Below are 72089 nucleotides of genomic sequence, written 5' to 3' on the forward strand. Positions count from 1 at the left end.
GTTTCCGGTTAATACAATTCTAGCATGAATAATAAACATTTATCATGATATAAGGAAATAAATAATAACTTTATTATTGCCTCTAGGGCATATTTCCTTCACATCAGTGACCTTGCGTGCTACACCGAGTTCCTGCGAGAGGAGGAGGAACGCCTCGTCGAGCATGCAAAGAGCGTTACCGCTGCCGTGGCTGCGGCACATGCCGCCTTAGAGGCGAAGAATCAAGAGATCTACAAGGAGAACCACCGCTTCGAGAAGGGTCTTCTGGAGCGGCAGAGGGTGTTCGAGGTGAGCGTCGCTGAAGCTGCAATAGCGGCAGGCACCATATTGCGGTTGCCCAGCTCGTCAGTAGGCTCCTCCTCCGCCGCCTCTTACTGAGCGCGCTCGACAGAGGAGAGGCAGCCGGAAGTAGTACAAAGCCCCTCCGCAGTAGTAGTAGTAGTATTTAGGGGCTATTTTATTCAGTTCATCTGACTATAGATGTGGTGGAACTGTACAACGTACTTAAAATTAGCTAGTATATATAGTTGAACTAGTTATTTCAGTACGTGGTTGGCAACAATTGGGGAAAAGTTTGGTTGGTTCAGCTGTCGAGTTGAGCTGTTTGTATAAATTAAGAATGACTGCTTAATCTATGAATGAAATCTCTGCTTAATTACTGAATTTTCGTTGCAAAAATTAGATACTGCTACTGATTTTTAGCTTCATATTTTGAAAAATCACAGTGTTACAAGGATTCACAAATCTTACCAAATTGTTTGTACGTGGTTGCACACGGGTCATCCAAAACAACCGTTTGCGTTGAAGGGATGAACAAATCTTGCGCTGCTCTCACTTTGCGTACGGGTGTTCTATCTAAAACGTTTGCGATCAAGAGCAGGAGAAATCCTGCTCGGCACATTTTCATTTGGCTTCCTGGGCCAGCTGGCGAAAGGGGGATGTGCTGCAAGGCGATTAAGTTGGGTAACGCCAGGGTTTTCCCAGTCACGACGTTGTAAAACGACGGCCAGTGAATTGTAATACGACTCACTATAGGGCGAATTCAAAGGGCTCGCTTCCTAGTGAGGATGCACAGCGTACAGCTCGCATGCTTCCCGGTGAGCCTATGCATTTGTGGACAACTTGCATGCCTCTCGGTTAGCCTGCGCAACGGACGACGCTCGCATGCCTCCCGTTCAGTCAAGGTCAAGCAGCTATCCGCGGAAATTTTTGGAAGCAATACGAGGCAATGGATATCATTTCGTCCCCAAAGGTGGGACGTTCCTACCGAAAACCATCATGCTTGTTGTGAGAAGCTCCGGTTTGTGAGAAGCATATACCTAAACCTGCCCCAAATGGGACAAAAAATTTACCACGGCATGTTGATGCCGCTCCATGATAGCATGCCAAGTTTCATGAATTTCAGACGGGTTTTGGATTTACTAGAATTTAAAAACCAGGCATCTCAATGTTTTGCCGGCAATCAACGGTGCCCTAGTGTTTGAAATTCATTCACGTTTCTTGCATGGGACCTAAGCATGCACCCAAGGACACAGATTTGATTTTTCAACCAATTTATATGCACTGGAGCATGTGCATGTAGTTCAAATTTGAATTATGCACATAAATGCATTGAAAACTCAGTTAATGCATAAAAATGTCCAAACGAACCCCGAAAAATCACAAAAAATCACACAACACTCCTTTGTTCTATGTTGACACGAGAAAAAAATTGGAAGCAATAAGAGGTAATGGATATCATTTCGTCCCCAAAGGTGGGACGTTCCCTACCGAAAACCACCATGCTTGTTGTGAGAAGCTCCGGTTTGTGAGAAGCATATACCCAAACCTGCCCCAAAGGGACAAAAAATTTACCACGACATGTTGATGCCGCTCCATGATAGCATGCCAAGTTTCATGAATTTCAGATGGGTTTTGGATTTACTAGAATTTAAAAACCAGGCATCTCAAAGATTTGCCGGCAATCAATGGTGCCTTGGTGTTTGAAATTCATTCCCATTTCTTGCATGGGACCTAAGCATGCACCCAAGGACATAGATTTGATTTTTCAACAAATTTATATGCACTGGAGCATGTGCATGTAGTTCAAATTTGAATTATGCACATAAATGCATTGAAAACTCAGTTAATGCATAAAATGTCCAAACGAACCCCAAAAATCACAAAAAATCACAGAACACTCCTGCTGTTCTATGTTGACACGAGAAACTTTTTCGAAGCAACACGAGGCAATGGATATCATTTCGTCCCCAAAGGTGGGACGTTCCTACCAAAAACCATCATGCTTGTTGTGAGAAGCTCCGGTTTGTGAGAAGCATATACCCAAACCTGCCCCAAATGGGACAAAACTTTTACCACAACATGTTGATGCCGCTCCATGATAGCATGCCAAGTTTCATGAATTTCAGACGGGTTTTTGATTTACTAGAATTTAAAAACCAGGCATCTCAATGTTTTGCCAGCAATCAACGGTGCCCTCGTGTTTGAAATTCATTCCCATTTCTTGCATGGGACCTAAGCATGCACCCAAGGACACATATTTGATTTTTCAACCAATTTATATGCACTGGAGCATGTGCATATAGTTCAAATTTGAATTATGCACATAAATGCATTGAAAACTTAGTTAATGCTTAAAAATGTCCAAACGAACCCCAAAAAATCACAAAAAATCACACAACACTCCTGTTGTTCTATGTTGACACGAGAAAAAATTTGGAAGCAATAAGAGGCAATGGATATCATTTCGTCCCCAAAGGTGGGACGTTCCCTACCGAAAACTATCAAGCTTGTTGTGAGAAGCTCCGGTTTATGAGAAGCATATACCCAAACCTGCCCCAAAGGGAGAAATTTTTTTACCACGGCATGTTGATGCCGTTCCATGATAGCATGCCAAGTTTCATGAATTTCAGACGGGTTTTGGATTTACAAGAATTGAAAAACCAGGCAACTCAATGTTTTGCCGGCAATCAATGGTGCCCTGGTGTTTGAAATTCATTCCCATTTTTTGCATGGGACCTAAGCATGCACCCAAGGACACAGATTTGATTTTTCAACCAATTTATATGCACTGGAGCATGTGCATGTAGTTCAAATTTGAATTATGCACATAAATGCATTGAAAACTCAGTTAATGCATAAAAATGTCCAAACGTACCCCAAAAAACAAAAAAATCACACAACACTCCTGTTGTTCTATGTTGACACGAGAAAATTTTTGGAAGCAATACGAGGCAATGGATATCATTTCGTCCCCAAAGGTGGGACGTTCCTACCGAAAACCATCATCCTTGTTGTGAGAAGCTCTGGTTTTGAGAAGCATATACCCAAACCTGCCCCAAATGGGATAAAAAATATACCATGGCATGTTCATGCCGCTCCATGATAGCATGCCAAGTTTCATGAATTTCAGCCAGCTTTGGATTTACTAGAATTTAAAAGCCAGGCATCTCAATGTTTTGCCGGCAATCAACGGTGCCCTAGTCTTTGAAATTCATTCCCATTTCTTGTATGGGACCGAAGCATGTACACAATGACACAGATTTGATTTTTCAACCAATTTATATGCTCTAGAGCATGTCCATGTAGTTCAAATTTGAATTATGCACATAAATGCATTGAAAACTCAGTTAATGCATAAAAATGTCCAAACGATACCCGAAAAATCACAAAAAATCACACAACACTCCTGTTGTTCTATGTTGACACGAGAAATTTTTTTAAAAGCAATAAGAGGCAATGCATATCGTTTCGTCCCCAAAGGTGGGACGTTCCCTACCGAAAACCATCATGCTTGTTGTGAGAACCTCCGGTTTATGAGAAGCATATACCCAAACCTGCCCGAAAGGGACAAAAAATTTAGCATGGCATGTTGATGCCGCTCCATGATAGCATGCCAAGTTTCATGAATTTCAGACGGGTTTTGGATTTACTAGAATTTAAAAACTAGGCATCTAAATGTTTTGCCGGCAATTGATGGTGCCCTGGTTTTTGAAATTCATTCCCGTTTCTTGCATGGGACCTAAGCATGCACCCAAGGACACAGATTTGATTTTTCAACCAATTTATATGCACTGGAGCATGTGCATGTAGTTCAAATTTGAATTATGCACATAGATGCATTGAAAACTCAGTTAATGCATAAAAATGTCCAAACGAACCCCAAAAATCACAAAAAAATCACACAACACTCCTGTTGTTCTATGTTGACAAGAGAAAATTTTTGGAAGCAATACGAGGTAATGGATATCATTTCGTCCCCAAAGGTGGAACGTTCCTACCGAAAACCATCATGGTTGTTGTGAGAAGCTCCGGTTTGTGAGAAGCATATACCTAAACCTGCCCCAAATGGGACAAATTTTTTTTACCATGACATGTTGATGCCCCTCCATGATAGCATGCCAAGTTTCATGAATTTTAGACGGGTTTTGGATTTACTAGAATTTAAAAAGCATGCATCTCAATGTTTTGCCGGCAATCAATGCTGCCCTGGTGTTTGGAATTCATTCTCATTTCTTGCATGGGACCTAAGCATGCACCCAAGGACACATATTTGATTTTTCAACCAATTTATATGCACTAGAGCATGTGCATGTAGTTCTAATTTGAATTATGCACATAAATGCATTGAAAACTCGGTTAATGCTTAAAAATGTCCAAACGAACCCCGAAAAATCACAAAAAATCACACAACACTCTTGTTGTTCTATGTTGACATGAGAAAAAAAATTGAAAGCAATAAGAGGCAATGAATATTGTTTCGTCCCCAAAGGTGGGACGTTCCCTACCGAAAACCATCATGCTTGTTGTGAGAAGCTCCGGTTTGTGAGAAGCATATACCCAAACCAGCCCCAAAGGGACAAAAATTTTACCACAACATGTTGATGCCGCTCCATGGTAGCATGCGAAGTTTCATGAATTTCAGACGGGTTTTGGATTTACTAGAATTTAAAACCAGGCATCTCAATGTTTTGTCGGCAATCAACGGTGCCCTGGTGTTTGAAATTCATTCCCATTTCTTGCATGGGACCTAAGCATGCACCCAAGGACACAGATTTTATTTTTCAACCAATTTATATGCACTCGAGCATGTGCATGTAGTTCAAATTTGAATTATGCACATAAATGCATTGAAAATTTAGTTAATGCATAAAAATGCCCAAATGAACCCTGGAAAATCACAAAAATTCACACAACACTCCTGTTGTTCTATGTTGAGACGAGAAAAAAATTGAAAGCAATAAGAGGCAATGGATATCATTTCGTCCCCAAAGGTGGGACGTTCCGTACCGAATTGTGAGAAGCTCCGATTTGTGACAAGCATATACCCAAACCTGCCCCAAATGGGACAAAAATTTTACCACGGCATATTCATGCCGCTCCATGATAGCATGCCTAGTTTCATGAATTTTAGATGGGTTTTGGATTTACTTGAATTTAAAAACTAGGCATCTCAATGTTTTGCCGGCAATCAACGGTGCCCTGGTGTTTGAGATTCATTCGCATTTCTTGCATGGGACCTAAGCATGCACCCAAGGACACATATTTTATTTTTCAACCAATTTATATGCATTGGAGCATGTGCATGTAGTTGAAATTTGAATTATGCACCTGAAATGGCTAGAAAACCAATTTAATGTATAAAATGTTCAAACAAACCCTGAATAATTTCAATTCTATTATGACACACATATAGTTGCATGTTCACTCCAGATAAAAGGTCTAGCAATTCAAGCACTGTCCATTGCCACTGTGACCCCATTATGTAATTCAAATCAAGATGAAAAATTAAGTTGATCACACACAGTTTATTACCAGCAACCGTGTGAGATGCAGCACAAAATATCCTGGAGCACCGTTGGTGTATAGTACGCCTATGGCTTACGCGAGAAGGTGTGTCATCTATAGTCCACAGCCGGCGTCTCAAGCACACTAGCTCGCTCCCGAAATATCATTTCACTGTTCAATTGTCGCTGGTGAAAGATGGGCACGTGGACCCGCGTCGTGAGGGCAACTTCGGTAGCCCACTCCGGCGAGAGCGCGGCCGCAGCCGCCATCCGCATGCTAACTAGGTACATGAGCGCGGCCGCAATCTGCGACCGGGCAGCAAAGGCAGACCAAACGGCCGAGGTTGCTTCTCAGGTGGCGGCAGCAACATCTGCTTCGGGGATAGCAACTGGCGAGAGCAGCACAGTAGCTGTCTGTTCCATAGCGGTAGCCTTAGCCCTGATAGAGGCCACCCACGACCATGTCGAGGCCGCCCATGCCCAGCTCCTAGCAGTCACCGCACAAATCGAATGAAGCTTCTCCGACAACGGTCGGCAACCCACGGCGGAAGAGCTGGCAATCACCGAGAGCATTCGAGCAGCCGTCCGTTCCTCCGCCGCATACCTTGCGACGACGAAGCCCGTCCAAGCCCAGATCGCGTCTGCCCACGCCCAGCTCGTGGCGGCCTTTTCCAAAGAGATGGCGGACGCGGATGGTGAGATGCTTGCCGAGTATGGTGCGATGGATGCCATGAAGCCCCTTCCCCGGGAAACCGTCGGGCGCGAGCTGGACATGGATGCGGCGACGGAGATCGACGAGCACCAGCCGTAGTAGTACTCTTTGTTTTGTTTAATTAAGAGCGCCGGTCTTTAATTTGTTAGAGTAATGTTTAGGTCAACTAGCTCTATTTAATTGCTGAACTTGCTCGATTAAGAAGTGTAGGTGTGTTGTAGTCTCCTTTGTGTACCCAAATTATGCAATGACGTGGATGACCACTGTAACCATGGAAATTTGAACCAAAACTTTTGACGTTCAAACTCATCACACACGGGTGAAGCTATATGAATCATTTGTGATGTCCACATAACGTACACAGTTCTGAATAAGGGACCGTGTCTGATGACACTTTGCGCGCTAGTTTTTTGGCTGAAGCGATTCCAAATTTTCAGTTTCCGCGGAAATATCTACCTCCCCGCCCCCTCCCACTTACCAAAGCCACATTTCCCATCTTTCCGCCTTCCTTTCCAAGTTGAAACCTTCACTCCTTGCTTGCAGCGCCGCCTCCTCATCGGCGACCCTCCTTCACGCTGCTCGGCCTCGTCTATCCAGGCAGGTAATCCACACCCGACCCCCATCCTCCTCCTCCTTCCACATCCCACATGCCCAAACCGCCGGCGCGATCGCGACACCTTCCACCCAAATCACCGGCCCCTCCACCAAATAAGCGCCACCCTAAGCCATGGTGCACGCAGTATAGCCAGGATCTCAAGGAGCATTTGGCAACGAAGAAGCAAATCGCGGCCGCACGCGCGGATGAGGCCGCAATGGCTTCCATTCGTGCCGACCTCAAGATCTTGGAGGAGCACCTTGCCATTTGCTAGCTACGTCGGTTAAGCATGCTCGGTTTACCCGTTGCATGTGCTGCTCCTGCCTTTCCTTCACAAATTCTAGTGAATTGTGCTATCTAATTTTACCATGCAATCTGGTGCTCTAGTGTATATGTTCTATATGTTGTGCAGTGTGGTGCTCACTTATTAACTGTTTTGTTAATTAGTTGTCGTCTTCAGTTAACTGTTTGGTTCAGTTCTGCAAATGTGATGTTCAATTCTTCACATTGCAATTTTGTATTGTCTTCCATGTGAGAAATAAATTGAATTTATCTTTACAAAATACATGAGAAACGAATACAATTGCTATATTTCCAAGTTGTCAAGCATGCTTGGTTTGGTTATACATTGTGCAATGTGGTGCTCAGTTAACGTTTGGTTCATTTGTGTAGTGGTGTTTAGTTAACTGTTTGGTTCAATTCTGCAATGCGATGTTCAATAGTTGTGGGTGCATTCTGTTATTGTATACCATGTGAGGAATAAATTGAATTTGGTTGTAGTAAATACATGAGAAACAAATACAATTGCTACAAATGGCTGTAGTTAACTGTTTGGTTAACTGTCTGATCTTCTATTAGGAGTATGTTATATTGTGCAATGTGGTGCTCAGTTAAGGTTTGGTTCATTTGTTGTGGTGTTTAGTTAACTGCTTGGTTCAATTCTGCAATTATCTCCAATTGTCGTGGGTAGAATTTTGTATTGTTGTGCATGTGAGGAATAAATCAAATTTGGCTGCACTTAATACATGAGAAACATATGCAAGTGCTATATTTCCTAGTTCTTAATCATGCTTGGTTTGGGTAAATGGGTTTTCCGTGTGGATTGAATTAATCTGATGAATCTGCAATCTGCTTATTTTTCATCAACATGTTTTACTGATAGCATGCGAACCCTTACTTAACCTGATGACTAACTACCTTATATGTGTTGCAGGGAAACAATGGGAAGCAGTGAGGTTTACAATCGAGGTTAGCACGTGCATGGTCCGCTCTCTAATAGCAAATTATTGTGCAATTGCAGGAACCATTCTAATATTTTGGTTTTTAACAATTTGGTCTTGCACATGTAGGTCCTACTGTGAGAGGTTTTGACCCATTGTTTGACCCTTTTTGCATATGGGGAAATGAGTTGTCCATGAATATCAATCAAATCAAGAAACTCAGAAAGATTGTTAGGATAAAGAAATTAGCGACAAAAAACAACAAGATCTTTGTCTGCACAATGAAGAAGACATCAGTTCACTACAAGATGGTACTAACTATTATACCTTGCTTTTTTATTCCTTTGCCCCATTTCCAATATAGAGAAGATATTTATGCACATCCTTGTTTTCAGGCCTTTCCAAAGCAGTTCACTGATGATTACCTCTCAAACCACCTCTATGGTCAGGAGGCGAGGAAGGTATTCATACAACACCCACGGTTCAATATTGAAGTGTTCCTGAAGAGGACGAAGCACGGACGGTCAATCATCCACAGGCACTGGCCTAAAGTTGCAAAGACCTTCAACATGAATGAAGGCTCAATATTCGCCTTCCGCTTCAGCAGTTTTCCAGATGAGATGCATCTGTCAATATACCTTCTATGATGCTAATTTGGAAAGGTTGTACATGTTGCATGTGGAACTTGCTGCTGGTGCAGTTGTGTAATGGGGTAGCTGAGTGCTGAAGCTATATCATGATGTACTCTGATGTATTTAAATTATGAAATTCTGCTTCCTTAATATGGAAATGAAATATATTGTGTGCTTAATATGAAATGTCAATTAGATTAATAAATGGATTATGAATAATCGGATAATTAGCCTGCTAATGGCGAATTAGCCTGCTAATTGGGTTTTCCCATTCCAAACGGTTGTTGAAAAAATACCGTGGGCGATGACCTCACACAACGCACACAGTTTCTCGAAATGAACCGTGTTGGATCAATGAACAATCACACACGACTTTCTCTTGAAAACTATTTGTGTTAGGCCACCTTGCGCAAACGTTTACCACATAAAAACTGTGTGTGATGGATAGCCTTTGCCACACAGTTTCTTCTACGGACCGTGTGTGATATATTCAATAACTCAAACGATTTAACGGGAAAAATTGTGTGTGGTGTACCTGTAATGCCCACGATGCGGCTATATCTCCCACGTGTCGAAGCACGACTTAGAGGCATAACCGCATTGTAAGCAATGTCGCAAGTGAGGTAATCTTCACAACAACCCATGTAATGAATAAGGAAAAGAGATACATAGTTGGCTTACACTCGCCACGTCACACAATAGCATAAATATCATTACATTCATCCAGATACACTCAAGGTCCGACTACGGAACCAAAATAAAGAACAACCCCGAATGCGACAAAGTCCCCGATCGCCCCCAACTGGGCACCACTACTGGTCGTCTGGAAAGGAAACACAGTATCGTCCTGAGTCCTCATCGAACTCCCACTTGAGCTCGGTTGAATCTCCTGGAGAGGTATCATCGGTCCCTGCATCTGGTTTTGGAAGTAATTTGTGAGTCACGGGGACGCAGCAATCTCACACCCTTGCGATCAAGACTATTTAAGCTTATAGGAAGGGTAAAAGGTATGAGGTGGAGCTGCAGCAAGCGACTAGCATATATGGTGGCTAACATACGCAAAAGAGAGCGAGAAGAGAAGGCAAAGGCACATTCGATGAACTCTGATCAAGAAATGATCCTAGAACAACCTACGTTCAAGCATAACATGAGACCGTGTTCTCTTTCCGGACTCCACCGAAAAGAGACCATCACGGCCACACACTCTATTGATTCATTTTAATTAAGTTAAGTTTTAGGTTTTCTACAACCGGACATTAACAAATTCCCATCTTCCCATGACCGCGGACACGGCTTTCGAAAGATCAAATCCCTGCAGGGGTGTCCCAACTTAGCCCATCACAAGCTCTCATAGTCAACGAAGGATATTCCTTCTCCCAAGACAATCCGATCAGACTCGGAATCCCGGTTACAAGACATCTCGACAATGGTAAAACAAATCCAGCAAAGCCGACAAATCCCGATGGGAGCTACACATATCTCGTTCTCAGGGCACACCGGATAAGCAATCCGTACAACTAAAACCAGCCCTCGAGTTTCCTCGAGGTGGCGCTGCAAGGGGCTCTAGTTTGGACCAACACTCAGAGGAGCACTGGCCCGGGGGGGTGAGGGAGTCCTAGATTAGGGGGTGTTCGGATAGCCGGACTATACCTTCGGCCGGACTCCTGGACTATGAAGATACAAGATTGAAGACTTCGTCCCGTGTCCGGAAGGGACTTTCCTTGGCGTGGAAGGCAAGCTTGGCGATGCGGATATGTAGATCTCCTACCATTGTGACCAACTCTGTGTAACCCTGGCCCTCTCCTGTGTCTATATAAACCAGAGGGTTTTAGTCCGTAGGACGGACAACAATCATACCATAGGCTAGCTTCTAGGGTTTAGCCTCCTTGTTCTCGTGGTAGATCTACTCTTGTACTACCCATATCATCAATATCAATCAAGCAGGAGTAGGGTTTTACCTCCATCGAGAGGGCCCGAACCTGGGTAAAAACATCGTGTCCCTTGTCTCGTGTTACCATCCGCCTAGACGCACAGTTCGGGACCCCCTACCCGAGATCCGCCGGTTTTGACACCGACATTGGTGCTTTCATTGAGAGTTCCTCTGTGTCGTCACTTTTAGGCCCGATGGCTCCTCTCATCATCAACGACGATGCGATCCAGGGTGAGACTTTTCTCCCTGGACAGATCTTCCTATTTGGCGGCTTTGCACTGTGGGCCAATTCGCTTGGCCATCTGGAGCAGATCGAAAGCTACGCCCCTGGCCATCAGGTCAGATTTGGAAGTTTGAGCTACACGGCCGACCTCCGCGGAGACTTGATCTTCGACGGATTCGAGCCGCAGCTGAGCGCGCCACACTGTCACGATGGGCATGATCTAGCTCTGCCGCCGAACAGTGCCCTGGAGGCCGCACCCGCATCAGCTCCGACCCTTAATTCGGAGCCAACTGTGCCAATCGAGGATGGGTGGTTGGACACCGCCTCGGGGGCTGCAATCTCTACGGCGATCGAGCCGAACACCAGCCCTATTCTCTGCGAAGCCCGTGACTCCAAGGAGCCGGACTCCTCTCCAGACTCCGAGCCCTCCGCGCCCCTACCGATCGAACCCGATTGGGCGCCGATCATGGATTTCACCGCCGCGAACATCTTTTAGCACTCGCCCTTCGGCGATATTCTGAATTCAGTAAAGTCTCTCTCTTTATCAGGATAGCCCTGGCCGGACTATGGTTAGCAAGGTTGGGATGCGGATGATGAAGAAATTCAAAGCCCACCCACCACCCACTTCATAGCCACTGTCGATGATTTAACCGACATGCTCGACTTCGACTCCGAAGACATCGACGGTATGGACGCCGATGCAGGAGACGATCAAGAACCAGCGCCTATAGGGCACTGGAAAGCCACCTCGTCGTATGATATATACATGGTGGACACCCCAAAAGAAGGCAATGGCGATGGAACAGCGGAGGATGACCCCTCCAAGAAGCAGCCTAAGCGCCGGCGTCAGCGGCGCCGCTCTAAATCCCGCCAAAGCAAAAACGGTGATTCCGGCACGGGAGATAATAACACCCCGGACAGTGCCGAAGACAACCACCTCCAGCAAGATTCAGCACAGGAGGATGGAGAAGCCAGCCCTCAAGAGAGAGCAGCAGATAGAGAGGTCGAGGACGATAATTATATGCCTCCCTCCGAAGATGAGGCAAGCCTCGACGACGATGAATTTGTCGTGCCGGAGGATCCCGTCGAACAAGAGCGTTTCAAACGCAGGCTTATGGCCATGGCGAGCAGCCTCAAGAAAAAACAGCAACATCTTAGAGCTGATCAAGATTTGCTAGCCGACAGATGGACTGAAGTCCTTGCGGCCGAAGAGTATGAACTCGAACGCCCCTCCAAGAGCTACCCAAAGCACAGGTTGCTACCCCGATTAGAGGAGGAAGCACATAAACCTACATCACCAGCGCATGATGCGGCCAACCGGCCACCCCGTGGCCGCGACAGAGAGGCCTCTTGGCCCTCCACTCAAGCCGCACCTGGCGCCGCTTAAAAAATACCAAGGAACGGGAAAACGCGCCAGACCTGCGAGATATATTGGAAGACAAGGCAAGGAAAACAAGATCGATCTACGGATCGTGTGGGCGCCCCACGGCATGAGACGGTACTCGTCACGCCGGATACAGTAAATCCGGCCGGGCCGAACACAGTAGACAAAGCTCGTTTGAGCTGCGTCGTGATATAGCCCAATACAGAGGCGCCGCACACCCACTATGTTTCACAGATGAAGTAATGGATCATAAAATCCCCGAGGGTTTCAAACCCGTGAACATCAAATCATACGACGACACAACAGATCCTGCGGTATGGATCGAGGACTATCTCCTTCATATCCACATGGCCCGCGGTGATGACCTACACGCCATCAAATACCTCCCACTCAAGCTTAAAGGACCTGCTCGGCATGGGCTTAACAGCTTGCCAGCAGAATCAATTGGTTGTTGGGAGGACCTGGAAGCCGCATTCCTCGACAATTTCTAGGGCACTTATGTGCGACCACTAGACGCCGATGACCTAAGCCACATAATTCAGCAGCCAAAGGAATCGGCCAGACAATTCTGGACACGGTTCCTAACCAAGAAAAATCAAATCGTCGACTGTCCGGATGCAGAGGCCCTAGCAGCCTTCAAGCATAACATCCGCGACGAGTGGCTTGCACGGCACCTAGGACAGGAAAAGCCAAAATCTATGGCAGCCCTCACGACACTTATGACCTGCTTTTGCACGGGAGAAGACAGCTGGCTAGCTTGCAGCAATAACATGACCAAGAGCCCTGGTAATTCGGATACCAAGGACAGCAGTGGCAGGTCGCGTCGCAACAAGCAAAAGCGCCGCATTAACGGTGACAATGCTGAGGATACGACAGTTAATGCCGGATTCAGAGGCTCTAAACCCGGTCAGCGGAAAAAGCCATTCAAAAGAAATACTCCGGGCCCGTCCAGTTTGGACCGAATACTCGACAGCTCATGCCAGATACATGGCACCCCCGAAAAACCAGCCAATCACACCAACAGGGATTGTTGGGTGTTCAAGCAGGCAGGCAAGTTAAATGCCGAAAGCAGAGACAAGGGGCTGCATAGCGATGACGAGGAGGAGCCCCGGCCGCCGAAAAACAGTGGACAGAAAGGTTTTCCCCCACAAGTGCGGACGGTGAACATGATATACGCAACCCACATCCCCAAGAGGGAGTGGAAGCATGCGCTAAGGGACGTATACGCGATGGAGCCAGTCGCCCCAAAGTTCAACCCATGGTCTTCCTGCCCGATCATTTTTGATCGAAGGGACCACCCCACTAGCATCCGTCATGGTGGATTCGCCGCATTGGTTCTAGACCCAATTATTGACGGATTTCACCTCACTAGAGTCCTTATGGACGGCGGCAGCAGCCTAAACCTGCTTTACCAGGATACAGTGCGGAAAATGAGCATCGATCCCTCGAGGATTAAACCCACTAAAATGACCTTTAAAGGCGTCATACCAGGTGTAGAGGCCAACTGTACAGGCTCAGTTACACTTGAAGTGGTCTTCGGATCTCCGGATAATTTCCGAAGCGAGGAGTTAATCTTCGACATAGTCCCGTTCCGTAGTGGCTATCATGCACTGCTCGGGCGAACCGCATTTGCCAAGTTCAATGCGGTTCCGCACTATGCATACCTTAAGCTCAAGATGCCAGGCCCTCGATGAGTCATTATGGTCAATGGAAACACCGAATGCTCTCTCTGAACGGAGGAGCATACGGCGGCTCTCGCAGCAGAAGTACAAAGTAGCCTCTCAAGGCAATTCTCCAGTCCAGCCATTAAACGTCCGGACACTGCCAAGCGCGACCGGAGCAACCCACAACAAGACCTCCTGGCACGTTCCGAGCAAGTGTAGCAATGCGGCCCCAACCCCAACCCTCGCGAACTTGCGAAACCAGTGTTGCGCATACATAACTACGCTCTGGAAATACCATGGGCACAGGGGGAGGGGCACCATCACGGCACGCCCGAAACGCAGCTTAAACCGCACTAGGGGCTGCCGATTTCTTAATTTTCTGTTATTTTCAGGACTCCATTCTTCGGAAGGCTTGTCTGGCAGTACAATTGCCGCGCAAACGATACAACCAGGGAAGCAGAAAGCTACGCCGCACTATGGAACTCTAAGGTGGTCTCTGTAACGAGCAGTATACCTGTTTCACATACCATTCCGCAGCTCTGCCCCTGGAACAGACATGTTAACTAGTCCAACCTTCCACTTATCGCATTATATTGTATCGTTCTGCTTTGATCACAGCTTTTTTAAATAAACAATGCATAGGTTCCGTCTATTATTGCATTACTCTTTTTTACGAATATATGTTCATTAATGACATGTTGCACCCGTACCCTTTGGTACGGCCAATACACCAGGGGCTTAAGTACCCCACAATACGGTGTGAGAAGTCCGAACACTTTCACAAGTGTGGCACCCCGAACTTATAGCATTATATGCATCGGCTCCGAATCATGTCTTGGGTCAATAGTTGGGTTTGCCCGGCTCCTATGTTTTGGTACCTTACGTTCCGTTATATCGGCTAAGGTAGCACTAGGAGAACTACTGCGATTATGCCCCAGTTGAGCTAGGCTAAGCACCTCAGTAGAGAAAGCTAAAACTGACCGTCATGATGAGGCGAGAGCTGGTCGCTGTTCGAGAGGTTTTTGAGTCCCTAAAGACTTATGCCGCTTAGAGCGAGGAGTCGGCTTTGTCTGGCCTAGGCATGGATAGCGCCCCGAACTCTGTCTTCCGAACACTAGGGGCTTCGCAAAATTTAAAATTATAGAATTCTATGGCTAAGTGAGAGTGTTCAAGCATTATAGTCCGATTGCCTTGTTCGTTGTGTTGAGCGCCTCCCTCGAAGGACCCAAGAATGGGAAAAAGAGCGCTCATGTTTATCCCGAACACCCCAGCACTCGTGGCATGGGGGCAGTAGCCGACGACTCGCCATCTCTCAAATTTTATAAACAGCTGCACAGAAGGTAATATTTTAAATTCAAAAGTGTTGCTTAGCGCATATGAACAAGTTTTCAGCATACAGGATCACAAATGCGAGTTTACTCAAAAATTACATCTTTGGAGCATTCATCCGCTATAAGGCGGGCACCCTTCAGGACGCCCTCATAATACGCTTCTGGGACGCGATGCTCCTTGCCCGGCGGCGGCCCGTCCTTCACCAGCTTCTCCGCATCCATCTTGCCCCAGTGCACTTTACCACGAGCAAGCACCCTACGGGCACCTTCGATGCAGACGGAGTGCTTGATTACTTCAAGCCGTGGACAGGCATCCACCAGCCGCCTCACCAGCCTGAAGTAGCTCCCAGGCAGAGCCTCTCCAGGACAAAGCCGAACTATGAGGACCTTTATGGCCTGTTCGGCCACCTTGTGGAGCTCGACCATTTGCTTCATCTGGTCGCTCAAAGGCACCAGGTGTCCGGCCTCAGCATACTGAGACCAGAACACCTTCTCCATCGAGCTCCCCTCCTCGGATCGGTAGTAGGCGGCGGCATCAGACGCACTGCGGGGCAAATCTGCGAATGCTCCTGGAGAGCTCCGGACTCGGGTAAGTAACAAGTAATTCACTTTCACGTGCTTGCTTTTCATAATGAATGCCTTACCCGCCGCTATCTTCTTCATCGCTTCAATTTCTTGGAGGGCTTTCTGGGCTTCGGCCTTGGCAGACTTCGCGCTTTCGAGGGCTGCCGCAAGCTCGGACGCTTGAGTCTTTGAGTCAAGCTCCAAACTCTCATGTTTTTTCACGAGAGCCTGGAGCTCTTTCTGCACCTCCTCCACCCGTGCCTCCTGCTTCCCTCTCTGTGTGTGCTTTGCGACCGCTCTATTTTCGGCCTTGGAGAGCTCTTTCTTAAGGGTTGCCACCTCGGTCGTGGCCCCTATAATAGCATGTTGATCCTGTCATTTTTTGCAACCACATCTTCCCTATATACTTGCGCAAGGTATTACTTACCTTCCTTCTCCTCGAGTTGCCTCTTGGCATGGCCGAGCTCGTTCTCGGACCGTGCGAGGTTTGCTTCAGCGTATCCACCTCCGCAGTCAGTGCGGCGGAGGCCAGCAGCGAAGCATGCATACGCATATTGACTTGATTATGTTAGACTCCTGCGAATGTTATTAGATCCTCTATTCGGCTTTTCTTTTTGAACGCCCAATAGAGCATCAGGGGCTACTGTCTATGCGGTAATATTTTCACATATTCTTTACTTACCTCAAAGCTCTTGGCGGACTGAACCTTCTGGATCACCGCACTCATAATAGTGCGGTGCTCCTTGTCGATGGAGGCGCCGTTAAGCACCTCCAGCAAATTGTCTGGTGCCTCCGGTTGGACGGAGGTCGCCGGCTCGGTAGGCTTGCTCCTCTTGGAAGGAGGCTGCCTACCAGAGTCCGAAATCGTTGAAGGTTCCGGCGCGGTGTCCGGCTCAAGGCCGGACTTGGAGCCCTTAGGGGTTCTATCCCCTTTACGCCTGGAGTCCGGGAGGTCGCCTTGCGGCGCCTCCAGGACCACCTCCTCCTAGCTTGGAACCTCTTGGGACGCCACCTCGGCGTTGTCCGTAGGGTGGGGGGAGGTAGCCGTCGGAAGCAAGTTCACATCCGACGAATCCAGGGAACCGCTCGACGACACGACGAGCCGGTCTTTGGGTGGACTGCATAAACATGTTCGACATAAGGAAAAGCTGTGCAATGGAGGAATACTATGAATCACTCTGGTATCCGGATACTTACGATTTCGCCAGGGGTTTGGCCCTGAGCGGCCACTCCTCTTCGCCGTCGTCGGCGTTGGTGGAGTAGTCCGGAGGAAGGGTTTTCCCCTTCTTGGACCCTTCGGCCTCCCCAGTTGGGGCGGCCTTCCTTTTCTTCACTCCCCCCGCTGGAGGGGGAAAGGTCTCTTCTTCCTCCTCCTCGTATTCACGGGAGGAGTGCATCTTGGAGTCGTCGGATGATGAATCCGACGCCTCCAGGCACCGGGCACTCTTTCGAGTCCCCGCGGCCTTCTTCTTGGCCTTCTTCTCTAGCACCACATAGGGTGCCGGAACCAGCAGCTTCGCCAAGCGAGCGTCCGCTGGGCCTTCGGGCAAAGGAGCCGGATAGTTGATCTGTCCGGACGTCTCCTGCCAATCCTGTCAAAGGTAAGGGAGCTTAGATCCCGCATGGAGTCAAACTATGAAAAACTAATACCCTATAAAAGGTAAAAACAGCTTACCGCACTAGCGTGACGCTGCGTGCTGAATCCGCGATCCTCGGTAGCGGATGCGGGGGCCTCAGCGCCCTTGAAAAGCACCTTCCAGGCATCTTCATACATCGTGCCGAAGAGCCTGCTCAGAGTTTGGTGCTGCGCCGGGTCGAACTCCCACAGGTTGAAAGCTCGTTGTTGACACGGGAGGACCAGCAGATGAGCATAACCTGGACTACGTTGACAAGTTTGAGCTTCATGTCCACCAGGGTTTGGATGCATGTTTGGAGTCCGGTCAACTCTCCTTTTTTACCCCACGACAGGACCGTCTCTTTCCAGGAGGTGAGCCGCGTAGGGGGTCCGGATCAGAACTCGGGGGCTGCGACCCATTCAGGGTCGCGCGGCTCAGTGATGGAAAACCACCCCGATTGCCACCCCTTTAGGGTCTCCACGAAGGAGCCCTCGAGCCATAGAACGTTGGGCATCTTGCCCACCATGGCGCCTCCGCACGCCGCCTGGGTGCCGCGCACCACCTTCGGCTTGACATTGAAAGTCTTGAGCCATAGGCCGAAATAGGGGCGGATGCAGAGGAATGCCTCGCACACGATGATAAACGCCGAGATGTTGAGGACAAAGTTCGGGGCCAGATCGTGGAAATCCAGGCCATAGTAGAACATGATCCCTCGGACAAATGGGTGGAGAGGGAAGCCAGTCCGCGGAGGAAATGGGGGAGGAACACCACCCTCTCATGGGGCCTAGGGGTGGGGATGAGCTGCCCCTCTTCGGGAAGCCGGTGCGCAATGTCGTTAGATAAGCATCCGGCCTTCCTCAGTTTTTTGATGTGTCCCTCCGTGACGGAGGAGACCATCCACTAGCCTCCCGCTCCGGACATGGCTGGAGAAGGTTGAGGTGGGGTGTGCGGACTTGTGCGCTGGAGCTCGAGTGCGCGGAAATGGATATGCAAAGGAGGAAGAAGGCGTGGATGAAAAGGTGGATCCATATCCCCTTATATGGGCGGACGCGACTATGCATCCCCACCAGCCTGGTAAAACTCGCTTATCTCCCAAGCGCCGTAATCAATGGCGCGATTGGGTTACCCAGGCTCGTATTGATGAGAATCCCGGAATAAGGGGACATGATCTCTGCTTTGAAAAGACGTGCCAAGGAAACCACCTCGCTAAACGCGCTGAGGTGGGACAGTAAAACGATTCGAATAAAGACTTGGCCGTGGTGTGATGTCACGCTACGGAATACGTCAGCAGATTAGATTTGTGTAAATATTATTCTCTCTATGGCAATATGTGGAAACTTATTTTGCAGAGCCGGACACTATCTTTGTGTTCAAAATCTTCTATGAAGTACTTGGAGGAGGAACCCGCCTTGCAATGCCGAAGACAATCTGCACGCCGGACTCATCGTCATTGAAGCCTGGTTCAGGGGCTACTGAGGGAGTCCTGGATTAGGGGGTGTCCGGATAGCCGGACTATACCTTCGGCCGGACTCCTGGACTATGAAGATACAAGATTGAAGACTTCGTCCCGTGTCGGGAAGGGACTTTCCTTGGCGTGGAAGGCAAGCTTGGCGATACGGATATGTAGATCTCCTACCATTGTAACCGACTCTGTGTAACCCTGGCCCTCTCCGGTGTCTATATAAACTGGAGGGTTTTAATCCGTAGGACGAACAACAATCATACCATAGGCTAGCTTCTAGGGTTTAGCCTCCTTGATCTCGTGGTAGATCTACTCTTGTACTAACCATATCATCAATATCAATCAAGCAGGAGTAGGGTTTTACCTCCATCGAGAGGGCCCGAACCTGGGTAAAAACATCGTGTCCCTTGTCTCCTGTTACCATCCGCCTAGACGCACAGTTCCGGACCCCCTACCCGAGATCCGCCGGTTTTGACACCGACGGGGGGGTTTAAATAAAGATGACCCTCGGGCTCCGGAAACCCAAGGGAAAAAGAGTCTAGGTGGAAAATGGTTAAACCAATGTTGGGCATTGCTGGAGGAGTTTTATTCAAGGCGAACTGTCAAGGGGTTCGCATTATAACCCAACCGTGTAAGGAACGCAAAATCAAGGAACATAACACTCGTATGACAAAAACTAGGGCGGCAAGAGTGGAACAAAACACCAGGCATAAGGCCGAGCCTTCCACCCTTTACCAACTATATAGGTGCATTAAAGTAGATCAAGATAAGATAATGATATCCCAACAATAAACATGTTCCAACAAGGAACAAACTCCAATCTTCACCTGCAACTAGCAACGCTATAAGAGGGGCTGAAGCAAAGCGGTAACATAGCCAAACAACGGTTTGCTAGGACAAGGTGGGTTAGAGGTTTTACAAGGCAATATGGGAGGCATGATAAGCAAGTGGTAGGTATCGTAGCATAGGCATAGCAAAAGAGCGAGCATCTAGCAAGCAAAGATAGAAGTGATTTCGAGGGTATGGTCATCTTACTTGCAAAGTTCTCCGAGTTGACGTTAGCTTGATCCTCGTAAGCGTACTCAACGGGCTCCTCGATCACGTACTCGTCTCCCGGCTCTACCCAAAGCAAGAACAACAAGCAAAAGAGACACAATCAACCACGTGCAATGCACAAATAACATGATGCAAAACATGGCATGATATGCGGGATGTGATATGCGATGCATATGCATGTTTTGGAAAGGAAAGATTGAACCTGGACTCAACTTGGAAAACCAAGAGTGCCACTGGAAAGAGGAGTTGATTTCGGTCGAAATCGATATAAAGATCACCGGAATCGGATGCACGGTTTGGAAATGGCAAGCAAAACAAATATCGCACCGATCTGCGATTAACAGCACGAGGCCATCCAAATGCAACAAGAACAACAAGCTACAACACTCTAACATGACAAAAAATACATGGCAGGGATCCACTCAAGATGCTTGACAAAAGATGAACACTGAGCTATGGCTAATTCACTCAATAACAGGTTCAAACAAGCATGGCAAAAGTGCAAAAGACATCAGGTTTCAGACTTAGTGAAATTAACAGCATGTCAGGAATTTAACATCAGGAAGCAATGTTTAGAGCAAGGTAACAACATGCTACAGGAACATATCATGGCAAAGCAAGGTATGGCATAAAGCTACTCAAAGCATACAACAAAAGTCCCTTACTGACCATAAGCCAAAAGGGATCAGAAAATACAATGGCAACCATGTGAACATAGCAATTATCGTTAACAGATTCAGACTTAGCAGAAAACTGGAGCATGGCAAAACAGATATCAAGTAGGCATGTTTACGAGCTCGATGCACTCACCACAAAGCATTGCATGATAAACTAAGCATACACCCAGCAAGTAGATATGGCATAGAAGCTAAACATGGCAAGAACAACATCATAGCATACATGGATCAACTACAACAAGCTCGGCAAAAATGCTTAACATGTAAACATTCTGCCAGGAACATCTTATAGCAAAAGTAGAGCTCGATTGAGTCAAGCTAGGGTGCTCCATAAATGCAAACAAAGACATGGATGGATAGAGCACCACAATATCTACAAAACATCCTTACTCATCATGCTCAAAAGGGGCATGGATCAATCTGTAGCAACAAGAACACATGGCATAAAAATAATGACAGGGCAAAGACTTAGAATATTTCTAAGTCCCTGAAATCAGCAACATTACGTGGGTTACTTTGCATGCTTGTGCTAGTCACCACAGAGATCACAAAAATACATGGCATACACCCTTGTAAAGATGGCATGGCATACTTCAAAACTCATGTAGAGCTCAATATAATAGGAGGCACACATTAATCATGGCAAAAATGACAAAAGTGCATTTGCTGATAAGAATCTGAAACTAATAGAAACTAGCACTCTTCCAACAGCATTTAGGGCATCAAAATAAGCTCAAATGAACATGATGCAATGAGATGAAATGAAGTACTCGTCGAGACGAACAATTTGATATGCTACACGCCCAAAACAGAGCCACAGATGCAAAGATGTGATGCGATGAATATATGCAAAAATATTGAAACGGAGGCAAAAATCAACCCGATCCAGATCTCAGATCTAGGGTTCCTGTAGCTGCGCGGCGATCGAGGTTTGCCGGCCGGAGTCGTCGCCGGACTTACGCCAGAGCAGCGCCGGAGACGAGGGAGAGGCAGAGAGGTCGCCGGAGCTCGGGCGGCGAGGTGGAGGAGCTTGCCGGGGCGGTCGCCGGCGTCGGGCGGCGAGGTGGCCGCGGTGGAGCGGCCGGAGTGGCGGTCACCGGTGCGGAGGCGCGAGTCGAGGCGGCGGTGGTGCGGCGGCCGGAGCGGGGCGGCTCGGCCGGCGCGCGAAGAAGACGCGAGCGGCGCGCGCTTCGGGCCGGCGAGGGCCTCCCGCGGGCTCGCCGGGCCGGTGGCGCGGGGCGGCGGCGGTGGGTCCGGCGCGCCCGGGCATGTCCAGAGCGCTGAGGACGAAGGGGGCTAGGGTTAGGGTAGGATTGGATCCGGAAATTTTGGTGGAGGGACCTTTTAATAGGTAGGAGGAGCTAGGAGGCTCCAAATTGAGCACGGTTTTTGGCCACACGATCGTGATCGAACGATCTAGATGATGGAGGGGGTTTTGGTGGGTTTTGGGCCACTTTAGAGGGGTGTTGGGCTGCAACACACACGAGGCCTTTTTGGTCCCTCGGTTAACCGTTGGAGTATCAAACGAAGTCCAAATGGCACAAAACTTGACAGACGGTCTACCGGTAGTAAACCAAGGCCGCTTGACAAGTCTCGGTCCAACCCGAAAACGTTTAACACCCGCACACGAAAAGAGGTAGAAAGGTACATCGGAGGACATAGGAGCGCTGGAATGCAAAACGGACAAAGGGGAAAATGCTCGGATGCATGAGACAAACACGTATGCAAATGCAATGCACATGATGACATGATATGAGATGCATGACAAAGGCAAAACAACACGAAGACAAAAACCCGACAACGAGGAAATATCATAACTTATTGCCGGAAAAGGCAAGAGTTGGAATACAGATATGGCAAGTTACATACGGGGTGTTACAACACTCCACCACTATGAAAGGATCTCGTCCCGAGATCTAGGACTGGAAAAACTCCGGGTACTAAGAACGGAGGTGGTCCTCGCATTCCCAGGTGGCTTCATGATCGGAATGATGTGACCACTTGACTTTCAGGAATTTGATAGACTTGTTGTGAGTCTTGCACTCAGTTTCTTCAAGAATAGCAATTGGGTGCTCATGATAAGACAGGTCTTCTTGGAGATCAATCTCTTCAAAGTTGATGGTGCAGTCACGAGTCTTGAAACACTTGCGGAGTTGAGATACGTGAAACACGTCGTGCACGTTTGCAAAGTTGGAGGGAAGCTCAAGTTGATAGGCGAGATCGCCTCTTTTGCCAATGATCTTGAAAGGACGCACGTATCTAGGGGCAAGCTTCCCTTTGATACCAAAGCGACGAATACCTTTCATTGGAGAGACACGGAGGTAGACATGGTCTCCGATCTCGAAAGCCAAGTCACGATGCTTGCTATCATAGTAACTCTTCAGGCGCGATTGCGCGGCTTTGAGATTATCACGAATGACTTTGCGCATTTCTTCTGCCTCTGTGATCAAGTCATTGCCAAGGAGTTGGCGTTCACGAGTCTCTGACCAGTTAAGAGGAGTACGACACTTCCTGCCATAGAGAATCTCGAATGGGGCTTTGCCCGAACTCGCTTGAAAGCTGTTGTTGTAGGAGAACTCGGCATATGGAAGGCAATCTTCCCACTTCATACCGAAAGAGATGACACATGCTCTGAGCATATCTTCAAGAATCTTATTGACTTGCTCGACTTGGCCACTAGTTTGAGGATGAAAAGTTGTGCTGAAGCGAATGTTGGTGCCCATGGCCTTCTGAAAAGAATCCCAAAACTTGGAGGTAAAGATGCTGCCACGATCTGAAAAAATCAACTGCGGAATGCCGTGTAGAGAGACAATCCTGGAGGTATATAGCTCTGCCAACTGAGCTACTGTATAGATTCTTTGATAGGAAGAAAATGAGCCACTTTGGTGAGCTTGTCAATGACAACGAAGATAGCATCATAGCCATGCTTGGACTTTGGAAATCCAGTCACGAAGTCCATCTCAATATGGTCAAACTTCCATTCTGGAATGGCAAGAGGTTGGAGGAGACCAGCTGGTCGTTGGTGTTCTGCTTTCACTCTTCTGCAGACATCACATTCATTCACGAACTGAGCAATCTCGCACTTCATTCGAGTCCACCAATACGACTGCTTGAGGTCATGGTACATCTTTGTACTTCCAGGGTGAATAGAGAGGAGTGAATTGTGAGCTTCGTTCATAATGACTTTATGAAGGTCACCTTTAGGCACAACAATGCGAACCTCGAAGAATAGAGTATCATTGTCATCAAGACGATAGCACTTGTACTTGGGTTGACTCATGGCAATCCCAATCTTCACCTTGTTCACCATAGCATCAAGAAGTTGAGCCTCGCGAATCTGATCTTCCAAAGTAGGAGAGACTTGGAGGTTGGCAAGAAATCCTTGAGGAACAACTTAAATATTAAGTTTGCGGAAAGCTTCACAAAGCTCTGGTTGGTAAGGCTTGATAATCAAACTGTTGCAGTAAGCCTTTCTGCTCAATGCGTCAGCAATTACATTGGCCTTGCCTGGAGTATATTCAATGCTCGGATTATACTCTTGAATCATCTCGATCCAACGAGTCTGCCTGAGGTTGAGGTTTGGCTGAGTGAAGATGTACTTGAGACTCTTATGATCAGTGAAGATGTCCACTTTTCTTCCCAATAAGAGATGTCTCCAAGTTAAAAGAGCATGGACGACTACTGCCAACTCGAGGTCATGAGTGGGGTAGTTCTTTTCTTTGGGCTTCAACTGGCGAGAGGAATAGGCCACAACGTTCTTCTCTTGCATCAACACTGCACCAAGACCTTGAAGGGAAGCATCACAGAAGACCTCGAACGGTTTGGATTCATCAGGAGGAGTCAGAACTGGAGCAGTGACTAACTTCTCTTTCAGGGTGTTGAAAGCGATGTCACATTCAGGCGACCAGACGTACTTCACATGCTTCTGGAGGAGGTTGGAAAGAGGCTTCGCGATCTTAGAGAAGTTCTCAACGAACCTTCGACAATAGCTTGCGAGCCCAAGGAAACTGCGGAGTTGCTTCACATTCTGAGGTGGTTCCCAATTCACAATTGTAGACACCTTCTGAGGATTAACAGCTATGCCCTTGGCAGAGATGATATGCCCAAGATAGAGAACCTCATCGAGCCAAAACTCGCACTTTGAAAACTTCGCATAGAACTGATGTTCTCTGAGTTTATCCAGCACCAATCTCAAATGCTTGGCATGATCCTCCTTGTTCTTGGAAAAGACCAAAATGTCATTGAGGTAGACCAAGACGAAGTCATTTGTGTAGGCGTTGAAGATGAAGTTCATCATGCGAGAGAATGTTGGAGGAGCATTGATGAGGCCGAAAGACATGACAGTGTATTCATATGAACCATAGCTTGTTCTAAAAGCTGTCTTGGGGATATCTTCTTCACGAATGCGAATCTGATGATAGCCCATACGGAGATCAAGGTTGGAGAATACTTGAGCACCTTTGAGTTGTTTGAAAAGTTCATTGATGTTGGGAAGTGGGTACATGTTATTTATAGTCTTCTTGTTCAATGGACGGTAGTCGACACAAAGTCGGTCCATTCCATCCTTCTTCTTGACGAAAAGAACACCACAACCCCATGGAGAAGAACTTGGCTGGATGAGACCCATACGCTCTTGAATATCGAGTTGCTTCTTCAGCTCCTTCAACTCTTCAGGTCCAAGCTTGTAAGGACGTTTGCAAACAGGTTCCGTGCCAGGCTCAAGATCGATGACGAATTCAACTGGCCGGTGCGGAGGCATTCCTGGAAGCTCTTCTGGAAAGACGTCTTGATATTCAAAAACGACTGGAATCTGAGAGATGGCATCCAGCTCACCCTTCTCGTTGAGAGAAAACAGTCGAATGGTATCATCACGAGCGGCAAAGACGATTACATCCTCAGACGAATGTGTCAATTGAATCTGCTTGGCAGCACAATCAAGCTGAGCCTTGTGCTTAGAAAGCCAATCCATTCCGAGAATAAGATCAATATCCGAGTCACCAAGGACATTAGGAGAAGACAACAACTTACAATCGCCCAACGTGATAGAAACATCCGGAACGAAAACTCGAGAAGTCATTTGCCGGGCCGGAGAGACAATAGCCAAAGGTCTCGGCAAAACTTGAGTAACCAAATCATGCTTAGATGCAAAAGGTCTCGAGATGAAACAATGTGATGCACTAGTGTCAAAAAGAACTTTTGCTGGAATATCGTTAACAGGAAGGTTACCCATGATGACATCTGACGAGTCCTCTGCCTGAGCTGCATTCACCATGTTGACCTTTGCAAACTTGGGATTATGCTTGACCACTACGGTGTTGGCAGATCTCATAGGAGGAGGAAGACGCCTCTGATTGAAGCATTTGTTGGCATAGTGACCCTTCTGCTGACACTTGTTGCACGTGACCTCCGAGAGCGGACGGTGATACGGAGCACTTGATATTGGAGCAGGAGACGAAGTCTTGTTCTGAAAGCCTGGGTTGGGTGGGTGGGACGATCCATTGCCACCTTTTCTCTTCTGCTGATAAGGCTGACAGAACGGAGGAGGAGGAGGCAACCAATACTTTTGCTGCTTAGACACTTGAGTTGAGGAAGAAGGAGTTGCATCCCTGACTCGTTTCTTGGAAGCATCACACTTGAGTTGAGCAGTCTCTTGTTTCAGTGCCATGTTGTAAAACTCATCATACTTCTGAGGCTCGAAAAGCACAAGAGCAAGTTGAAGATCTTCTCTGAGGCCACCTCTGAACTAATAAATCATGCTCTTCTCGTCAGGGACGTCTTGCTTAGCAAAACGAGCGAGCTTTTGGAACATGATGTTATACTGGTAAACAGACAAGCTGCCTTGCTTTAGGTTGCGGAATTCCTCACGCTTGCTCTCAACAACACTCTAAGGAATGTGGTGAGCTTTGAAGTCTTGACAGAATTCATCCTAGGTAATCACACGGCCTCCTCTGGAATCTTTGTACTGCTGATACCACTCTGTAGCTTGGTCTTTGAGTTGGAGCGAGGCAAACTTGACAAAGTCCTCAGGCCTGACGTTGCTGCACTCAAAATGCTTGCAGATATCCACGAGCCAATCATCAGCGTATGTTGCCTCAACACAGTTACTGAAGGTCTTTGGCTGGTTAGCGAGGAACTGGTTGAGTGTAGCAAACTGATTCTGATTGTTGCCATGGCCTTGGTTCCCTTGGTTGCGCTCTTGCAAAATTTGCATGATCAGCTGCGTGTTTGCATTGGTAGCGGCCATCACAGCTTGCCATGCCTCCAAAGGTGGAGGTGGTGGCGGTGGTTCAGGATTCTGACGCGTTGGAGGAGCCATCCTGAAGAGGGTGACATCCGTTAGCATCTTGAGAGACATATATTCAAGCTGAATCAAATGGATCAAAATTGCAACATATAGTCTTAACATCCGAAGAAAATAAACGAATGCATTCCAATTGAAATGGTCACACTTCCATAAATTGAGAAGCCACTTAGATAGAGGTAGAAGAATAAAACAACAAGGTACGTACAAGAACAAATACTTGGTGAGGATTACCCAATCACAAACCAAATATCCGCGAAAGAAATACTAGAGCTACATGAATTCCCACCTATGAAACTCCCGAACCTTTCCGGTTATGCACTCAGGTGTTGGGGATACAGGGGAACCATAATATCTCACCCAAAGCTAGCAAATCCTACATCCAGTTGTATCCATCCTTCAACACATAACCAAGAAACCTTCGGAAATCATTTACCTCAACCTTCGAAAAGCATCCGTTATACGAGTTATGGCGATACTCCCGAACTCCCGCCCCAGTACTGGGTGGCGTCGAGGTTATCTCACCAACAACTACATAAAAGAGATTTTCGATGTCGGCGAAACTCAGGTATTCTAGAATTGCAACAATAAAATTGTGATGACAACACCTCGGAGCTCAACTCCCCGGGACACTGCCACAACCCCTAAATGTCAGGAGGCACCAAGAACAATGTTCTCGTCACAAAACCATCGGAACGATTCCAAGATACTCGCGTGATCCTAAATTTTTTTTTGTGAAATTTGAGAAGAGAAGAGTCAAAACTCTACGTCAGGATGTCTCACCAGAGCGACGAAGGGACTGAGGAGTAAAAAGAATCCTACTCTCCGATATATATATATATATATATATTCCTAAATGACTCAACATTTTTTTCTAGACTCAACAACGCCAGCGATTCGATCAAGCAGGGGGCTCCTAAGGTCGGGGAAGGCTCTGATTACCAACTTGTAACGCCCACGATGCGGCTATATCTCCCACGTGTCGAAGCACGACTTAGAGGCATAACCGCATTGTAAGCAATGTCGCAAGTGAGGTAATCTTCACAACGACCCATGTAATGAATAAGGAAAAGAGATACATAGTTGGCTTACACTCGCCACGTCACACAATAGCACAAATATCATTACATTCATCCAGATACACTCAAGGTCCGACTACGGAACCAAAATAAAGAACAACCCCAAATGTGACAAAGTCCCCTATTATCCCAACTGGGCACCACTACTGATCGTCTGGAAAGGAAACATAGTATCGTCCTGCGTCCTCATTGAACTCCCACTTGAGCTCGGTCGAATCTCCTGGAGAGGTATCGTCGGTCCCTGCATCTGGTTTTGGAAGTAATCTGTGAATCACGGGGACTCAGCAATCTCACACCCTCGCGATCAAGACTATTTAAGCTTATAGGAAGGGTAAAAGGTATGAGGTGGAGCTACAGCAAGCGACTAGCATATATGGTGGCTAACATATGCAAAAGAGAGCGAGAAGAGAAGGCAAAGGCGCGGTCGATGAACTATGATCAAGAAATGATCCTAGAACAACCTACGTTCGAGCATAACACGGACCGTGTTCTCTTCCCGGACTCCGCCGAAAAGAGACCATCAAGGCCACACACTCTGTTGATTCATTTTAATTAAGTTAAGTTTTAGGTTTTCTACAACCGGACATTAACAAATTCCCATCTGCCCATAACCGCGGGCACGGCTTTCGAAAGATCAAATCCCTGCAGGGGTGTCCCAACTTAGCCCATCACAAGCTCTCACGGTCAACGAAGGATATTCCTTCTCCCAAGACAATCCGATCAGACTCGGAATCCTGGTTACAACACATCTCGACAATGGTAAAACGAATCCAGCAAAGCCACCCGAATGTGCCGACAAATCCTGATGGGAGCTGCACATATCTCGTTCTCAGGGCACACCGGATAAGCAATCCGTACAACTAAAACCAGCCCTCGAGTTTCCTCGAGGTGGCACTGCATGGGGCTCTAGTTTGGACCAACACTCAGAGGAGCACTGGCCCGGGGGGTTTAAATAAAGATGACCCACGGGCTCCGGAAACCCAAGGGAAAAAGAGGCTAGGTGGAAAATGGTAAAACCAATGTTGGGAATTGCTGGAGGAGTTTTATTCAAGGCGAAATGTCAAGGGGTTCCCATTATAACCCAACCGTGTAAGGAACGCAAAATCAAGGAACATAACACCGGTATGACGGAAACTAGGGCGGCAAGAGTGGAACAAAACACCAGGCATAAGGCCGAGCCTTCCACCCTTTACCAAGTATATAGGTGCATTAAAGTAGATCAAGATAAGATAATGATATCCCAACAATAAACATGTTCCAACAAGGAACAAACTCCAATCTTCACCTGCAACTAGCAACGCTATAAGAGGGGCCGAAGCAAAGCGGTAACATAGCCAAACAACAGTTTGCTAGGACAAGGTGGGTTAGAGGTTTGACAGGGCAATATGGGAGGCATGATAAGCAAGTGGTAGGTATCGTAGCATAGGCATAGCAAAAGAGCGAGCATCTAGCAAGCAAAGATAGAAGTGATTTCGAGGGTATGGTCATCTTGCCTGCAAAGTTCTCCGAGTTGACGTTAGCTTGATCCTCGTAAGCATACTCAACGGGCTCCTCGATCACGTACTCGTCTCCCGGCTCTACCCAAAGCAAGAACAACAAGCAAAATAGACACAATCAACCACGTGCAATGCACAAACAACATGATGCAAAACATGGCATGATATGCGGGATGTGATATGCGATGCATATGCATGTTTTGGAAGGAAATATTGAACCTGGACTCAACTTGGAAAACCAAGAGTTCCACTGGAAAGAGGAGTTGATTTCGGTCGAAATCGATATAAAGATCACCAGAATAGGATGCACGGTTTGGAAATGGCAAGCAAAACAAATATCGCACCGATCTGCGATTAACAGCACGAGGCCATCTAAATGCAACAAGAACAACAAGCTACAGCACTCTAACATGACAAAAAAATACATGGAAGGAATCCACTCAAGATGCTTGACAAAAGATGAACACTGAGCTATGGCTAATTCACTCAATAACAGGTTCAAACAAGCATGGCAAAAGTGCAAAAGACATCAGATTTCAGACTTAGTGAAATTAACAGCATGTCAGGAATTTAACATCAGGAAGCAATGTTTAGAGCAAGGTAACAACATGCTACAGGAACATATCATGGCAAAGCAAGGTATGGCATAAAGCTACTCAAAGCATACAACAAAAGTCCCTTACTGACCATAAGCCAAAAGGGATCAGAAAATACAATGGCAACCATGTGAACATAGCAATTATCGTTAACAGATTTAGACTTAGCAGAAAACTGGAGCATGGCAAAATAGATATCAAGTAGGCATGTTTACGAGCTCGATGCACTCACCACAAAGCATTGCATGACAAACTAAGCATACACCCAGCAAGTAGACATGGCATAGAAGCTAAACATGGCAAGAACAACATCATAGCATGCATGGATCAACTACAACAAGCTCGACAAAAATGCTTAACATGTAAACATTCTGCCAGGAACATTTTATAGCAAAAGTAGAGCTCGATTGAGTCAAGCTAGGGTGCTCCATAAATGCAAACAAAGACATGGATGGATAGAGCACCACAGTATCTACAAAACATCCTTACTCATCATGCTCAAAAGGGGCATGGATCAATCTGTAGCAACAAGAACACATGGCATAAAAATAATGACAGGGCAAAGACTTAGAATATTTCTAAGTCCCTGAAATCAGCAACATTACGAGGGCTACTTTGCATGCTTGTGCTAGTCACCACAGAGATCACAAAAATACATGGCATACACCCCTGTAAAGATGGCATGGCATACTTCAAAACTCATGTAGAGCTCAAGATCATAGGAGGCACACATTAATCATGGCAAAAATGACAAAAGTGCATTTGCTGATAAGAATCTAAAACTAACAGAAACTAGCACTCTTCCAACAACATTTAGGGCATCAAGATGAGCTCAAATGAACATGATGCAATGAGATGAAATGAATTACTCGTCGAGACAAACAATTTGATATTCTACACGCCCAAAACGGAGACACGGATGCTGAGATCTGATGCGATGAATATATGCAAAAATATTGAAACGGAGGCAAAAGTCAACCCGATCCAGATCTCAGATCTAGGGTTCCTGTAGCTGCGCGGAGATCGAGGTTCTCCGGCCGGAGTCATCGCAGACTTGCGCCAGAGCAGCGCCGGAGACGAGGGAGAGGCGGAGAGGTCGCCGGAGCTCGGACAGCGAGGTGGAGGAGCTTGCCAGGGCGGTCGCCGGCATCAAGCAGCGAGGTGGCCGCGGTGGAGCGGCCGGAGCGGCGGTTGCCGGCGCGGAGGCGTGAGTCGAGGCGGCGGTGGTGCGGCGGCCGGAGCGGGGCGGCTCGGGCGGCGTGCGGAGAAGACGCGGACGGCGTGTGCTCGGGCCGGGGAGGGCCTCCCGCGGGCTCGCCAGGCCGGTGGCGTGGGGCGGTGGCGCTCGCCACGTGGCAGTGGCTGATTGGCGGCGGCGGTGTGTCCGGCGCGCCCGGACGTGTCCGGCGCGCTGAGGACGAAGGGGGCTAGGGTTAGGGTAGGATTGGATCCGGAAATTTTAGTGGAGGGACCTTTTTATAGGTAGGAGGAGCTGGGAGGCTCCAAATTGGGCACGGTTTTTGGCCACGCGGTCGTGATCGAACGATCTAGATGATGGAGGGGGTTTAGGTGGGTTTTGGGCCACTTTGGAGGGGTGTTGGGCTGCAACACACACGAGGCCTTTTTGGTCCCTTGGTTAACTGTTGGAGTATCAAACGAAGTCAAAATGGCACAAAACTTGACAGGCGGTCTACCGGTAGTAAACCAAGGCTGCATGACAAGTCTCGGTCCAACCCGAAAATGTTTAACACCCGCACGCGAAAAGAGGTAGAAAGGTACACCGGGGGACATAGGAGCGCCGAAATGCAAAACGGACAACGGGGAAAATGCTCGGATGCATGAGACGAACACGTATGCAAATGCAATGCACATGATGACATGATATGAGATGTATGACAAAGGCAAAACAACACGAAGACAAAAACCCGACAACGAGGAAATATCATAACTTAGTGCCGGAAAAGGCAAGAGTTGGAATACAGATATGGCAAGTTACATACGGGGTGTTACAATACCTGTGAACGGAAAGGTTTTCTTTGGAGAGACTGTGTGGGATGTACATACGAATGGAAACGCTTAGCGGGGAGTGACTATGCGGGATGTACTTGTGTTCGGAAACAATTTCATCTTATAATTGTATTTTTTTAGCTCTACTGTATGTATTTTCGTATTTGAGCGCTCGCGGGTCGCACACGTTCTCATTTTGCCGAGCCTGTGTGCCAGGAGGGCATATCCCCGACGGTTTCTGGGTTGTGTGGGAAGGACCCCCCTATCGCCCACACTCACTCGGCGACGGTTCTAAATGCCATCGCGGAAAGGGGTTAAAACCGTTTGTTTAGGACCGACGCACACCAGTGAGTTGCATAATCTCATAGTCATAGGAACATGTATAAGTTATGAAGAAAGCAATAGCAATAAACTAAATGATCAAAGTGCTAAGCTAATGGATGGGTCTTGTCCATCACATCATTCTCTAATGATGTGATCCCATTCATCAAATGACAACACATGTCTATGGGTAGGAAACTTAACCATCATTGATCAACGAGCTAGTCTAGTAGAGGCATATTAGGGACACTCTGTTTGTCTATGTATTCACACATGTACTAAGTTTCTGGTTAATACAATTCTAGCATGAATAATAAACATTTATCATGATATAAGGAAATATAAATAACAACTTTATTATTGCCTCTAGGGCATATTTCCTTCATTTTGTACCTAGACCATTTGTTATGGTTAGCAAAGTATATGAATCATTTGAGAGAGCTTTTCTCCTTGTACCTCCATCTTGAGGATCAAGACCTCCTAAGGGAGAAGGATCCCCATCATAGGATCATAAGACCTCCTAAAGGAGAAGGGTCTACTTAGATCATCAAGACCTCATCTCCTTTGGATTTGAGAAGAACCTTACCTCTGTTCTATTTTCCCTTGATTGTTCATATTATGCTTATGGATCTCATGTGTCCTATTCTAGTGGATGTGTGATTTGGGTATGCTTGAGTGATTTCTCTGGTGTTCTTCTTATTCTTCCCCCTTTCCCCCTCCAAGTGTGAAAAGATCATGAACTAGGATTCCACCCTATAACACCTTTCTTTCCCTTCCTCCTCTGTCCATCATCCTCTCTCCTCCCTCCTGGTTCCTTCTCCTTGATCTGCCCTCCTCTGGGCTCTACCTTTCTCCTTCTTCCTCTGGCTTCCTGTTCTCACCTCCGCCCACTGCCCTCTTCCATTCTCATCCCTATCCGCATATGATATTTCTCAGCTAATTATCTTGTGCGTCAGGTTTTGTTGTTAAGTTAGATCCTAATGCAAGGAGAATGATGGGCACCGACCTGGTACTAAGAGTATTCAGTAGACAACGCCCATGTGAAGTTGAATATGCTAGACCTCTGAAGAGATGATACTAACTGTGGATTCGTGATTCATTGGTTCCGGCTAAGTAAATTATATGGAGAGCACATTAGACTAGTAGTTTGCCTATATGAAATCTAGCTTGTAGTTTTTGTAAAAGATAAAAAGGGGCTTGTATGGACTAGTGTACAGTGGACTACATATCAAAGCTTGCTCTTCATATTATTTTCCTCGATATGGGGAGTGATATACATACAAAAAGGATGATTTGATGCTTACTTTAATTGTGACGCCCAGATAATTAAGCTACAGTGAACCTCTGCTAATGATGCCACGTCACCTCAGTCACTATCAATAAACTCACATTAGTTTAAAATCGATTCAAATTCAAATTTGAATTAAAGTCAAACGATGGAAGTTTCAAATGTTAAAACTAAAATGATCGGGTCGTGCCAAATAATGGATAGGTAATCATGTTGAAGAAACCACATTTTTATAAAGGTTTAAATGCACTTAGGTAATTAAAGCAGTAGGTAAAACAATTATATAAATGCCTTTGGTATTTTGTAAAATGCTAAACTATTTTTTGTAAAACTTTTTATGGTAGTGGGTTATTCTGGAACATTATTTTATAAGATATTGACAATTTTTACTAAACTAAAAATAGTTTGCAACTAAAATAACAAAAGGAAAAGGAAAGAAGAAGGACCCCCTGGTCAACTGGGCCAAATGGCCCGGCCGACCAGCCCACTAACCTGGCCGGCGTAGCCGCCGCCTACTAACCTCCCTCCCGGTCGAACCCTAAACCGCTACCCTCCCACACGTCCCCCACTCCTCTCCTCCCCCCCACTGGATCTGGATTGGGGCACGACACCCCGACCCCGTCGCCAATCCCCGCCGCCTCGACGTCGTGCGGTGCCGTCCCACCGTCTTTGCTGGCGTCGCCACGCCCCGCCCCGTGTTGGACGCTCCCTCGACGGCTTCCCCTCGCCTCACCATCCACCCTGAGCACGCTGCCCTCCCCGTATGGCCCACTATGAGCCGCCCCTCCCACTCGATCCCTCTCCCTCTTTGGATCAGGCAACTGCCTCGATCCCATCACCTTGCCGTCGTTGCCGCCACACTCTCGCCGCTGCTCCCGCCTAGCACTGTCGTCCTGTAACACCCACAATGCGGCTATATCTCCCACATGTCAGGGCACGACTTAGAGGCATAGCCGCATGGTAGGCTTGTCGCAAGAGGGGTAATCTTCACACATCTCACGTATTGAATAAGAAAGGGATAAAGAGTTAGCTTACAATCGCCACTTCACATAATACATAAATAATCCATACATCATCCAAAATACAAGCAAAGGTCCGACTACGGAACCAAAATAAAGGAAGACAACCCCAAATGCTAGATCCCCGATCTACCCAACTGGGCTCCACTACTGATCATCCGGAAAAGAAACATAGTAACGGCCCGAATCCTCGTTGAACTCCCACTTGAGTTTGGTATTGTCACCTGCACTGGTATCCTCGGCACCTGAAACTGTTTGGAAGTATCCGTAAGTCACAAGGACTCAGCAATTTCACACCTGCGAGATCAAGCGGTTTAAGCTTATGGGTAGGAAAGGGTATTGAGTTGGAGCTGCAGCAAGCACTAAGAAATATGGTGACTAACATACGCAAAAAGAGAGCAAGAAGAGAAGCAATGCACGGTTGAGAAGCTATAAGTGATCAAGAAGTGATCCTGAAGCTACTTACGTTCAAGCATAACACAAGACCGTGTTCTCTTCTCAAACTCCGCCAAAAAGAGACCATCACGGCTACACACGCGATTGATTCATTTTAATTAAGTTAAGTGTCAAGTTCTCTACAACCGGATATTAACAAATTCCCATCTGCCACATAACCGCGGGCACGGCACTCGAAAGTTTATACCCTGCAGGGGTGTCCCAACTTAGCCCATGATAAGCTCTCACAGTCAACGAAGGATATTCCTTCTCCCGGGAAGACCTGATCAGTCTCGGAATCCCGGTTACAAGACATTTCGACAATGGTAAAACAAAACCAGCAAAGTCACCTGATGTGCCGACAAATCCCAATAGGAGTCGCACATATCTCGTTCTCAGGGCACACCGGATTGTCCAAACTTCTGGTAGGCCAACCCAGAGTTGCCCCTGGTGGCCACCGGCGGTTGACAGGTTGGACCAACACTCAGAGGAGCACTGGCCCGGGGATTTAAAATAAAGATGAACCTTGAGTCTGTGGAACCCAAGAGAAAAGGCTTAGATGGCAAATGTTAAAACCAAGGTTGGGCCTTGCTGGAGGAGTTTTATTCGAAGTGAACTGTCAAGGGGTTTCCATAACACCCAACCGCGTAAGGAACACAAAATCAAGGAACTAACATCGGTATGACAGAAACTAGGGCGGCAAGAGTGGAACAAAACACCAGGCATAAGGATGAGCCTTCCACCCTTTACCAAGTATATAGATGCATTAAAGTAAATAAGATATAATAATGATATCCCAACATATCCATGTTCCAACATGTAACAAACTTCAACTTCACCTGCAACTAGCAACGCTATAAGAGGGGCTGAGCAAAAGCGGTAACATAGCCAAACAACGGTTTGCTAGGAAAGGTGGGTTAGAGGCTTGATAAGGCAAAAAGGGAGGCATGATATTGCAAGTGGTAGGTAGCGCGACATAGCAATAGAGCGAACAACTAGCAAGCAAACATAGAAGTGATTTCAAGGATATGGTCATCTTGCCTGCAAAGTTCTCAGAGCTGTCGAAAGCTTGATCCTCGAAAGCGTACTCAACAGGTTCAAACAAGCATGGCAAAAGTGCAAAAGATATCAGCTTCATAGACTTAGAGAAATTACTAACATGTCAAAAACAATATCAGGAAGCAATGTTTAGAGCAAGCAAACAACATGATACAGGAACATATCATAGAAAACAAAGCCATGGAATGAATATACTAAAAGCATAGATCAAAAGTCCCTTACTGATCATGAGCCAAAAAGGCACCGAAGATATGATGGCACCCATGTAAACATAGCAAGTTTTATAAACAGTTTCAGACTTAGCAGAAAAACAGAGCATGTCATAAATAGAATTATGATAGCAACTTTGCGAGCTCAAACCACTCACCACAAAGCATTGCATGACAATCTAAGCATATCAACAGCAAGATGACATGTTAATGAAGCTAACCATGGCAAGAGCAAGTTCATAGGATGCATGGATCACTAGCAACAACCATGGCAATATTGACTAACATGTTAACATTCTGCCAGGAACATTTTATAGCAAAAGTAGAGCAATAACAAGACATGCTAGAGCACTCCATAATTGCAAAAGGGGGCATGGATGGATAGAGCATAACCACATGTTCAAAACACCCTTACTGAAGTATCCCAAAATAAGCATGGATCTCACTGTAGCATCAAGTTTACATGGCATCAAAATAACAACAGGAAAAGGACTTAGCAAAATCCTAAGTCCCTGAAAACAGCAACATCACGGAGCCTAGTTTGCATGCTTGTGCTAGTAACCACACAGATCACAAAAATACAAGGATTGCACCTCTGTAAAGATGGCATGTTGTAGTTCAAAACACATGTAAAGCTTATGCTCATATGATGCACACATCAAATGCAACAAAAATGACAAATCACCATGATCTTATAAGTACCAGCAATTAACATTTTATAGCACGCTTTCATCAATGAAAAGAGGCATCATAATGTAAAGTATCATGCATGTAAATGCTTGTAACATGAGGAGCTCAACGAGACGAACAAATCGATATATCATATGCATCATTTGGAGCTACGGTCACCGAGATGTGATGCAATGAAGGAGGGATAAAATTATTGCAGAAAAGGACATAGAAGAAAATCACCTCCGCGAAAGTCAACGCGGGACGAAGTGGATCGGGACGGGGATGGTGTTTGGTTGGTGCACCCGTTGGATCTGGTCCCGGTTGGCGTGGACTTCGAGGATCGCCGAGATCTCGCCAGACTTGGAGGGGAGGACGCCGGAGTCGAGGGGGAAGGCCGGATCCACTCACCGGACGACGGGGCGCGCGGTGGCCGACGTGGCGGCGCGCGGCGCTTGGCGGCGGCGGCTCGGGAGGCGCGCGGGTAATGGGCGGTGGCGCGAGGCGAGGAGGCGGCGGCGCGAACTGGCGTGGAGGCAGCGGCGCCGTCCGGTGATGCGGCGGCGGGGCGCGGGAGTGAGGCGCGGGGGAGCCAGGGAGGCTCGGGTGGCGGACGGGCTCCGCGGGCCCGATTCGGGTCCGGCGGGCCACGGCGGCGGGGAAGGCGTGGTGGCGACAGGTGGCGGCGTGCGATTCGCCGAGCGGCAGTGGACGGACGTGTCCGACGCCGGGCAGACGTGTCCGGCGTGCGGAGGAAGGGGGAGACTAGGGTTTCGCCCGAATTTTCGGAGGAGGAGGCCTTTTTATAGGTAGAGGGAGTTTGGAGTGTCCAAATGAGGTGTAGTTTTCGCCCACACGATCGTGATCCGACGACGCGGGACATGGAGATGGTTCAGATGGGTTATTGGGCTGTTTTCGAGGGGTGTTGGGCTGCAACACACAATTGGCCTTTGCGGTTACCCGGTTAACCGTTGGAGCATCAAACGGACTCCAAATGGAACGAAATTTGACAGGCGGTCTACCGGTGGTGTACCAAGGCCACTTGGCAAATCTCGACCCATTTCGAGAACATTTAGCTCCCGCTCACGAAAAGAGACAAGAGGGGTGCGCCGGTGCATGTGGGAGTGTCGGATTGCGAAGCGGACAACGGGGAAAATGCTCGGATGCATGAGACAAACACGAATGCAAATGCGATGCACATGATGACATGATATGAAATGCATGACATGAACAAAAGGCAAAACTACGACAAAAACCCAACCATGAAGGGAATCTCATAACTTAAAGCCGAAAATGGTAAGAGTCAGAGTTACAAATATGGCAAGTTACATCCGGGGTGTTACAACACTCCACCACTACGAGAGGATCTCATCCCGAGATCTAGGACTGAAAGAACTTCGGATATTCGGAACGGAGGTGGTCCTTGCGCTCACAGGTGGCTTCTCGGTCGGAATGGTGTGGCCACTTCACTTTCAGGAATTTGATTGACTTGTTGCGAGTCTTGCGCTCGGTTTCTTCAAGAATAGCACTGTGATGCTCATGATAAGACAGATCTTCTTGGAGATCAATATCTTCGAAGTTGATGTTGCTCTCAGGAGTCTTGAAGCACTTGCGAAGTTGTGACACATGAAACACATGGTGCACGTTTGCGAAGTTGGACGGAAGCTCAAGTTGATAGGCAAGGTTACCTCTTTTACCAATGATCTTGAAAGGACCCACGTATCTAGGGGCAAGCTTCCCTTTGATACCGAAGCGACGAGTACCTTTCATTGTAGAGACCCGGAGGTAAGCATGGTCTCCAATCTCGAAAGCCAAGTCACGGTGCTTGCTATCATAGTAACTCTTCTAGCGTGATTACGCGGCTTTGAGATTTTCACGGATGACTTTACATATTTCTTCAGCTTCTGTGATTAAGTCATTGCCAAGAAGTTGGCGTTCACCAGTCTCTGACCAATTGAGAGGAGTACGGCACTTTATGCCATAGAGAATCTCGAATGGGGCCTTGTTCGAACTCGCTTGGAAGCTGTTGTTGTAGGAGAACTCGGCATATGGAAGACAATCTTCCCACTTCATACCGAAGGAAATGACACAAGCCCTGAGCATATCTTCAAGGATTTGATTGACTCACTCGACTTGGCCACTAGTTTGAGGATGGAAAGTTGTGCTGAAGCAAATGTTGGTGCCCATGGCCTTCTGGAAGGAGTCCCAGAACTTGGAAGTGAAAATGCTTCCACGATCTGAAGATATCAATTGCGGAATGCCATGCAAAGATACAATCCTAGAGGTGTATAGCTCTGCCAGCTGAGCTGCTGTGATAGATTCTTTGATTGGAAGGAAATGAGCCACTTTTGTAAGTTTGTCGATGACAACGAAGATAGCATCATTTCCGCGCTTGGACTTGGAAATCCAGTCACGAAGTCCATTTCAATATAGTCAAACTTCAATTCTGGAATAGCAAGAGTTGGAGGAGACCAGCTGGCCGTTGGTGTTCTACTTTCACCCTTCTGCAGACATCACATTCATTCACGAATTCAGAAATTTCTTGCTTCATTCGAGTCCAACAATACGACTGCTTGAGGTCGTGGTACATCTTCGTACATCCAGGATGAATGGATAGGAGGGAATTGTGCGCCTAGTTCATAATGACCTTCCTTAGATCACCTTTAGGAACCACAATCCGGTCCTCAAAGAAAAGAGTGTCTTTGTCATCAATGCGATAACACTTTTATTTGGGATGGCTCTTGGCAATCCCATTTTCACCTTCTTCACCATGGAATCAAGAAGTTGTGCCTCACGAATTTGATCTTCCAAAGTAGGAGAGACTTGGAGGTTGGCAAGAAAGCCTTGAGGAACAACTTGGAGATTCAGTTTGCGGAAAGCTTCACAAAGGTCCGGTTGGAAGGGCTTGAGAATTAGGCTGTTGCAGTAAGCCTTCCTGCTCAAAGCATCTGCAATGACATTGGCCTTGCCTGGAGTATATTCAATACTCTGATTGTATTCTTGAATCATTTTGACCCATCGAGTCTGCCTGAGGTTGAGGTTGGGTTGAGTGAAGATGTACTTGAGGCTCTTATGATCTATGAATATGTCCACTTTCCTTCCCAACAAGAGATGTCTCCACGCTAATAATGCATGGACAACTTCCGCCAACTCAAGGTCGTGAGTGGGGTAGTTCCTTTCATTGGGCTTCAACTGACGAGAGGTATAGGCCACAACTTTCTTCTCTTGCATTAACACAACACCGAGACCTTGTAAGGAGGCATCACAGAAAACTTCAAATGACTTGGATTCATCAAGAGGAGTCAAGACAGGAGCTGTGACCAGCTTCTCTTTGAGGGTGTTGAAGGCAACGTCACATTCAGGCGTCCAGACATACTTGACATGCTTTGATGAGGACATCAATACCATTGTTACACCCACAGCCCCTGCTGCTATACATACTGGACCAATTACTAGAGCTTGCGCACGCCAATTGAATTATCAGGTACTTTCGTTTCATGGTAACGATTCTAATATTCATGAGAATATGATGCTGCCTAAATTGGATACATTTGTTTTGCTTACAAATGAAGGGCCTAGTTTGGACAATAAAGATGAACCTTGGAGCAAGTTCAAGCATGAAGATGATGGCATGCGCAAGGGGATCAAGAACGGAGTTACAAGTGATGATTTCAGGACTTTGAAGCCACCATAGGGAGTGCATGATGCCTTGGACGAAATATACAAGATGCCACTTCATAAATTTCATCCAGAGGCTATTCTAGGTGCTGCGTCACCTTATTGTTGGGTCAGGCCCATGCATTTTCGAAATACTTAAGTATAGGCTGTTTTTAGAGTCTGTATGTGTGGGGAAACAAGAGTTAGGGTTGGTTTCGGACCCCTCCTCCAGGGGCCACGAAATTCCCCCCTCTTCCTCCATATATACAGCCCTTAGGGCATCGTTTAGACTTTGGGTTTTGTTTAGATTAGAAGTTCGCCATAGCTGCAACTTCGCGTACTTCGTTTGTGTCCAACGACTAGACCAAGATGTCACAGAACCCCACCTTGATCAATAAAGCTTTCATCTTTTATTCGCGGTATCCAGATTGCAATCTTAGTTTCTTGCCTGTTCTTCATTTGCTCGCAGGAAATAGACCCTCGTGGTCAGGTTGATCATGCTCCGGCGTGGTCTATAACCCTCGGAAGTTGGTTTAGCGATTGCTAAGGCGCAACGTCTTCGCACGTTCGTAGTCGGATCGTCAAAGTCGACTCCCACAGAAAACGATATCTATCTCATTGAAACATCGGGACACCTTCGCCTCTATCAAGTGGTATCAGATTTCCAGGTTGCTCGGTGAGATTTTATAGTTTTTCGTAGTTTAGATTGAGTCTGTTCTTCATACCTACAGTCCACGAAAAAAGCCAAACAAAAAATTAGGGTTAGTTCATCATATCCAAACCAATCTGAGCCTTTGCATAGTCTTTTCAGTATTTTGCTTTGTTGAACTTGCGGTTGCATCGTCGTGTCTAGTTGCTGGTCTTAGAGTCTAGTTTTTTAGAGTTTCGACTTCTAGACATAAGTCGTCACGCCGCCGCCGCACCATCATCATCGCTCCTGCCATCTACCACCACCGCTTATCCGCCATCGATCCGTCTCCATATACCATCACCAATCTGTATCCATATACCACCACCAATCCGTATCCATATACCACCACCAATCTGTATCCATATACCACCACCAATCCGAATCCATATACCACCACCGCTGGCACATCCTACCACCATATATCCACCACCAATCCGAGTTCCTTTCATATTAGGTTTGTTTTCGAGGTCCGTCTAATTTCCGATTCGTGTTTCCTTGCCTGAGTAGGTTTCAGAAAAAAAAGAGTTTGGAGACCCCCGGGCAGTTTTTAGGCCAAAATTTTCACAAGCAAAAAAAATTTCCCTATCCTATTTTTAGGCTTTTCTGAGTCTATTGAGCCACGTGCCATCATAGTGATTTTTTGTCGCACTTTTTCGTCGTCGCTGCCCTGATTTCCGAAAAAAATAGTCAAATAAAAATTTCGTGCCCATCCTGTCAGTTTGACGAGGGAAGAGTTTTGAGACACTCGCCATTATAGTGATTTTTCGCAAAAAAAAAGAGGAGCGCCAAAAAAACAGAGCGAAAAAAATTTCTAGAGTGTGCTTTTCCCTTGTTTATGTGCAGCGCCGTGATTTTGTTAGTGTTCTAGGCTCGCGTCTCTAGCACGGTCTAGCCTAGGACCAGCACAGTACCGTCATTGAGCGTTTATTCAACTTTGCATCTCTGAATTGATTATTGCTGACCCTTTTTGCTATCATATTATAAGCCTTCCCAGCTCCACATACATCTACATCGTGTGTTTGATTTTCCCTGGTTATCGCTCTATCCAAGCTTTGAGAGTTTTGCCTACGACGGTTGCCGATCACCACCTGCTGCTGCGTAAGAACTAGTAAGAATTTGAGATTTGCTTGACGTATTTATGACACCCACCACCACCTCTTGTTAGTAGTCTGTAGGATCATATTCATGTGTGTTTCCATTACTGCTAACCATGGCAGGATCACAAGCCGACGAGACTGTCTGGGAGAACATGACGAATAAGGAGTTGCATGATAAATTTCAGCAAATGATGAGTGGACGGGTGCAAGATGTGCTAAACAGATTTGAAGAGGCCATGGAGAAGATAGATGGCATGGAGAAGACGTTCGAAACAAAGCTCGACAACAAGTTTAATGAATTGCTCATGCGTCTTCCACCACCACCACCGGCTGCCCCTAACGCACCTCTACAACAACAACAACGTCGCTTTCCAAATCAAGTGGGACGAGCACAGCGCGTTCCCATTGACCCTGGGCAAAATTTCGGTGCCGCTGTTGATGCTTTGGTCGCTCCTGCTGCTACTGTAGAGGAGAAGGACCATTACGAGGATGAGGTTGATGAAAATCAGAACTACGTGCAACCACCAGCACCACCACCACCAGGTCGTCCTCAGGTATATCATCGCAACGGTAGGGCTGCACCACCATATGAGGTACGATATCATGACCATCTTCCTAAACTGAAATTGAATATTCCACCATTTGAGGGTAGATATGTTCCTGATATATATCTTACTTGGGAGTTAGAAACTGAACAACGTTTTACATGTTTACAATATCCTGAGGAGAGACGTGTTCTTGCTGCTGTTTGTGCTTTCACTAGCTTCGCATGTGTTTGGTGGTCTAAACATTGTAGATTATATCATATTCCAACTTCTTGGGCTGCTTTGAAAACTGCTATGCGTACTCGTTGGGTTCCACCATATTATCAACGTGAATTACTTCAAAAAATTGCAGCGTTTAAGACAAGGAAAAAAATCTGTAGAAGAATATTATCAGGAATTACAAACTGGCATGATTAGATGTGGTATTGTTGAGGAGAATGAAGCTATGCTTGCATGTTTTATGGGTGGATTAAATAGAGAGATTCAGACCATTCTAGAGTATAAGGAGTATACTAATATCACTCGTTTATTCCATCTTGCTTGTAAAGCTGAACGTGAAGTGCAGGATCGACAGGCATTGGCGCGAACTAACTTTTCTTCAGGTCGATCTTCATCATGGACACCATGTGCATCCTCTACTTCCAGTACACCAGCACCTCCATTAGGTGCCACCTCCGGCCGTGATACAAGAAAGCAGGCACAACCACCACTATCTGGCAAGAGTACACCTTTCGGGCCTACGCAGAGCTCTTCTTCTTCCATGGCATCAACAGGGCACACAAGTGATATTATGTGTTGTCATTGTAAGGGAAGAGGACATTTTGCGAGAGAATGCAAATCTCAGCGTGTGATGATTTCTACTGAGGATGGTGGGTATGAGTCCGCTAGTGACTATGATGAGGAGACTTTGGCTCTTATTACACATGAAGAACACAGTGGAGATAATTCTGATCATGAGACGCAATATATGGCTGCTGAAGATGCTGACAAGTATGAATGTTTAGTTGCTCAATGTGTTTTGAGTGTGCAGGTTACACAAGCTGAGAAAAATCAGAGGCACAATTTGTTCCATACAAAGGGAGTTGTGAAGGAACATTCTGTTCGCGTCATCATAGATGGAGGGAGCTACAACAACTTAGCTAGCATGGACATGGTGGAGAAGCTATCTCTCACCACAAGACCACATCCACATCCTTACTACATCCAATGGTTCAACAACAGCGGCAAGGTTAAGGTAACACGTACTGTTCGTGTGCATTTTAGTATCTCTACATATGCTGATTATGTTGATTGTGATGTGGTACCTATGCAAGCATGTTCCTTATTACTTGGTAGACCATGGCAGTTTGATAAAAAAATCTGTACACCATGGTAGAAACAATCAGTATACTCTTGTTCATAAGGACAAAAATATTACTTTGCTTCCTATGACTCCTGATTCCATTTTGAAAGATGATATTAATAGAGCTAATAAAGCAAAACAGGAGCAAAATAAGAGTGAAAATCAGATTGTGGCAAAAGAATTTGAGCAACACATGAAGCCTAATAATAAACCATCTAATCTTGCTTCTGAAATTAAATTGAAAAGTGCATGTTTACTTGCCACCAAATCTGATATTGATGATCTAGATTTCAGCAAATCTGTTTGCTATGCTTTGTGTACAAAGAGGCATTACTTTCATTCGAGGACATGCCTTCCTCTTTGCCTCTTGCTGTCACTAACATTTTGCAGGAGTTCGCTGACGTCTTTCCACAAGATGTGCCACCGGGATTACCACCTATTCGAGGGGATTGAGCATCAAATTGACTTAATTCCCGATGCATCATTACCCAACCGTGCACCATACCGTACCAATCCAGAGGAGGCGAAGGAGATTATGTGTCAATTACAAGAGCTGCTCGACAGGTTATATATGTGAATCTCTTAGTCCTTGTGTTGTTCTGCTACCTCTTGAGCACTGCATTGGTTTTCCCCGAAGAGGAAGGGATGATGCAGCAAAGTGGCGTAAGTATTTCCCTCAGTTTTGGAGAACCAAGGTATCAATCCAGTAGGAGGCTACGCGTGAGTCCCTCGTACCTGCACAAAACAAATAAATCCTCGCAACCAACGCAAATAGGGGTTGTCAATCCCTATAAGGCCACTTACGAGAGTGAGATCTGATAGATATGATAAAGATAATATTTTTGGTATTTTTATGATAAAGATGCAAAGTAAAATAAAGGCAAAGTAAATAGCAAAGGAAATAACTAAGTAGTAGGAGATTAATATGATGAAGATAGACCCGGGGGCCATAGGTTTCACTAGTGGCTTCTCTCGAGAGCATAAGTATTCTACGGTGGGTGAACAAATTACTGTTGAGCAATTGACAGAATTGAGCATAGTTATGAGAATATCTAGGTATGATCATGTATATAGGCATCACGTCCGAGACAAGTAGACTGACTCCTGCCTGCATCTACTACTATTACTCCACTCATCGACCGCTATCCAGCATGCATCTAGAGGTAAGTTAAAAACAGAGTAACGCCTTAAGCAAGATGACATGATGTAGAGGGATAGACTCATGCAATATGAAGAAAACCCCATACTGTTATCCTCGATGGCAACAATACAATACGTTCCTTGCTGCCCCTACTGTCACTGGGAAAGGACACCGCAAGATTGAACCCAAAGCTAAGCACTTCTCCCATTGCAAGAAAGATCAATCTAGTAGGCCAAGCCAAACTGATAATTCGAAGAGACTTGCAAAGATAACCAATCATACATAAAATAATTCAGAGAAGATTCAAACATTATTCATAGATAGACTTGATCATAAACCCACAATTCATCAGTCTCAACAAACACACCGCAAAAAGAAGATTACATCGAATAGATCTCCACAAGAGAGGGGGAGAACATTGTATTGAGATCCAAAAAGAGAGAAGAAGCCATCTAGCTAATAATTATGGACCCGTAGGTCTGAGGTAAACTACTCACACTTCATCGGAGAGGCTAGGGTGTTGATGTAGAAGCCCTCCGTGATCGATGCCCCCTCCGGCGGAGCTCCGGAACAGGCCCCAAGATGGGATCTCGTGGATACAGAAAGTTGCGGCGGTGGAATTAGGTTTTTGGCTCCGTGTCTGATCGTTTGGGGGTACGTAGGTATATATAGGAGGAAGGAGTACGTCGGTGGAGCAACAGGGGGGCCACGAGGGTGGAGGGCGCGCTTGGGGGGGTAGGCGAGCCCCCTACCTCGTGGCCTCCTCTTTTCTTTCTTGACGTAGGGTCCAAGTCTCTCGGGTCTTGTTCGTTGAGAAAATCACGTTCCCGAAGGTTTCATTCCGTTTGGACTCCGTTTGATATTCATTTTCTTTGAAACCCTAAAATAGGCAAAAAAACAGCAATTCTGGGCTGGGCCTCCGGTTAATAGGTTAGTCCCAAAAATAATATAAAAGTGGATAATAAAGCCCAATAATGTCCAAAACAGTAGATAATATAGAATGGAGCGATCAAAAATTATAGATACGTTGGAGACGTATCAACCATCCCCAAGCTTAATTCCTGCTCGTCCTCGAGTAGGTAAATGATAAAAACAGATTTTTTGATGCGGAGTGCTACTTGGCATAATTTTAATGTAATTCTTATTAATTGTGGTATGAATATTCAGATCCGAAAGATTCAAGACAAAAGTTCTTATTGACATAAAAATAATAATACTTCAAGCATACTAACTAAGCAATTATGTCTTCTTAAAATAACATGGCTAAAGAAAGTTATCCCTACAAAATCATATAGTCTGGCTATGCTCCATCCTCACCACACAAAATATTTAAATCATGCACAACCCCGATGACAAGCGAAGCAATTGTTTCATACTTTTGACATTCTCAAAACTTTTTCAATTTTCACGCAATACATGAGCGTGAGCCATGGACATAGCACTATAGGTGGAATAGAATGGTGGTTGTGGAGAGGACAAAAAGGGGAAGATAGTCTCACATCAACTAGGCGTATCAATGGGCTATGGAGATGCCCATCAATAGATATCAATGTGAGTGAGTAGGGATTGCCATGCAACAGATGCACTAGATCTATAAGTATATGAAAGCTCAAAAATAAACTAAGTGGGTGTGCATCCAACTTGCTTGCTCATGAAGACCTAGGGCATTTTGAGGAAGCCCATCATTGGAATATACAAGCCAAGTTCTATAATGAAATATTCCCACTAGTATATGAAAGTGATAACATGAGAGACTCTACTATGAAGATCATAGTGCTACTTTGAAGCAAAAGTGTGGTAAAAGGATAGTAGCATTGTCCCTTCTCTCTTTTTCTCTCATTTTTTTATTTGGTCCTTTTCTCTCTTTTTTTATGGCCTCTTTTCTTTCTTTCTTTCTTTTTCTTTTTTTATTTTTCGTCCGGAGTCTCATCCCAACTTGTGGGGGAATCATAGTCTCCATCATCCTTTCCTCACTGGGACAATGCTCTAATAATGATGATCATCACACTTTTATTTTTCTTACAACTCAACAATTACAACTTGATACTTAGAACAAAATATGACTCTATATGAATGCCTCCGGCGGTGTACCAGGATATGCAATGAATCATGAGTGACATGTATGAAAGAATTATGAACGGTGGCTTTTCCACAAATACGATGTCAACTACATGATCATGCTAAGCAAAATGACAATGATGGAGTGTGTCATAATAAACGGAACGGTGGAAAGTTGCATGGCAATATATCTCGGAATGGCTATGGAAATGCCATAATAGGTAGGTATGGTGGCTGTTTTGAGGAAGGTATATGGTGGGTATATGATACCAGCGAAAGGTGTGCGGTATTAGAGAGGCTAGCAAAGGTGGAAGGGTGAAGTGCGTATAATCCATGGACTCAACATTAGTCATAAAGAACTCATATACTTATTGCAAAAATCTACAAGTTATCAAAGCAAAGTATTACGCGCATGCTCCTAGGGGGGTAGATTGGTAGGAAAAGACCATCGCTCGTCCTCGACCGCCACTCATAAGGAAGACAATCAATAAATAAATCATGCTCCGACTTCATCACATAACGGTTCACCATACGTGCATGCTACGGGAATCACAAACTTCAACACAAGTATTTCTCAAATTCACAACTACTCAACTAGCACAACTTTAATATCACCATCTCCATATCTCAAAACAATTACCAAGCATCGAACTTCTCATAGTATTCAACACACTCATAAGAAAGTTTTATTATTAATCTTGTGTGCCAAGCATATTAGGATTTTAAGCAAATTACCATGCTATTTAAGAATCTCAAAATAATCTAAGTTAAACATGAGAGATCAATAGTTTCTATAAAACAAATCCACCACCATGCTCTAAAAGATATAAGTGAAGCACTAGAGCAAAATTATATAACTCAAAAGATATAAGCGAAGCACATACACTACTAGGGAAAAGCCTACCAGCAGCGAGGGTTTTGGGCCTCTCAGTAGCGCGGGCACCGGCGCTACTAATAAGGCGCTACAGCTAATGTATAGCAGTAGCGCCGGTTGTCCCACGCTACTGCTATACATGAATAGCTGTAGCGCTCTTTGGGAAAGGGCGCTACTGATATTATCTGCAGCGCTGTTTGCTAGGACGCGCTACTGACAATGCGGCGCTACTGCTAAATTTCCCCCCTCGCTACTACTAGTTTATTTATTAGTTTTTTCCCTGCATATTTGTTTTGTATTTGTTTTGTATTTGCATAGGCTTTATACAATAATCTTTAGCATATCATACACATACAAATGTAATCATAGCATATACAAACAATTAGTCTCATCAAATCATGTCATCATCATAATCATCATCCAACACAAAGTGGTCTCTCGTCATCATCTCGAAAATAGCGATACAAGTCTCGAATGATATGCAAATACATCGTCATCCATCTAAACAATGATATACACGAGAAGAGCTATCACTTTGAGAACATGAGTTTGTATCCCTCTTTCGCATTAGCGTGAACCTCTAAACTAACTACTGCCTGTCGCTCAGAAATCGGAAGGGCCTGACACTCCGGCCACTTGTCGTATATATACTCCTGGCATAACACTTCTTCGCCATCTATGATCTATGCACCTGCATCATCACATGAGTCGATGATATGCAACATATATAGTTGAACAACAGAAAGAGACAGACTTGGCAAAAATAAAAACAACATATCATAAGCATAAATAACAAAGTTCATCGTACCCCAAAATGCCCTAACTAGAGTGATTTTCGCTAGTTGAGGAGGAGGACGGTTTAATTACATCACAAATAAAGTTTCATCATACATAACTCAAAGTTTTGTCATACAGAAAGTATGGACTAAACGGACACATTGTCATATATCGACAATCACTCCAACATGTCGTTCCATCCATCCAAGTCAGGGAGATAGTCCCCGAGCCTAGTGAAAGGCTTCAGGTCGAGACGCTGAGAGGCTATCCATGTTCGGACGTCTTCCCGCGACATTTGTCCTTCTCCGTAGAACATCCCTGTTTTTCCGACGACCTCCTTCATGATGATTTGGGCAAGTTCGCGCTGGATGTTATAGAACTCAGCTCGAAGTCGATGATCCTCGATATCTCCTATGTCCTTTCCCCATTGCAGAATATGGGCATCGCCGGAAGAAGGTGCCATGCAAAGGTTCTGGTGATCCCGTCTGTACTCCAGCATGTGGTGTAGGACATAGAATCCATCATTAAGAGAATCGTCCGGTTGCTGGATGCAGCAGAAGTTGGTCTTATGACCGAAGGCGACCCTGCCGCCCCTCATCTTCTTGTCCCTGACCTCTCCACCCAGTGATTGGTAGTGATACATAGCACTGTCGAGAACATCCTTGATGTGGGTGTAATCCTTTTTGTGAATGTTCTTCGACGTGTCCAAGTAAAGAGCATGGGAGAATCGGGGGTAAAGGATGATGAGGACGGCGCGCCCGCCGCTGCGCAAAATAAGTCCTCAAATGAATTAGCCTCCACCGTGCAAATGAATGATTGAAATCAAAGGAAGGATAGCAGCGCGGATGACTTACACGGGATGATAAGGCACGAGAATCGCCCCCTTGTCCTTATTAGTGAGCATGAAACTGACGATGTAATCCCTCGCGTATTCACGGTGATTTGCGCAGACTCCCAAGAAGCCCTCGTGCATGTAGTATGGGTCAGCGACACAGATATGAGATATCTGCTCAACCCCGATGATGTAGTTCATGTGCAAGGCATAAAGGCGGACAAACATAAAATCCAGCTTCTTCACGTGAAACATGTCGAATATGTAATCGAATCGGAGGAAGAACTTATCCGCGGGGAAGCTGTCGACGTACGACATTTGCCGCGGAACGTTAACCACGTAGAGTGGGTATCCTGGATCTTTCGAGGCGATGAGGTCTTTCTCTACCCACAGCACATCGTCATGAAGTCTCTTTAGATCGTCGAATCTGTCCTGTAGCGCTGTTGCAGGTAGGATTGGTTGACCGGGGATATGCCATTTATCCGCGCCGGGGATATCTATACGGTCCTGAAGCCGAGGCTGCTGAGGCGGCTGGATCATAGAAACAGCTTTTTTGCCTTTCCTCGCTCTCTTCCTAAACTTCTTTACTACCGGAAGGTCGTCCATAATATGTTGAGACAGCAATTCAGGCACCGACTCATGACGCTCAAACCCTGAGGAGGCGCCAGTATAGACATACTGTTCAGCAGCGCCATCGTCGTCCTCATCCTCATCCATGGCGACATCATCAACGACTAATGGAGCCTCCTCCTTACCCCGTCCGCTATCACCCAACCCGACACCCGACGATAATTGGGTAGGTGGGGTGTTGATGTTCATACCTTGCTGAGGCTGCATGCTCGTGGGTGTGCTCCCGGCCGCCTCCAGACGAAGCAGACTCTTTGGCCACAACAGGAACCACCCAGCATTGCAACAATCGCCAAGCCGCCCTAGTGTCTCGTCGTCATCCCCCAGTAGTATTGGAGGAGGCAAATTCTCGTGGCCCGGTTTGACACTGGCCACGGAAACCTTGAAGACGTTCGGGGGGATCGGCCGGCTGTGGAACAATGGTTCCTTCGGCTCCATTATCGTCGCCTTCCCCACGTCCACCTTCTGGTCGCCGATGGTGTACAATATGGTGCACGGGGTTTCGTTGGCCTGCAAAGAAAAGTCTGTGATGTGAGACATCCGAAAGGCAACAAAAATGGGAGATTATACATTTATATTGAAGGGGGCCGGTGTGACAGATACCGTGAGGGCGTCGAGCTCAGCCAAAGACAAAGCACCGCCTAGCACGTCCGGTGCGGGAGCCGGTGCGGGAGCAGGTGCAGCTGTAGGTGCTGGTGCAATGCTAGTCGAGCTGCTCCCCGCCAAGAAGTCAGCAAGGGGAAAGTCCGCTGCATCTTTTTTTGGATTTTGCCTGGTCCAATTGAAAACGGCCGGAACCAAGGTAGTAGAAATATCTAAAGCCACCTGTTTTGCGGCAGCTACCGCTGTTGCGACTGTCTCAGTTGATTTCTTCTCAACCGCAATCTCAACCCTCTTGTCGATGTTTTCTTCATTTAACCTCCGTCTTTCCTTTCTCTCCTCCGTGGTCTCACGGTAGTACTTCTTCCACGTGGCGCCGTCTCCGACACCGTGCACGCGTCCATACGATGGTCGAGTATCCACTGGTTGTTGTTTCAATATGTTCAACGCCCGGTTGAATGGAGTGTCCCACTTGGGCCTCGCCAATGCCTCAGACGACGAGTCGCTTTCGGCCGCAATCCTGTGCTGCTCTCTCTGCAAAAGGCACAACGATCGTTTACAAATATGACTAACTTGTGCAGTCGAATTGATCAGAAACTAAAATTACCAGCAGTCTCATGAACTCCATAATGACCGGTGTTGTCTCGTAAACCTTTTTCACTGGGTCCCAACGGTGCCGGGCCCTGAGGACGTCACGCTCCTGCGGGACGGTGAACTCCGCCAAGGGGTCTGGGATGCCCAGACTCGCGGCTTCTGCGTCCTCCTTGGCCCATTTGGACCTCTTTCCGCCGTAACCACGGCTTCCGAGGTGGTGGCTCCCAATGTTCCTCTCTTGAAGCCCCTTCATGTACTTAGACTTTTTTTGGCATCTTCGGCCTCGCAAGCCTCCTTGAATATTTGAAACTGCTCTTTCGTGATTGTCGGATTATCCTTTACAATCTCGGAGTAGGGTTCCTTCTTGTCGATGATCCTTGCTTTCACTCGATTTTTCCAGGCGGCCAACGCGTCACTAAACTTGGTCATGGCATGTTTGTTTATCTTCTTCATTGTCGGGTCCTCATCTGGATCTTTATAATCCTTCTCATTCCGGCCCGGGAACAAGAATATTTGGTGAAACTTCTTTAGGAGGGAGCTCCTCATATTTTCTATCTTCTGTAGTTTCTCATCGTTGATGGTGGCGGTTGTCCGTACGATGCAGCCTATTTGATTGCCGTAGCATCGACGCGCTTCCTCGGGCGCCGTTGGCTCAAAATTGCCGTCGTCCACCTCCGTGACCACCACTATAGTATTCCTGAGTTTGTTAGGAACCCGTTGCCTCTTTGCTTTCGGTTCTACACCGGCTCCGCTCCTCGAGGCAGCGCCGGTCTCAGTCTCAGCGCCGGTCTCGATGCCGGTCTGAGTCTGAGCGTCGGTCTCAATCTCAGCACCGGTCTGCGTGTCGGTCTCAGTCCCCGATGCCACCGGTGGGCCCAGCAATAACATTGGTTGATCATCGGTAAGGCTAAAAAATTCGTCTGCCGCCCGGTAGGCGTCGTCGCAATCACCAGAACCCTGTCCTTCAATTAATTCTAGACCTAATAAAATGAATAATGACATAAAAAGGCCTATTGTTTTGCAGGAATGTTGACTCCTTCCTGGTGCGGCAAATCACGGGCACTCGATATGTCCTAGTTTGTAGCACAAGTCAAGCCGAAATTCACGGAAAATTTCGGCATGAGCTTTGCTAAAAAGTGAACAAATCGAGAACCTGAAATTTGCCGGAAAAGAAATGAATCAACATTCCGGCAAAACATAGGCCACTAAGCATCATTCCCTGCAAACAGTGTCCAAATATACACGAGCAACCACATGTCCAAATTTCGCAAGCTAATTCAAAAACAAAGTGTAGAAGAAAATTCATTTAACTACTAATAGAACAAAATTCAGTTAACTTTAGTGCGCTATAATGATGAAAGGAAAAAAATCAGTTAACTACTAATTTCATTAATTTAGGTTATTCATTTAACATCACCTAATTAACCTACTGTACCAATACTACTAGCAGCACTACTAACCTAATTAACCTAGCAAAACTCTAGTGCCCTAACTGAAAAACATCTAATTAACATCTAATTTTTTCTCTAAAATACAGAGAGAGATGAGTGAGGGGGAGGGGTGGGGGACTTACAGAGAGGGGAGAGACGGTGGCGGGGAGGTGCTCAGTGACGGAGGCAGGGGCGGAGAGGGCGGGCTCGGGCACGGGCAAGGGCGGTCCTGGGTGGGCCCGGGTGGCGGTGAGGTGGAGGGCGCCGACGGTGACGTGGAGGGCGGCCTTGGGCAGTGGCTGTGAGGCTGAGGGCGGCCTCGGGCGGCGGTGGTGAGGCCTCGGGCGGCGGCGGTGAGGCCTCGGGCGGCCTCGGGCGGCAGCGGTGAGGAGACGGCGGCAAGGGCGAGGGACGATTTGGGGAAGAATTGGTGGCGGGGGGGGGGGGTGGGGGGAAACCGCTGTTTAAGTGAAACGTAACAGTAGCGCGTTTCCGGAAACGCGCTATAGCTAAGTTAGCTATAGCGCGCTTACTGAAACCCGCTACTGATATTACTTTCTCATTTTTTCCCTTTTTTCACTTTATTTTATTTCCGTTAGCAGCAGCGCTTTACACGTAAGCACGCTGCAGCTAAGGAGATTAGCAGTAGCTCTGGGCCATTATACGCGCTACTGCTAGGTTGGGCTAGCCATGTGCGCCCAGTTCAAACGTAGCAGCAGCGCTTTACGCTAGTACACGCTACTGCTAAAGTCATAGCAGTAGCGCGGTTTATTTACGCGCCCTGCTACTAAGTAGCAGCGGCGCTTGATTTTGTACAGCGCTACTGGTAAAATTCTGTGTATAGGCTTTTCCCTAGTAGTGATAGAGCATTCTAACAAATTACAAATCATGTATGGCTCTCTCAAAAGGTCTATACATCAAGGATGATTGTGGTAGACTAATAAGCAAAGACAAAAGTCATACAAGACGCTCCAAGCAAAACACATATCATGTGGCGAATAAAAATATAGCTCCAAGTAAAGTTACCGATAGAAGTAGACGAAAGAGGGGATGCCTTCCGGGGCATCCCGAAGCTTTGTATTTTAGGTGTCCTTAGATTATATTGGGGGTGCCATGGGCATCCCCAAGCTTAGGCTCTTGCCACTCCTTGTTCCATAATCCATCAAATCTTTACCCAAAACTTGAAAACTTCACAACACAAAACTTAAAGTAGAAAATCTCGTGAGCTCCGTTAGCGAAAGAGAATAAAAGACCACTTCAAGGTACTATAATGAACTCATTCTTTATGTATATTGGTGTTATACCTACTGTATTCCAACTTCTCTATGGTTTATAAACTATTTTACTAGCCATAGATTCATCAAAATAAGCACACAACACACGAAAAACAGAATCTGTCAAAAACAGAACAGTCTGTAGTAATCTGTAGCTAGCGCAAGATATGGAACCCCAAAAATTCTAAAATAAATTTCTGGACGTGAGGAATTTATCTATTAATCATATAAAAAATAATTAAATAAATAGCACTTTCCAAATAAAAATGGCAGTAGTTCTCATGAGCGTTAAAGTTTCTGTTTTTTACAGCAAGTTCAACAAGACTTTCCCCAAGTCTTCCCAACGGTTCTACTTGGCACAAACACTAATTAAACACACAAAAAACACAACCAAAACAGAGGCTAGATAAATTATTTATTACTAAACAGGAGCAAAAATCAAGGAATACAAATAAAATTGGGTTGCCTCCCAACAAGCGCTATCGTTTAACGCCCCTAGCTAGGCATAACAAGCAAGAATAGATCTAGGTATTGCCATCTTTGGTAGGAAATCCATAAGTGGCTCTCATAATAGATTCATAAGGTAATTTAATTTTCTTTCTAGGAAAGTGTTCCATGCCATTCCTTAATGGAAATTGGAATCTAATATTTCCTTCCTTCATATCAATAATTGCACCAATCGTTCTAAGGAAAGGTCTACCAAGAATAATAGGACATGAAGGATTGCAATCTATGTCAAGAACAATAAAATCAATGGGCACATAATTCCTATTTGCAACAATAAGAACATCATTAATTCTTCCCATAGGTTTCTTAATAGTGGAATCCGCAAGGTGCAAGTTTAGAGAGCAATCATCAAAATCACGGAAACCTAACAAATCACACAAAGTTTTTGGAATCGTGGAAACACTAGCACCCAAATCACATAAAGCATAGCATTCATGATCTTTAATTTTAATTTTAATAGTTGGGGCCCACTCATCATAAAGTTTTCTAGGGATAGAAACTTCCAATTCAAGTTTTTCTTCATAAGATTGCATCAAGGCATCAACGATATGTTTAGTAAACGCTTTATTTTGACTATAAGCGTGAGGAGAATTTAGCATGGATTGCAACAAGGAAATACAATCAATCAAAGAGCAATTTTCATAGTTAAATTCCTAGAAATCCATAATAGTGGGTTTAGCAACATCTAGGGTTTTAATTTCTTCAATCCCACTTTTATCAAATTTAGCATCAAGATCAACAAATTCTGAATTCTTAGAACGCCTTCTAGGTAAAGGTGGATCATATTCAGTCCCATCATTATCAAGATTCATATTGAAAAACAAAGATTTAATAGGGGACACATCAATAACTTTTAGATCTTCATCTTTATTTTCATAGGAACTAGAAGAACACACTCTTATAAAGGCATCTTTCTTAGCACGCATCCTAGCGGTTCTTTCTTTGCACTCATCAATGGAAATTCTCATGGCTTTGAGAGACTCATTGATATCATGCTTAGGTGGAATAGATCTTAAGTTTCAAAGAATCAACATCAAGAGAAATTCTATCAATGTTCCTAGCCAAATCATCAATCTTAAGCAATTTTTATTCAATCATAGCATTAAAATTCTTTTGCGTAGTAATAAATTCTTTAATATTAGATTCAAAATAAGTGGGCATCTTATTATAATTTCCATAAGAATTGTTGTAGGAATTACCATAATTATTAGGGGGATTACTAGGATAAGGTCTAGGGTTGAAATTTCCTCTATACGTGTTGTTACCAAAATTGTTCATACCAACAAAATTCACATCCATAGATTCATTATTATTATCAATCAAAGTAGACAAGGTCATATCATTAGGATCATAAGAAACACTCTTATTACCAAATAATTTCATAAGTTCATCCATCTTTCCACTCAAAACATTAATTTCTTCTATCGCATGCACCTTTTTATTAGTAGATCTTTCAGTATGCCATTGAGAATAATTAACCATAATATTATCTAGGAGTTTAGTAGCTTCTCCTAAAGTGATTTCCATAAAAGTGCCTCCCGCAGCCGAATCTAAAAGATTTCTAGAACCAAAATTCAATCCGGCATAAAAATTCTAAACAATCATCCACAAATTTAAATGATGAGTAGGGCAATTACGTATCATTAATTTCATTCTCTCCCAAGCTTGTGCAACATGTTCATGATCAAGTTGCTTAAAGTTCATAATATCGTTTCTAAGAGAGATGATCTTAGCGGGAGGAAAATACTTAGAGATAAAAGCATCTTTGCACTTATTCCATGAATCAATACTAGTTTTAGGCAAAGACGAAAACCAAATTTTAGCACGATCTCTAAGCGAAAAAGGAAATAGCTTCAATTTAAAAATATCATTATCCACATCTTTCTTCTTTTGCATGTCACAAAAATCAACGAAGCTAATTAGATGGGTAGCGGCATCTTCACTAGGAAGGACGCAAAACGGATCTTTCATGATAAGATTCAGCAAAGCAGTATTAATTTCACAAGATTCAGCATCGGTAAGAGGAGCAATCAGAGTGCTAATAAAATCATTGTTGTTGGTATTGGTGAAGTCACACAATTTAGTATTATCTTGAGCCATCGTGACAAGCAAGCAAACTAACACACAAGCAAACAAAAAGCAAGCGGGCAAAAAGAGGCAAATAGAGAAAGAGAGGGAGGATAGAGAGAGAGGGCAAATAAAACGGCAAGGGTGAAGTGGGGGAGAGGAAAATGAGAGGCAATGGCAAATAATGTAATGCGGGAGATAAGGGTATGTGATGGGTACTTGGTATGTTGACTTTTGCGTAGACCTCCCCGGCAACGGCGCTAGAAATCCTTCTTCCTACCTCTTGAGAACTACGTTGATTTTCCCCGAAGAGGAAGGGATGATGCAGCAAAGTAGCATAAGTATTTCCCTCAGTTTTTGAGAACCAAGGTATCAATCCAGTAGGAGGCTACGCGCGAGTCCCTCGTACCTGCACAAAACAAATAAATCCTCGCAACCAACGCAAATAGGGGTTGCCAATCCCTATAAGGCCACTTACGAGAGTGAGATCTGATAGATATGATAAAGATAATATTTTTGGTATTTTTATGATAAAGATGCAAAGTAAAATAAAGGCAAAGTAAATAGCAAAGGAAATAACTAAGTAGTAGGAGATTAATATGATGAAGATAGACCTGGGGGCCATAGGTTTCACTAGTGGCTTCTCTCGAGAGCATAAGTATTCTATGGTGGGTGAACAAATTACTATTGAGCAATTGACAGAATTGAGCATAGTTATGAGAATATCTAGGTATGATCATGTATATAGGCATCACGTCCGAGACAAGTAGACCGACTCCTGCCTGCATCTACTACTATTACTCCACTCATCGACCGCTATCCAGCATGCATCTAGAGTATTAAGTTAAAAACAGAGTAACGCCTTAAGCAAGATGACATGATGTAGAGGGATAGACTCATGCAATATGAAGAAAACCCCATCTTGTTATCCTCGATGGCAACAATACAATACTTGCCTTGCTGCCCCTACTGTCACTGGGAAAGGACACCGCAAGATTGAACCCAAAGCTAAGCACTTCTCCCATTGCAAGAAAGATCAATCTAGTAGGCCAAACCAAACTGATAATTCGAAGAGACTTGCAAAGATAACCAATCATACATAAAAGAATTCAGAGAAGATTCAAATATTATTCATAGATAGACTTGAACATAAACCCACAATTCATCGATCTCAACAAACACACCGCAAAAAGAAGATTGCATCAAATAGATCTCCACGAAAGAGGGGGAGAACATTGTATTAAGATCCAAAAAGAGAGAAGAAGCCATCTAGCTAATAACTATGGACCCGTAGGTCTGAGGTAAACTACTTGTTGTGGTTCTAAGTCTGACAGTAGAATGGGGGTAGGTGTGTAGAGGCAAGATCCTAGCTATGGAGGAGTTGTACATGCGAGTTTTACGATTTCAGGCCCTTCTCGGAGGAAGTAACAGCCCTACGTCTCGGAGCCCGGAGGCGGTCGACTGGATATATGAGTGTGACTTACAGGGAGTGCGAACCCTTGTCCCAGAGGAGGGGGTGGCTTATATAGAGTGCGCCAGGACCCCAGCTCCCCTCCGTTACATAGGGTTCAATGTCCATAAAGGAGGAGTGTTACCGGTAACGTCCGAAGTAAAGTTCTATAAATGATTATTAAAGCTAAGACTTAAATCCCGACCGTTGCAGAGTGAGTGGCTTCACATCTTCTGGTAGTCGAGTGGTTGTTCGCATGGTCGAGTGCCTTCAAAACTGTCGAGTGGAACATAGCTTTATGGTCGAGTGGATGATGATTTCTCTTCGACTGCTTCTGGTTCTTTTAGACATGTCCTTGGGGAGGGTATCTTGGACAGATCCATGACCCTACCCTAGGTACAAAGCTTCGTCATTAGCCCCCGAATGGATCAGGGTTTGAGTGGGGAAGGAGTTGAGAACACTTCCACCTCATTCTTCGTGTTGTGAGTATAACTTGTTCTGGAGCCATGAACTGAGGAGACAACGTCAACTTCTTTTTCAGTCTCCTTGGTCCATTCTTGGTTTTTGTCGAGTGAATTTTCATGGTAGAATTCCGAATGATAATGTGGAGCACGTTTTCAGTATGACAAGTTGCTCTGCTCTCCGTGGATTTCGCAGGATTCGAATTTTGGGAAGCGCGCCGGACGGGTGAGGCCGTGGTAATCGGGACGGATTAGGCAGGTCACATCGATCTCCGTGCCACCTTTTCACCACGTATTGCGCACACGACTGTTGCAGGATTTGTTTAGATCGTCTGGGCCTACCAGTCAGTCACTCGGGGCATGACCTTATAAAAGGCACCGGACCGGGTCTTTGCACCGCACGCTCCCATTCTCTTTCTTCTTCCTTAGACCTCTCCGCCGCGCACGCTTCCGCTCTCTGTGTCAAAACCTCGCTCGAACTCGATCCGCCGCCATGGGAAAAGAGAAAACGGTGGCGCTGGAGCGCGCGAAGAAGGCGACGGCGAAGGCGAAGGGCAAGAGGACCAGTCGGGGCGGATCCTCATCAAGATCCAGCCTGCCGCCGGGCTGGATCTAGGGCGATTGGATCCGCTCGATGATTAGCCAGGACGACCTCGATGACCTGGTGGAGGGGGGACTGATACCCCACAAATCGGCGTGGCTCCTGGGGAACGAGACTGAGCCGCAGCCGCGGGAGGGTGAGTGCGTTCTCCTCGCCACCCATGTCGATCGGGTTTTCTCTGCCTCCCCATCCTTTCTTTTGTGGCTTTCTAAACTTCTTCAGGGCTCAACTTCACCACTTCACTCCAAACACCATAGTTTATCTGGCTGCCTTTGTGTCAATGTGTGAAAATTTCTTGGGTTGTCGACCGCACTGGGGTCTCTTCAAACACATCTTCACCTGCCACTCCCAGTCGGTCAAAAAGGCCAATCCGTGTGATGAGAGGATGCAGTGATCCATATGTGCGGGGGTCTAGGGATCCAGATGAGGAACAAGAGCACCTTCCAAACGATGATCCTTCCCGACTCGGTCCGGGGCTGGCAATCGACTTGGTTTTACTGTAAGGACCAGCCGACTCCGGGCCAGTCGACTGTACTTCCTCCCTTTTCCCTAGCTCGAGTGGAGAAGCCCTCCTCCTTGAGGGTGGTCCCAGAAGAGAAGGCGCAGGTCAAGGTGTTGGTCGAGCGGGTCATCCAACTTGTCCGCGACGGGGTGACTGGGATGGACTTGCTGGAGGTCTTTCTCAGTCGATGCATCCAACCACTTCAGGCCCGTGACCATCCGATGTGGATGTACTCAGGGCTTGAGGACTCCACTCGGATCCACCCGGAGGACGTCAGCGAAGAAACCTTGGAGAAGTGGCTGAAGGGAATCACCAGCAACAAAGACAATCCTCGGGGGTCTAGGAGGGTGATTCCATTCGACCACTCGCGCTAGCCGGAACAGGTATGACTCTGCTTTGTTGAGTATCTTCTTGATTCTTTGTGTGACACCTTGTTGATGGTCGACAGAATTTCTTTTGATCGTTGTCCTTTCAGGCCCTCATTGACATGTACTCGATGCCCAATGGAGTGCAGGGGCAAGACGTCGAGGAAGGAGCGAGCGGGGGCGAGAGCGGTGAGTGGCACTCGGATGCCGAGGAGGGCGAGGAGAGCGACGACTCGACTGATGACGAAGAGGTCGACTCGCCTCCTCGCAGAGAGAGGAGATCCAAGCACGCTCACGACCAAGCGAGCACCCCAGACCTGGCGACTACGCCGACTGGGCAGTCTTCGAAGCGCCCCCGGACGTCTTCCCCAGTGCCGATTGAGAAGGCTCCGAAGCAGCCCAAGGTTGTGCCGCCTCCAGCGTGAAAAGCGCCGAAAGCCACCCCCTCCAAACTGCCAAAGGCTTTGCCAAGGATCAAAGTGACTGTCCCTACCATCTCCGGGTAATCATCTGACTTGTTCTTTTCTTCGACTCGAGCAACAGAACGTAACCGACTGAGTGCGGGCCTTTGCAGTGCCACTACATCAGGAACCTATTTTTACCAGTACCGAGACGAGGAGATGGAAGATGCGGTCACCTCCAACCCAGGTAAAAACTCTTATGATCTTGCTCTTAACTACTCGGTCGATTGAATTCTAGCGGTTCACTTTGGGGTCGACTGATCTTCTCCGCAGCTCCACCCAACGTCATCGATCTCCCAGATGATGATGAAGATGTGGCCCCTAGGCCCAGGAAGAATAAAAAGGTGGCGGCTGGTAAGGCGTCTCAGCAGGGACCAACGACAACACCAACCCTCCATCAACCTGAAGACGCGGGCGGGGCCTCTGTAACCTTCGCTGTACCCTTGTCGAGTGAGCGCCCGCACCATCGACTGTACCGGCGATTCCTTCAGTCGTCCCATCTCACGCCTCAGAGGTCCAAGCTGCTGCACCTGGGTCATCTGCCCTCTTCTTCACCAGCTACCCTGTCCCAGAAAACCAATCGGATGCGGCTGCGGAAGCCATCCGTCAGGCTAACGTGATGATGGAGCGGATGAAGACGGTGCATGAGAATAGCCAGGATGCTTACGACGCCAGCGCTGCTCTCCGGGCCAATGTCCAGGTAAGTAAACTTTCAACTGATCTTGTTCTATCACGATATGCTACCCAAAAAATTTTCTTCCATACAATCTCCTGTTGTTTGCGTCGAATCTGTACACCCGCTGGGTGTTTTGTTGTCTTTGGTGTTTGCGCTCTTCCACTCGGTCTGGGCGAGTAGGATCTGAACCGGTGGGGGCACGCTAAGTGCACCCACTGGGTGTAGTCCCCGAGACCGCAGTCGACTGCTGGCAGTCGACTGGGGTCTGAGTTCTTTTTCCTTTCTTTTCTTCCACTCGACCCGGGCGGACTGGTCGAATGGGATCTGAACCAGTGGGGGCACGTCAAGTGCACCCACTGGGTGTAGTCCCCGAGACCGCGGTCGACTGCTGGCAGTCGGCCGAGGTCTGAATAGTTTTTTTACTCGACCCGGGCGGACCGGTCGAGTGGGGTCTGGATCAGCGGGGGCACGCCAAGTGCAGCGGCTGGGTGTAGTCCCCGAGACCACAGTCGACTGTGTGCAGTCTGCTGGGGTATTAAGTGACCTCTTTAGGTTTTATCCACTCGGAAGTAAACAACCTTTGATCTTGTCGATTGACACGTCTTTTTCCTTCTGCAGAAGTCTTGTACTCTCATTTCCAAGTTTGCTGAACTTGAGGAGAAGCAGAGGTAACTTAACCTCGACATGGAATTGGCCCAGCAGAATCTGAAGAAAGCTCAAGATGAAGCTGCTGGTATGGAAGGTAACTGCCTGTCGACTGTCTTTCAATATATTTCTTCAATCTCTTGTTTGATTCGATTGCTTCTTTTGCAGAGAAAATGAAGTTGGCTCTGGAGAAGGACTCGGACCTCGCCGCCGCGCAGAAAGAAGCTCAAGATGAAACTGCCCTTGCAGACCAGAAGCTGGCTTCAGTCGGAGCGCTGGAAGGGGAGGTGAACAAACTGAAGTCCTGCCTCAATGAGTCCAACCGAGAAGTGAGTCATCTGAAGAAGGATAAAATTGTCTTGAATGAAAAGCTGGAGTCTGCGGTCCACAAGAGGAATGACACGAAAGCTTATCTGAGAACTCTCGCCAAGAAGCTCTATCTGATGCTAGAAGGTACTCCTTTCAACCCGATCGTGTTGATGCTTGCAACTGAACTCTGTCCAGTCGACTCACTAATTTTTTGACTGCAGAATTCTGCCAAGACTTTGACGAGGAAACTGGAAGGGTCGAGACGGGTCTGGACCCTATCGCTTCTCCAGTTTGCGACGAAACTGCAATGAACGTGCTCCGACTGGAGTCTCGTGTCGCCGGCGTCACAAGCTACCTCGCGCGTCTGAAGGAAGCAGTCTCACGAGTCGACTCATTGCTCTGGCCAAGGGAGACGCTTCAAAATGACCTGGAATCCCTGATGGCTCGACTCAACGAGATCCCTGACCGAGTGCAAGAATGGAAGAAGTCCTCCGCCCGGTGTGGTGCTGATGTGGCGATGTCCTTGGTGCGAGTCCACTGCAAGGAAGCTCGTGAAGACAAACTGGCGGCGATCAACGTCGCTAACACGAAAAGGCATGACTTCCAGTCCTTCATGGAGACTTTCATCGCTGCTGCCACTCGGATCGCAGATGGGATCGACTTGGATGAATTCGTCGAGCCTGCCAGCCCTCCTCCTGCCGAGTGAACAAACTTATGAGACTTGAATCTGCCTTAAATTTGCCTCGGAATGCCGAGTGATTGTTGTAACCGTTAAACTCCTTCAGGCTTGATGCTCGAATACTTTTGGTTTGCTGCTTGGAACTTTAGGATTTATCCGAATTTGGTTTATTTCCAAATATGCTTGCGTTTTGCCTTCAAGTGGACTTTGTTCTCTGCTCGGAATAATCTTTGCGCTGGAGATGCAGCTTTGAGGTGGTGACTCCAGTCAACCTGCGCTTCGTCGTCCTTGCGGATAGGGATGGAGCGCACATTGTAATTGTGGCGTAGTCCCGAAGGAGAAGGTTGCAGTCGACCTGCACCTCGTCGTCCTTGCGGATAGGGATGGAGCGCACATTGTACTTGTGGCGTAGCTCCGAAGGAGAAGGTTGCATTCGACCTGCACCCCATCATCCTTGCGGATAGGGATGGAGCGCACATTGTACTTGTGGCATAGCTCCGAAGGAGAAGGTTGCAGTCGACCTGCACCTCATCATCCTTGCGGGGATGGAGCGCACATTGTACTTGTGGCATAGCTCCGAACTTAGGCGAGTAATAGACTGCGGCTAAGCCCCCGAGTGGGAGGGTTGCTTTCCACTCGGTAGGATTTTTTAAACTTAGGCGAGTACTGGACTGCAGCTAAGCCCCCGAGTGGGAGGGTTGCTCTCCACTCGGTAGGATTTTTTAAACTTAGGCGAGTACTGGACTGCAGCTAAGCCCCCGAGTGGGAGGGTTGCTCTCCACTCGGTAGGATTTTTTAAACTTAGGCGAGTACTGGACTGCAGCTAAGCCCCCGAGTGGGAGGGTTGCTCTCCACTCGGTAGGATTTTTTAAACTTAGGCGAGTACTGGACTGCAGCTAAGCCCCCGAGTGGGAGGGTTGCTCTCCACTCGGTAGGATTTTACAAGCTTAGGCGAGTACTGGACTGCAGCTAAGCCTCCGAGTGGGAGGACTTAGGCGAGTACTAGACTGCAGCTAAGCCCCCGAGTGGGAGGATTGTTCTCCACTCGGTAGGATTTTACAAACTTAGGCGAGTACTAGACTACAGCTAAGCCCCCGAGTGGGAGGGTTGCTCTCCACTCGGTAGGATTTTTTAAACTTAGGCGAGTACTGGACTGCAGCTAAGCCTCCGAGTGGGAGGGTTGCTCTCCACTCGGTAGGATTTTTTAAACTTAGGCGAGTACTGGACTGCAGCTAAGCCCCGAGTGGGAGAACTTAGGCTAGTACTAGACTGCGGCGAACTTAGGCGAGTACTAGACTGCAGCTAAGCCCCCGAGTGGGAGGATTGCTCTCCACTCGGTAGGATTTTACAAACTTAGGCGAGTACTGGACTGCAACTAAGCCTCCGAGTGGGAGAACTTAGGCGAGTAACTAGACTGCAGCTAAGCCCCCGAGTGGGAGGATTGCTCTCCACTTGGTAGGATTTTGCAAACTTAGGCCAGTACTGGACTGCAGCTAATCCTCCAAGTGGGAGAACTTAGGCGAGTACTAGACTGCAGCTAACGAACTTATGTGAAATGGATTCGCGGCTAAGCCCACCCACCGGGGGATTTCAGAGGTAAATAAAAGCAACAACAATCATGCGAGAAGACTGAAAAACTCTTGTCTTTGACGAACAAATTACAAAGGAACTTCTTATTACATTTTATTCGAATGAGTGCTTAAGTATAAAAGGGGCGAAGCAGCTCCGCGTTCCAGGCCCGCGGCTCGTCCCTCTGATGCTCAACATTGTAGAGATGGTATGCTCCATTGTGGAGAACTTTGGTGACGATGAAGGGGCCTTCCCAAGCCTGGGCGAGCTTGTGCGGTTTCTGTTGATCCACTCGAAGAACCAGTTCTCCCTCTTGAAAGGTTCGACTCCTCACATTTCTGGCGTGGAATCGACGCAAGTCTTGCTGATAAATGGTCGACCGGATCAAGGCCATCTCTCTTTCCTCCTCTAAGAGATCGACTGAATCTTGCCGGGCCTGCTCTGCTTCCTCTTCGGAGAAGAGCTCGACTCGGGGTGCATTGTGGAGCAGGTCACTTGGCAGAACAGCTTCGGCTCCATAGACCAAGAAGAAAGGAGTTCGTCCAGTTGACCGATTGGGAGTTGTCCTTAAACCCCACAGAACTGACGGAAGTTCATCGACCCAAGCGCCTGCTGCGTGTTTGAGATCACGCATCAGTCGGGGTTTCAATCCTTTGAGAATTAGGCCATTGGCTCTTTCTGCTTGTCCGTTTGACTGTGGGTGAGCGACTGAAGCATAGTCGACTCGTGTGCCTTGAGAAGCGCAGAAAGCTCTAAACTCATTAGAATTGAAGTTCGACCCGTTGTCCGGGATGATGTTGTGTGGAACTCCATATCTGAATGTCAATTCTCTGATAAAACTGACAGCAGTGCTGGCCTCAAGGTTCTTGATAGGTTTAGCTTCGATCCATTTGGTAAACTTGTCGACTACTGCGAGCACATGAGTGAATACGCTCCTACCAGTTCTCAGTGGTCCAACCATATCCAATCCCCAAACAGCAAAGGGCCAGACGAGGGGAATGGTCTTCAAGGCTGATGTTGGCTTGTGAGACATGTCAGAGTAAAACTGGCAGCCTTCACATCCGTCGACTATATCTTTCGCCATTTCATTTGCTCGTGGCCAATAGAATCCGGCTCGGTATGCTTTAGCCACGATGGCCCGAGAGGACGCATGGTGACCACAGGTCCCTGAGTGGATGTCGTTGAGGATCATTCGACCTTCTTCTGGTGTTATGCATTTCTGACCGACTTCAGTCACGATTTCCCTGCACAGTTGTCCTCTTATCATAGTAAAGGCCTTGGATCGACGGACGATCTGTCGAGCCTCTTCCTCGTCCTCTAGGAGTTCTTTCCTAAGGATGTACGCAATGTACGGCACTGTCCAGTCAGGAGTAATGGCCAGAACCTCCATGATCAGGTCGACCACGGCTGGGACCTCGACTTCAGTCGGATCTGTGGCGCTCCTAGGCTGCAGGGGCTCTTCAGTAAAAGGATCTTCCTGAACTGTCGATGTGTGAATATGCTCCAAAAACACATTGCTGGGAATGGCTCCTCTCTTGGAACCTATCTTTGCCAAGTCATCGGCTGCTTGATTTTTCAGTCGGGGTATGTGATGGAGCTCTAACCCCTCAAATTTCTTTTTCAGGTTCCTCACCGCGTTGTAGTAACCAGTCATGGCTGGGCTTCTGACGTCCCACTCCTTCATCACTTGATTGACTACCAAATCGAGTCGCCGTAGACCATGAGGCGACGGATGCCGAGTGAGATGGCCATACGGAACCCATACAGGAGTGCTTCATATTCAGCTTCATTATTGGAGGAATCAAAGTGAATCTGGAGGACATATCTAAGCTTGTCTCCTCGGGGGGATACCAGAACCACCCCAGCACCGGAACCATTCAGCATTTTGGATCCATCAAAGAACATGGTCCAGTGCTCCGAGTGAACTTGAGTCGGCAGTTGTTGTTCAATCCACTCGGCGAGGACATCTGCTATTGCTTGGGACTTAATAGCCTTCTTTGCCTCAAACTTGATATCTAAGGGAAGGACTTCAATCTCCCATTTTGCCACTCGACCAGTTGCATCTATGTTGTGCAGAATCTCTGACAATGGAGCGTCGCTGACGACTGTAACAGAGTGATCAGAGAAATAGTGTGCAACCTTCTTCATGGTCATGTAAATCCCATAAACGAGCTTCTGATAGTGCGGATATCTCTGCTTTGACGGAGTCAGAACTTCACAAATATAATAAACTGGGCGCTCAACTTTATAGGCTTTTCCCTCTTCTTCCCGCTCGACCGTAAGTACTGTACTGATGACTTGTCCAGTGGCTGCTATATAAAGCAGTAAAGGCTCTTTGCTGATTGGGGCAGCAAGCACCGGTTGGGTGGAAAGCAGGGCTTTTAGCTCTGCAAATGCTGCATCAGCTACAGGAGTCCACTCGAACTTATCTGATTTCTTCATCAGTCGGTAAAGAGGCAATGCCTTTTCACCAAGGCGAGAAATGAATCGAATTAGGGCAGCCAAACAACCAGTAAGCTTCTGGACATCGTGCACACGCACAGGGCATTTCATCCGGAGTATGGCACCCACTTTCTCTGGGTTAGCATCGATCCCTCGTTCGGAAACGAGAAAACCGAGTAACTTCCTGCCTGGAGCTCCAAACGTGCACTTTGATGGATTAAGCTTGATATCATACCTTCTAAGGTTGGCAAAGGTTTCAGCAAGGTCAACCAGTAGGTCGGAACCTTTACGTGACTTGACCACAATGTCATCCATCTATGCTTCCACATTCCGACTGATCTGAGTGAGTAGGCACTTCTGAATCATCCACATGAATGTGGCTCCAGCGTTCTTCAAACCGAATGGCATACTGACATAACAGAAGCACCCAAATGGGGTGATGAAAGCTGTTTTTATCTCGTCGGGTCCGTACAGACGGATCTGGTGGTACCCGGAGTAGGCGTCCAAAAAGGACAAATGCTCGCACCCTGCAGTCGAGTCGACTATCTGATCGATGCGAGGGACAGGAAAGTGATCTTTCGGGCAGGCCCGATTAATATGCTTGAAGTCAATGCACATGCGAAGTGAGTCGTCCTTCTTTGGGACCATGACAACATTAGCTAACCACTCAGAGTGGTAAATCTCACGGATAAACTCAGGTGCCAAAAGCCGAGCCACCTCTTCACCGATTGCCTTCCTCTTCTGTACAGCGGACCGTCGAAGATGTTCTTTGATTGGTTTCACTTTTGGGTCAACTCACAAATGATGCTCAGCTAGTCCCCTAGGAACACCTGGCATGTCCGAAGGTTTCCATGCAAAGATGTCCCAGTTCTCACAGAGGAACTGGATGAGCACTTCTTCCTATTTGGAGTCGAGTGTGGTTGAAATGTGAGTCAGAGCAGCATTGGGGTCTGTCGGGTGAATGTGAATCGACTTTGTTTCGCTAGACGACTGGAATGTTGAATCTGTGGCGGGCTTCTTGGCTCGCAACAAATCACTCGGATCTGCATTTTTCTAATATTCTTGCAATTCTACTACGGCCATCTGTGCATCGGCGATCTTTGAACCCTTCTGGAAGCACTCTTCCACCTTCTTCCGATTACCGGTGATAGTGATCACCCCTTTGGGACCAGGCATCTTCAATTTGAGGTACACGTAATATGGTCGAGCCATAAAACATGCATAAGCTGGCCTACCCAGAATAGCATGATAGGCACTCTGAAAATCCACAACTTCAAATGTCAATTTTTCTTTGCGGTAATTCTTGGGATCACCGAAAACCACGTCAAGAGCAATCTGGCCGAGTGAAGCATCCTTCTTGCCTGGAATAACCCCATGGAAACTCATATTAATCTCACTGAGTCTGGACATCGGAATGCCCATTCCTTTCAACGTCTCTGCATACAGTATATTCAGGCCACTGCCACCATCCATCAGAACCTTTGTCAGTCGGGTGCCTTCGACTACTAGGTCGACCACCAGCACTTGCCTCCCATGGGTGGCTATGTGCGCTAGGTGATCGGACTGGTCGAATGTAATGGCAGTCTAGGACCACTTCAAATAACTGGGTGTCACCGGAGCGACCATATTCACTTCTCTGTTGATGACTTTCAATCGACTTTTACTCTCAACGTCAGCGAAAATCATCAAGGTGGAATTCACGTGGGGATAACCATCATCATCCTCTTCCTCATCCTCAACCTTGTCTACTTCCTTCTCCTTTTCCTTGGGTTGTTTCTCTCAGAACTATTGGATTAGGAGTCGACACTGTCGAGTGGTATGCTTCGAGTAAATGAAATTACCCTCTTCATCTTTTTTGGTGTGGATGTGGCATGGCAAATCCAGCACATCATTTCCATCTTGATCTTTTACTTTCTTGGGGTTCCACGGCCCTTTGGGCTTCCCCTTGAACTTTCCTTGAGTCACAGCTAAGGCTTCACCAGGAGCGGCTGGCTCGGCCTTGCGCTTTTGTTTCCGACTGGAGTTTCCTCCTCCGGTTTCAGGGGCGACTGTTTTGTGCTTGCCACTCCGGAGTCGATCTTCTTCTTCACCGTTGGCATACTTGGTGGCAATTTCCATCATCCGAGTCAGAGTCATATCTCCTGTCCGACCGAATTTCATATTCAACTCCCGATACTTGACGCCTTCTTTAAAGACACAAATTGCCTGATGATCAGACACATTCTCCACTGTGTGATGCAATGTGATCCATCTCTGCATATAATCCCTCAAAGACTCATTCGGTTTCTGCACGCAACAGTGTAATTCGGTCAGCCCTGCCGGCCGTTTGCAAGTCCCTTCGAATGTTCTGACAAATACTCGGGCAAGATCTTCCCAAGTATAAATACTGCTTGGTGCTAACTGATTCAGCCATGCTCTAGCCGAGCCCTCCAGCATCAGAGGAAGGTGTTTCATGGCCACTTCATCATTGCCGCCACCAATCTGGACAGCCACTCGGTAGTCTTCAAGCCAAGTATCAGGCTTGGACTCACCAGTGAACTTACTGACTCCAGTCGCCAACCTGAAGTTGGGGGGAATCACTGCAGCCCTGATGGCTCTGCTGAAGCACTCCGGACCTGAGACATGCACCCTGCTACTGGTTGGTACATCTCTGTCACGACCCTCTCGGTGAGCTCTGTTTCTGTCGACCAAGCCCTGAACGAGAATAGATCTCACATCAAAGCCCGGCTCTCTGGGGTCGACTGGAACCCCTCGCCCCATACTGTGAGGGCGTATGTCATCATGTTGTCGAGGCACGTATGACCCACTCCTTGGGGGGGGGGGGGGGGAACTCGACGACGATCATCGCGATCGACTCGGTGATCATACTGCTCACGGTTTCTGTACTGATCTCGTCGGTCTCCACGTCCCTCACGCCTTGGGGGTGATCTTGGGCTGTGAGCCGATTGAACTGTGTCTGCAACCACGGGCCTGCTATGGATCCTATTCCACGACTGAGATACTGCTGTATTCTGCTCTCCTGCCACAGGGAGCAAAGCTCGGATCTGCACCAAACCTCGACCAGCTTCTGACTGGGAAGGTAGGATTGACTCCACTATCCGGGCTGTAGCTGTGAGATTCTGGATCGGAGTTCGGTATACCTGAGTCGGAGGCAGAAAGAGTTGACGTCGACTGGATTCAGGAGCACGCTGTCGAGCACGCTCGTCGAGTGCGCGCTGGAGATTCTCCAATCGAGTGCGCTCAGCCAAGTTGGCCAGGTGCGCCGCCTCCAAGGCCTGGGACTTAGGGGTTTCTCCAACGATAGGAGTGTGAAGTGCATCCTTGTTCCAGCGGCGAAGTTCTTCTCTCCGCTGCGAAGAGAGGGGTTCAGGGCGGTACTCTTCATGAACGCGCGATGGATCGCCGTCCCCATCGCCTCCGTCTTCACGGGTGAAGCCAGGAGGACTGCGTGGCCCATTGACCATCAAAACTTCCGCCGCTGGGTCGCTGCTATCGCACTCGGATGCAGTCTCTACGGAGCCAGTCGATAGACCAAACAAGCCATAGAGAGTTTCGTCGGGCTCGATTGCCGCAACTTGAGGGGTGGCCGACTGGCGAGCCACCACATGCTTCACCCACCGCTGAAGCCTCGATCGACCAGAACGTTTGCTCCAGTGGGTCGTAGGGAGGGGGAAGCCGTAGGAGCCAACCAATACTGGGTCGACGGCTGCCGCAGGAGGACGCCGCGGACACACGCGCGGAAGTGCGTTGCCCCGCGGACGGGGAGTGCGTTGACGTCGAGTGGAGCCTCCTGAAGCCAAGCGGAGTCGTCGGCGACAAACACGAGCGCGCCAAGACGGATCTCGTGGCCCTCAGCCAAACCTCCGCCTGAAACCATGATGAAGGGGATCGGAAAAATTGCAACTTCTCCAAAAAGTCGCTAAGACACCTGCCCCACGGTGGGCGCCAATTGTCGTGGTTCTAAGTCTGACAGTAGAATGGGGGGTAAGTGTGTAGAGGCAAGATCCTAGCTATAGAGGAGTTGTATACGCGAGTTTTACGAGTTCAGGCCCTTCTCGGAGGAAGTAACAGCCCTACGTCTCGGAGCCCAGAGGCGGTCGACTGGATATATGCGTGTGAGTTACAGGGGGTGCGAACCCTTGTCCCAGAGGAGGGGGTGGCTTATATAGAGTGCGCCAGGACCCCAGCTCCCCTCCGTTACACAGGGTTCAATATTCATAAAGGAGGAGCGTTACTGGTAACGTCCGAAGTAAAGTGCTATAAATGATTATTAAATCTAAGACTTAAATCCCGACCGTTGCGGAGTGAGTGGCTTCACATCTTCTAGTAGTCGAGTGGTTGTTCGCATGGTCGAGTGCCTTCAAGACTGTCGAGTGGAACATAGCTTTATGGTCGAGTGGATGATGATTTCTCTTCGACTGCTTCTGGTTCTTTTAGAGATGTCCTTGGGGAGGGTATCTTGGATAGATCCATGACCCTACCCTA

Source organism: Triticum urartu, chromosome 6 (assembly GCF_003073215.2).
Source record: "Triticum urartu cultivar G1812 chromosome 6, Tu2.1, whole genome shotgun sequence".
Taxonomy (NCBI): Eukaryota; Viridiplantae; Streptophyta; class Magnoliopsida; order Poales; family Poaceae; genus Triticum; species Triticum urartu.